This window comes from Callithrix jacchus, chromosome 14 (genome assembly GCF_049354715.1).
Source record: "Callithrix jacchus isolate 240 chromosome 14, calJac240_pri, whole genome shotgun sequence".
In the NCBI taxonomy this organism is placed as follows: Eukaryota; Metazoa; Chordata; class Mammalia; order Primates; family Cebidae; genus Callithrix; species Callithrix jacchus.
The window spans coordinates 11290261-11361870 of NC_133515.1; the positions used below are offsets into that span (position 1 = coordinate 11290261).

At 44.8% G+C, this 71610-nt stretch overlaps 1 protein-coding gene and 3 pseudogenes across 2 annotated transcripts; 3 read left to right on the forward strand and 1 right to left on the reverse strand.

The window, feature by feature from the left end:
* Positions 1–1851: 1851 nt before the first annotated feature.
* CREG2 (cellular repressor of E1A stimulated genes 2) lies at positions 1852–42647 on the reverse strand. Of its 2 annotated transcripts, XM_035271782.3 has the most exons (5): positions 42198–42647; positions 38778–38947; positions 8081–8194; positions 3575–3658; positions 1852–2231 (listed from the first exon to the last, which is right to left on the reverse strand). In XM_035271782.3, coding segments are annotated over exons 1-5 (810 nt in total). In that variant the 5' UTR covers positions 42639–42647; the 3' UTR covers positions 1852–2230. The 2 variants fall into 2 exon arrangements, with proteins under 2 accessions (XP_035127673.1, XP_035127672.1); XM_035271781.3 differs by having other exon boundaries at positions 1852–3658.
* Positions 42648–56743: 14096 nt separating this feature from the next.
* LOC100414084 (lamina-associated polypeptide 2, isoforms beta/gamma-like) lies at positions 56744–59126 on the forward strand (annotated as a pseudogene).
* Positions 59127–62840: 3714 nt separating this feature from the next.
* LOC118147459 (protein arginine N-methyltransferase 6-like) lies at positions 62841–64908 on the forward strand (annotated as a pseudogene).
* A 3294-nt stretch (positions 64909–68202) lies between these two features.
* LOC103787784 (breakpoint cluster region protein-like) lies at positions 68203–70827 on the forward strand (annotated as a pseudogene).
* Positions 70828–71610: the final 783 nt, after the last annotated feature.

A 71610-nucleotide genomic window follows, 5' to 3' on the forward strand; every position in this document is an offset into this window, starting at 1 on the left:
AATATTTTCTCTCATTTGATAGCCTGTCTTCTCGGCCTTTTAACATGGTCTTTTGCAGAGCAAATGTTTTAAATTCTGATGAAGTTTAATTTATCAAATTTTCTTTTATGAATTGTGCTTTTGGTATTGTCTAAAAACTCTTTGCTTAGCCCTTGTTCCCAGAGATTTTCTATATTCTATGGTTTTATAGTTTTACATTTTATGTGTACAGATGTGATCTCTTTTGAGTTAATTTTTGTATGAGGTATGAAGTTTAGTCCAAGGTTCATTTTGCCTATGGATGTCCACCTGCTCCAGTTTATTGAAAAGACTATCCTCTGTTGAATTAGTTTTGTACTTTTGTAAAAAAAAAAAAAAAAAAAATCAGTTGAGCCTGTTTGTGTGGGCCTTCTAGATTCCCTATTCTGTTCCATCAATGTGTGCTTCTAGGCCACCAAATACCACTATCTTGAGTACTGTAGCTACATAATAACTCTTTGTATTAAATAGAATGATTTCTCCAACCTTATTCTGCTTTTACAAGATTGTTTTAGCTATTTGAATGCCTGTGCCTTTTCAAATAACTTTCAAAATAAGCTTGTATAGGTCTACAAAATCCTCGCTGGGATTTTGATAGGAATGGCATTAAACCTAGAGATAAAGATGGGGAGAACCGATCTCTTTATTGTTTTGTATCCTCCAATCCAAGAACATAGTATCTCTCTTTCTTTGTTTAGATATTTATTTCTTTTCTTAGCATTAAAAAATTTTCACTACACAGGTCCTGGGTAAGTTTTGCTTATACATAAATATTTCACTTTGGAGTGACTGCAAATGGTACTGTGTTTTCAGTTCCCCTCCCACACCCCGGGACATGCTCATCGTTAGCATAGAAAAATGCAATTGAGTTTTGTGTGCTGGTCTTGTGTCCTGAGACCTTGCTGCATTCACTTACTAGTTCTAGAGTTTCTTTTTTAAAAAATAGTTTATTTGGAATTTTCTATATAGGCAATCCTGTCATCTCTAAATAGGGATACATTTTTTTTTTTCTTTCTGATCTGTATGTATTTAATCTCTTTTTCTTACCTTATTGCCATGTCCGGAACTTCCAGTACAGCCACTAACATTTTAATCAATGTAAATTTCTAGAGGTTTGCTGAAACACGCTTGCCTGAATGGAATCCATCAAACTCAAAACTATGAATTTTCAACACAGTTCTTATCCAACCTTTTCAGGTTTCATTTCCTGTAATTTGGATAAATAGCTGATAACATTTGTCAGTGGTTATAAATGGCATCCAGTCTGCAAAGCCCTTTGAAGCAGCAGTGACCTTTAATGAGCTAAATGGAACCTGAGTATAAAACAAACCTAGCATGGGGACCTTATCTGTAAGACAGGATCAGGAGGTAGCGAAGCTCCAAGTATTAAGGTTTGAGGTTGACTTATGCAATACATTTGAGCATGTCATTTGTTCTTCCGGCTTTCTCCCTTTTATCTAAGTTGGGAGTAGCAATAATTTTAAACTCTGAAAATATGAAGTTCCCTCGGAGGTACCTTATTCTTATATATTAGACATCACCATTGTTAGGAACTCTTTTGAGGATTGGCTTACGACAAAGAAATCTCCGCATATTACTATGTTTTTAGCAATAGACACTTAAAATATATGTTGACAACTCAAACTCTCATTGTGTATTATTTTGTTAAGCAAAAGTATATAAACGTTAACACTTTTATTTACATGAAAAATGTATATTTCATAAATGAATATATATATATATAGTGATGTGTTTTTATGTTACACAACCTTCCTAACCTACCAAATAAAGTTTATAGCCATCACAGAAAGACAGGATACTTGAGACAGCTCAATCCTTTATAGCTTTTAATGACCAGAGGTCTTAGATATATGTACATAGGTCCATGTGGGCCTTAGAAGTGTACACAGGTACAGTCTAATTTCTTGAAAACACTAGAAGCACCTACATGTAATATGTAGAAAGTTTTAAATCTGTAGTAAGAATCAAATTTCAGAGATTTTTCTTTCCAAAAGCAAGAAACATCGTCTCTAGGCAGGCTAGTCCTTCTCTTTTACAATCACTTTGCTGATTTTCCTGGTTCAGTTTCTACCCATGCATTTCAATAACTCTTTCCTTCTTAAAACTGGATGTCTTCTAGGAACCACTCCACCTGTGTTTGCAGTGCACGGTCTGGGATGTGGACTCAACCCGTCTGAGTCTGGTTTTCTTGTCTGTAAGAGGCAAGGATGATATGCATCTCATTGGTTGCAGGGCTTAAATGAGATGGCTTCCATTGAGGGCCTGGCCCAGGGCTGAGCAGGCAGCAGGCCCTCAGTTACCAGCTTCCTTTCTTCCTTCTCTAATGTGCTGCCTTTTCTTTCCCAGCTTCACCCTCTCCCCTTTCCTCTTTCTCCACCACAGAATGGGGCACTTCTTATCCTGGATGCCCCGTTCACGCAGGAGAGAGGTGGACTCTTGCCAGAAGTGTGAGCAGCTCAACCTTTTGGGAAGCTTAATGTTGAAGCTACTTGTTCCTCTTTAATGCACTGCCATGGCTGGTTACATAGAGAAGGGCTGTGCACAAAGCATCCTATGTTCCTTTTTTCTTTTTTTTGAGACAGAGTTTCGCTGTTGTTACCCAGACTGGAGTGCAATGGCACGATCTCGGCTCACCGCAACCTCCGCCTCCTGGGTTCAAGCAATTATCCTGTCTCAGCCTCCCAAGGAGCTGGGACTACAGGTGCACACCACCATGCCCAGCTAATTTTTGTATTTTTAGTAGAGACGGGGTTTCACCTTGTTGACCAGGATGGTCTCGATCTCTTGACCTCGTGATCCACCCGCCTCGGCCTCCCAAAGTGCTGGGATTACAGGCGTGAGCCACCGCACCCGGCCGCATCCTATGCTCTTAACTGTTTTCATATTATGGTGGGAAAAAGCTGCATAAGTGACCAGTACATTCTAGCCAGTATGACTTAATAATGCATTTGCAATCCACCAGCAGGAGTAGTAATCCACAGACACACAGTCCTCCACCTTCACCCTAATACAATGTTGCGGCTGTGTGATGCACAGTCAGCTCCTTGGTGTTTGCAGTAAGGTTAGAACCAAGACTGCATTTGGCACAGCAAGCAACAAAAGTACTCTCAAAATACACAGCAATCACATTGTACGTACAGCAATTTTTTTTCTTAAAGAAGGAAAGAGCAATGATCTCAACATGTCATTTTGACCACCACTATTACATGATTTCTGAATAGCTGAGTCTGGATTGAATACAACGGAATAAAGACTATGCGAAGTATCCGCGTGAGTTGGAGATCTGCAAATGACCAGTTTAATCTCACATTTAGCATAGAGTTCCCTGTTCCCCATCTCTCATTCTGCTGTAGGGATGGCAGAGCTGCTACGAACCCTTCAACAAAGAGACAGTGGTCAATAGCTGTCTGGCTTCGTCACTGGAAAGGTTTTCATTTAAGTGTGAACACTAAGGACTTTCTTCTTACTCCATCAGGCCTTCCTGGGAACTGCTTTGAAATATTCCTCCCTTGAAATATCAGATACGCCTCCATACCATTTCTGAAGCCAGATATGTTCTACCCTCATCTTCATAAAGAACCATTCATACTGACGAGGCCACTTCCTCATCCCTGGGTGCCTGCAGAAATAAAGAGAGACCACAGTAAAGCTGTTATTATCAGAGAGGTTTACCTTGAACCAAGTCATAGAAGTTCCAGAGTCCAGGCCTCATTTGCACTGACAGCTGCTCAGATCAGCCAGAGCCAGAGCCAGGGAGCTACGTGTCAGTGCCTGGGACCTTGGTAGGAAGGCAGGGACTGTAGACCTACACCGTGTGGCTAAAGGCTCAAGTCTTGAGCCAGGCTCCTTGGTGTGAATCTCAGTTCAACTGCTTATGAGCTGTGATGCCTGTGGGCTATTGGCACTCACAAGCCTCTGTGTCCTTACCTGTCACATGGGGTGATGCTGATGGGGCTTTTCATAGGGCTGTATGGACAAGGAGACAATGAACCACACATAAAACACCCGCAGAGAGTAAGTGCTCAGTGGAGGTTGGTTACCATATTAGGAAATGTAAAGAAAGGTTTTATGCATCTCTATAGGAAGTGTTCACAAAACGGAGTGAGCCTGTGAAATCAGTCTGCCCATGGAGAGATTTCTAGTCATGGAGCAGGCTGAGAGCTACTGAGGCAAGTGAGAGCCAGCTAGATTTGACAGGCGACGTCACATCCCAGCTCATGCTGTTTACTGACTTGCCTCTCCCCGATGCATATTCTTAAACTTGCTGCAGTGTCTCTGAGGGCAGGAGCTGTGGCTCACTTCTTTTTTTTTTTAACTTCATAAACACTTCCTTTATATCTAAAAATGGTATAAACATAATTCAAAGACCAGGTCCAAACTGGGAAAAACATTTATTACAAAGGAAATGCAAAAATAGGTTGACAATCTTTATTTATGTATTTATTTTTTAGAAATGGGACCTTGCTCTGTTGCCCTGGTTGGAGTGCAGTGGCAGGATCATAGCTCACTGCAGTCTCGACCCCCTGGGCTCAAGCGATCTTTCTGCCTTAGCCTCATGAGTAGCGTGCCACCATGCCCAGCTAATTAAAAAACAATTTTTTGTAGAGATGTAGTTTCACTATGTTGCCCAAGCTGGTCTTGAACTCCTGGCCTCAAGCAATCCTCCTGCCTCAGCCTTCCAATGTGCTGGAATGACAGGTGTGTGCCACACGCTCAGTCAATCGTCTTTTTAAAGAATAATTTATTTTGGAACAATAATAAACATACAGGGAAATTGAAAGTACAGTATGCAAAACTATTTTCTTAATCCACTTGAACAAAAGTTGCTAAACTGTCGCTATAACACCTCAAATATTATGCAGCCAAGATAGTAACATGATTGCTGTTGTTTTAAGCAACCTACTTTTGTACTGATAACTGGAACAAAGCTTGATACCTGGAAGTGGTGCTGGTGCAACAAACCCTAATCCACGGGGCACTGGCTTTGGGCCCAGGCAGTGGGTGGAAGCTGGAAGGACCCTGAGGAGACTGACAGTGAGGGCTTATAAAATGGTAGTGTCTGCCGGGTGCGGTGGCTCAAGCCTAAATCCCAGCACTTTGAGAGACCAAGGCGGGTGGATCACGAGGTCAAGAGATCAAGACCATCCTGGGTCAACATGGTGAAACCCCGTCTCTACTAAAAATACAAAAAATTAGCTGGGCATGGTGGCGTGTGCCTATAATCCCAGCTACTCAGGAGGCTGAGCCAGGAGAATTGCTTGAACCCAGGAGGCAGAGGTTGCGGTGAGCTGAGATCCCGCCATTGCACTCCAGCCTGGGTAACAAGAGCGAAACTCTGTCTCAAAAAAAAAAAAAATGGTAGTGCCCTGCTGGACATGGTGGTTCACACCTGTCATCCCCGCACTTTGGGAGACCAAGGCAGGAGGATCACATGAGGCCAGGAGTTCAAGACCAGCCTGAATAACATGGCAGACTCTCTACTAAAAATATAAGAATTAGTTAGGCGTGGTGGTGCACACCTGTAATCCCAGCTACTTTGAAGGCTGAGGCACAACAATCACTTGAACTTGGGAGGCAGAGGTTCCAGTGAGCCAAGATTGTGCCACTGCACTCCAGCCTGGGTGACAGACAGAGACTCTGGCTCAAAAAGATTGTGCCTGTAGGTAGTCCCAGATACTCAGGAGGCTGAGGCAGGAAGATCCCTTGAGCCCAGGAGTTGAAGGCTGCAGTGAGCTATGATCACACCACTGCATTCCAGCCTGCACAAAACAAAAATACCTTGTCTCTAAAATTAAAAATAAAAGCATAAGAAGGCTACTGAAAGTTGGAGGTAAAGGTACCTGTATTATGTAGTGGCAGGCAAACTTAGCAATGTTGTTGTTTGTCGTTAGGCAGAAAATAGGAAACGTTCATATTCTTCCACTTTTTGATAGGGTTGTTTGTTTTTTTCTTGTAAATTTAAGTTCCTTGTAGATTCTGGATATGACAAACTACCCTTTGTCAGATGGGTAGACTGAAAAAATTTTCTCCCAATTTTGTAGGTTACCTGTTCAATCTGATGATAGTTTCTTTTGCTGTGCAGAAGCTCTTTAGTTTAATTAGATCCCATTTATCAAGTTTGGCTTTTGTTGCAATTGCTTTTGGTGTTTTAGTCATGAAGCAAAGGAAGATATTTATGCGGCCAACAAATATATAAAACAAAGCTCATCATCACTCATCATTAGAGAAATGCAAATCAAAATCACAATGAGATACCATCTCACGCCAGTTAGAATGGAGATCATTAAAAAGTCAGGAAACGACAGATGCTGGTGAGGCTGAGGAGAAATAGGAATGCTTTTACACTGTTGGTAAGGTGTAAATTCGTTCAACCATTGTGGAAGACAGTGTGGCGATTCCTAAAGGATCTAGAACCAGAAATACCATTTGACCCAGCAATCTCTTTACTGGGTATACACCCAAATGATTATAAATCATTCTACTGTAAAGACACATGCACTTATATGTTTATTGCAGCACTATTTACAATAGCAAAGGCTTGGAACCAACCCAAATGCTCGTCAATGATAGACTGGATAAAGAAAATGTGGCACACGTAAACCATGGAATACTATGCAGCCACAAAAAAGAATGAGTTCATGTCCTTTGCAGGGACATGGATGAAACTGAAAGCCATCATCCTCAGTAAACTAACATAGGAACAAAAAACATCGCAGATTCTCAGTCATAAGTGGGAGCTGAACAACAAGAACACATGGACACAGGGAGGGAAACATCACACACCTGGGGCCTGTTGGGGTTGGGGCAAAGGGAGGTAGAGCATTAGGAGAAATATCTAATGCATGTGGAACTTAAAACCTAGATGACATGTTGATGGGTGCTACAAACCACCATGGCACATGTATCCCTATGTAACAAACCTCCATGTTCTGCACATGTATCCCAGAATGTACAATAAAAAAAAAAAAAAGAAAATAGAAAATGAACCTAATGAACCCACTGATCTAGGATCTAGGGAAGATTTTGGCCCCTTCTCATTGCTTATAATAATATGAGAGGAGAAGAACTAAAGAGTTAGAGTTGAGTTTAAAAGCTAGCAATAAAATAAATAACTAAATAAAAACATTTGTGTGCACACACACACACACCGACATCTATTTCTTTAAGTATTGAAAGCCATGAGTTCATGTGAACATATACAATCCCAATCATTCTAGTTTCCTCTGATTGTGCCGTTAGCCCTTTTCCGTGTCCTTATGAGCCTTGCTTATTCACCGTGTCCCTGCGTGCAGAATCTTCCTCTTCCCATGAGGTTGTGAATCGCTCCTCCAACTCACCACTTGCCTTCTAGCCTGTTTCCATTGCTGCACCAGCCTGCACCCCAGCTCTGAGCCTCCACTTCTGGCTGCTTCTGCATGGACACCGGCGGAAAGGCCACGCCCGCGTGCATGCACCGTCCTCAGCCTGCACAAGCTCTGACCTCTTCTCTCGGCCACCCTCTCACTGTGTAGACCCCTACAGCAGTGGTTCTCAAACTGCAGCAGCATATCGATTTCCTGGAGCATGCATTTTACAATATAGTTTCCTGAGTCTTATTTCTGGAGAGTTTGATTCAGTAAGTAGGTCAGGGTGGGGCGAGTAAAGCCGTGTTTAAGTCAGCATCCTACTGATGTAAGGGTGAGAGCACCACACTGAGAAATGCTGCCATCCTTGGCAGGCAATATGCTTTGTTTAGAGTGGTTGCTTGAAAATGTTCGTTGGGTTGGTGAAGACTCAGCTATTTTCACAGCAAGGCAGGGAAATGTCAAAGGTTGGAAGTAGGTAGGGATTGTGCCTGGAATAGCTCCGTGGTGTGCTCTCAAGAGGCATTCGCCTGGCTTCTGCGGCCACTGCTAGTGATCTCTACAGCCAGGCCCTGTTACCACTGAAGGGCAGTGCAGACCAATCATTGTCACTACATCAGAGGCATCAAATGGCATAGCCTGACCTTGGCTTGTTATTGTGTATTTCTGGGAAAATCAATTTTAAAGCATCTACACACCTTGAAAACATGGCTTGCTTGGCAAATTCTACTTCTTCTGGAGACACTGCAATCATCTGGCCGGTGAGTGTTAACCGGACACATCGGGGATCCTCCGGGTCAACAATGTTTTTTCTGCGTGTAAAAAACATTTTTTGTATATTAGAAGAAGGATAGGACATCAGCTGCAATTCTTAGGATTTTATAAAATTAAAAATAGTCACATTCCTGGTTATATCATTCAAGTTATGTTACAGATCGTTACTTTAAAATACTCATGCAGAGGCTGTGTAATAGGTGTGCTTGTGTAGGTGAGCTATTAGTTTGGTTCTGGGCAGTGAGATAACATCTGAAGTATGCTAGCCAAAAGTGCACGTTTGATGGTGGAGGAAATTGAGATAAGAAAGTTCCCTGATCCCCTCCAGAGACTTGCGACAGCAGGGTAGGTTGTGGTTTGGCGGGTAGGGATGGCTTGTTTTGCTGAGCTCAAACCCTTAGAGGACGGGGAGTACACAGGTGAGCAGGTGCAGGAGCTGGGGCGAGTGCCTTTAGGCACTTGCAGGAATGAACCTTGTACCAGCCTGTGGCGGCGTCTAACAGTTGCCTGCAAACTCTGGAGCCCCAGAGGGCATGTGTTACAAACAGTGCTCTTTTAGTGGTTGCCGGGGACGGCTAAGTGTTAACCAGCGCGGTGGAGAGTCAGGGTGTCGTACACCCTGCCCTCTTGGTACCTGAGTTCTTGTCCGGCATCCAGGAAGAATCAGGCCATACAGACTTAAAGGATGGTGAGTGCAGAGGTTTTATGAAGCAGTGGAAGTGGCTCTCAGTGGAAGAAGAGCTGGAAAGGGGCTGGTGCGGGAAGGTGATCTTTCCCTGAGGCCTGTCCATCTCCAGCCAGGCTCCTCTCCAAAGTCTTGCCATCTGAAGTTAAGCTGTGTCTATTCATAGTCTCCAACTCTCAGTTACTTCTCTAGAAGTTCAGCTGCTCTTCCCAATCCCAGCTAAGGTCCACGGTTTATAAAAGCGCAGGATGTGGAGGTGGGGCAGACCAAAAAGCAACATTCAGGCTCAAAAATGGGAATGCCTGTTCTCATTTAGGGCTGCGTGTCCAGACTTAAGGGTGGAGCCCTTGCCAGGGACCCTGCCCTTTTGCCTCCCGTCCATATCAAAATGGGGAGTTATTATAAAGGGAAAGATGTCTCAATTCTGCTATGAATAAGTTCTAGAGATCTGCTATCCAGCATAAGAGTTCACAAAATGATATGGTGCACATAAAAATTTACTAAGAGGGTAGATATCATGGTAGGTGGGGTTTTTTTTTTAAGCTGCAGAAACGAAACAAAGCAAATGAACACAAGAAAACTTTGGGAGGTGTTGGATGTCTGCGTAATATGAATGGCATCTCTGGAGTAGTACAATGCATCTATCTGGATTCCACAGTGACTGGAATAAGGGGTTTCAAATATTTGTAATCAGAACCTGCACTGGAGGTTTCCTTACTCAGCAAGAAGTGTATGAGAAATAAGAACTGTAGTGTGATCATATTAGTCTCTGCTTGCTGAGAAATGTTTCTGTGGTAACATAATTATCCTAAGACTTGTCCCTGTTTTAAAGGTCACCTGGCAGTGAGGATGTGGAGAAGAAAAGTTTTCCTTTTCGTTTTTTTCTTTTTGAGATGGAGTCTCTTTCTGTTGCCCAGGCTAGAGTGCAATGGCACAATCTCAGCTTACTGCAAACTCCACCTCCCAGGTTCAAGCAATTCTCCTGCCTCGGCCTCCCAAGAAGCTGGGATTACAGGCGCATGCCACCACACCCAAGTAATTTTTGTATTTTTAAGATACAGGTTTCACCATGTTGGTCAGGCTGGTCTCAAATTCCTGACCTCAGGTGATCCACCTGCCTGGCCTCCCAAAGTGCTGGGATGACAGGTGTGAGCCACCGTTCCTGGCCTGTGGGGAAGGGAACTTAAAGCTCTCATCTACCTCTATCATGTCAGGCTGCCTATTTCTGGAAGAAGCATAAACAAGAGAATCTGATTCTCCAAATGTTGTTCAGATAGCGGCTTCAGGTAAGTTCACAAGAGAAAGCTCTTCTTGGCCACAGCTTGTGCCTTCTGCATGTTGAAAGCTGTGTCTGTAAGTGTTTGGGAAAATGGTTCAAGGATGAGGCAGCACAATGATAGTATTAGTCACTTACATTCATGTAGTTATTTTGGTATTTCTAAAAGGCTTTGATGTCTATCCCATCATCTGCTGATATAGCAAGATTTGTTAATTTTTATACCAAGGACATTTGTACATCACCTCATTTTGTTTGATTTTCATGATAACCCTAGGAGGTTTTATTATTAGCCCCATTTAGAAGAAAGTGAGACTCAGAGGGGTTAAGTTGTCCAGGGCCATGAAGCTCATAGGGGTGCAGCCAGGCCTCTAGGACCCTAGTCCTCTGGTCTCAAGTAGAAAACCAGGCTACCTCTCATCTGGTCCCTTATTTATTTATCTCTTTTTCTGAGACAGAGTCTCACTCTGTTGCCCAGACTGGAGTGCAGTGGCATGATCTTGGCTCACTACAACCTCTGCCTCCTGGGTGTAAATGAGGCCTCGGTTTCCCGAGTAGGTGGGATTACAGGCACACACCACCATGTCCGGCTAATTTTTGTATTTTTAATGGAGATGGGGTTTCACCATGTTGGCCAGGTTGGTCTCAAACTTCTGGCTTCAAGTGATCCACCTGCCTCGGCCTCCCAAAGTGCTGGGATTACAGGTGTGAGCCACTGTGCCTGGCCCCATCTGGTTCCTTATATCTGGGTATATCCAAGACTTGACCTCTTCTCTACGTCCCAGATCCAATCAGTACCCAAGGTTTATGGATTCTTTATCCCATATCTGATTATAAACTTTTAAATATCCTGCTGGGACATTTTCTCAAAAGCTTGCCCTGGGGGTAAAAAAAAAATACTACAACATGGGGAAAAAAAGAGCCTGTTGCAAGGATGTTTGTTATAGAATCATTTAGGATGACAAAAATTGGAAGTAACCAAAATGCTGAGCAGTGGGGAAATACAAATAAAGTTTTATCAATACTATAACATACAGCCTTTAAAATAGATGAGGTAGAACTACAGATGTCCATGATAGAGATATAAGTAAAAATGTTATAGGCAGTGAATCCATATGAGTCTGCAGCAACCTGAATTCTTACCTCCTGAAAAGAAAGAATTCAACGGAGTGGGGCATAAGGCAGAGTGAGAACTGAGGCAAATTTTAGAGCAGGAGTGAGAGTTTACTACAAAGTTTTAGGGCAGGAATGAAAGGAAGTAAAGTACACTTGGAAGAGGGTCAAACAGGCAACTTGAGAGACCAAGTGCATGGTTTGACTTTTAACCTAGGGTTTTATATGTTGGCACACTTCTGGGGTCTTGCATCCCTTCTCCCTGAGTCTTCCGTTGGGGTGGGCTGTCTGCATGTGCAGTGGTCTGCCAGCTCTTGGGAGGGGAGCATGCATAGTGCGTTTATGGGAGTTGCACACATGCTCACTTGAGATGTTCTTCCCTTACCAGTCAAGTCTTCCTATAAGGTCATATACCAGTTAAACTCTGCCATTTGCCTCTTAGTGCACATGTGTGAGGCCCCTCACCCAACTCCTGAGATACTACCAGGAAGCTGCTGTTCACCATCTTCAGGTTTTTTTCTATGTATTGGGAGGCAGCCTTTCCCTGGAGCTGGCTGTCACTAATTATTATTATTATTATTATTATTTGAGATGGAGTTTCGCTTTCATTACCCAGGCTGGCGCAATGGCGCACTCTCGGCTCACCGCAACCTCCGCCTCCTGGGTTCATGAGGTCTAGCATTTGAGACCAACCTGACCAACATGGTGAAACCCCATCTCTACCAAAAAAAGAAAAAAAATTAGCCGGGTGTGTTGGCACGTGCCTGTAATCCCAGCTACTCGGGAGGCTGAGGCAGGAGAATCGCTTGAACCTGGGAGATGGAGGTTGCACCGAGCCAAGATCGCACCATTGCACTCCAGCCTGGGGGACAGAGTGAGACTCTGTCTCAAAACAAACAACAACAACAACAAAACACATCTCTGGACCCTCAAACTCCTTATACCAAAGGGAAGGTTAAGCCTAGAGGTTGAGTTACGCAACCCCCTCTTCCAAATGAATCACTGTTACCAGCATTCTGCATCACCCAGACTCCCTGGGAAAAGGTAAAAGGCCTCAGGGGTCTCCAAATGGCTGCCCCCACAGATTCATAAGTAAATTTTTTGCTGGCCTCTCATAAACAAGGACATGCTAATTTTAACTTTAGGTTTGCAATCTAAGTCTAGCTCCTGAAACTAAGTCTGATTCTACTCTGATAATGTCGATTGCAAGCTTTTCTTCCCACTTGCGGAACAAAGACAAGACTGGATCAATCATTCCTCCACTTACCCAGAGACATCTGCATAATTAATTCTTCCTTTACTCCCTTTTTTCTTTCAAACATTCACTTTATCTTATGCAAAGTGTTGACTTACTGGGCACTAACTAAAGTCTCACAAAGATATAACCATTGCCTTGCCACCTACTTGCCTCCTTCCTACATGCCTTTCTCCCCTTGAAGAAAATGTACAAATAGTAAACCTTCTGAAAACCTCTTTAGGAAAATAGCCACAAATAGGTCTGTGGCTTATGTGTTCTGGACATGCCCTGAGGTTGGCGTAATAAATCTCAATTGATTGACACTTGCTTCAGTGACTCATTTTGGTTATCAAGAAAAATATGTGCTGTGCACCTCCATTAAAAGAAGAAAGAGGTCGGGCGCGGTGGCTCAGGCCTGTAATCCCAGCACTCTGGGAGGCTGAGGCGGGTGGATCATGAGGTCAGGAGTTCAAGACCAGACTGGCCAATGTGGTAAAACCCCATCTCTACTAAAAAATACAAAAATTAGTTGGGCATGGTGGCTCGTGCCAGTAATCCCGGCTACTTAGGAGGCTGAGGTAGGAGAATTGCTTGAACTGGGACCCAGGAGGCGGAGGTTGCAGTGAGCCGAGATTGCGCCACTGTTCTCCAGCCTGGGCTACAGAGCGAGACTCCATCTAAAAAAAAAAAAGAAGAAGAAAGGGCTGGGTGTGGTGGCTCACACCTGTAATCCCAGCACTTTGGGAGGCTGAGGCAGCCAGATCACCTGAAGTCAGGAGTTCAAGATCAGCCTGGCCAACATAGTGAAGACCTGTCTCTAATAAAAACACAACAATTAGCTGGGCGTGGTGGTGGACACCTATAATCCCAGATACTCAGGAGCTTGAGACATAAGAATAGCTTGAACCTGGGAGACGGAGGTTGCAGCGAGTCAAGATTGTGCCACTGCACTCCAGCCTGGGCAATAGAGTGAGACTCAGTCTCAGAAAAAGAAAAAGAAAGAAAATTATAATTTGTGGTATTTTTGATACTGCAAAAATTTGGTCGTTAAATTGTAAATGTTTGTGAGTTAAGATGAAAGAATGATAGGATGTAACCTGCATAACAAAAGCCACATCTGTATCTTTGTAAAAATAACTGAGATGCAAAGGAGAAAGGAAATGAAAATAGTAAGAAGAAACTGATTTCACATATATGAAAAATATTTAGAATTTGGGTCTGAATGAGGCTGTCATTAGTTGTGCCCAATTTATTTGTTCACTATTAAAGTTAATTTCTTTCTAAAATTGTTGTGATGAGGCTGGGCTCAGTGGCTCATACCTGTAATCCCAGCACTTCGGGAGGCTGAGGAGGGGGGATCACCCGATATCAGGAGTTCGAGACCAGCCTGACCAAAATGGAGAAACCCAATCTCTACTGAAAGTACAAAATTAGCTAGGCATAGTGGTGCACGCCTGTAATCCAGCTACTCAGGAGACTGAGGCAGGAGAATTGCTTGAACTAAGGAGGCGGAGGTTGCAGTGAGTGGAGATTGTGCCATTGCATGCCAGCTTGGGCAAGTGTGAAACTCCATCTCAAAAAAAAAAAAGAAAAAGAAAATTAGGAAGTTAAGATAGCTCTGCCCTGTTGGGTCTAGAAGCCATTGTCTGCAGCCGGGGTGGGGGCGGGGGGGAGACTGAGGCTGCTTCTCCGTGTTAAAAGACTTGGATCCTCTGGGCAAAAGTGGAACATTTAATTTTTTTTTTTTTTTTTTTTTTTTTTTTGAGATGGAGTTTCGCTGTCACCCAGGCTGGAGTGCAGTGGCGCGATCTCGGCTCTCCACAACCTCCGCCTCCTACGTTCAGGCAACTCCCCTGCCTCAGCCTCCTGAGTAGCTTGGATTACAGGAACGTGCCACCATGCCCAGCTAAGTTTTTGTATTTTTAGTAGAGACAGGGTTTCACTATGTTGACCAGGATGGTCTCGATCTCTTGACCTCGTGATCCACCCGCCTAGGTCTCCCAAAGTGCTGGGATTACAGGCGTGAGCCACCGCGCCCGGCCTCATTTCATTTTTACTGATTTGATTTCTAGCAGCTAAGTTTCTGACTGCCTAAGACTTCAGAACAAGGTTTCTCACTAAGGCAGGAAGCAGAAATCACTCAGAACTGGGTTTGTGATATTTTACGATGTAGCATGACCCTGGGAGAAACATTGTTTCCAGTTACCTTTGTAGCTGCCTTTGTCTGTCTGTTAGGTTAGCCTGATTCATGGCAGGGAAGATTTTTCCTTTCTCAATTTGACTTGATTTTAACTTTCTCAACAAAGTGCCTGGAAGGAGAATTATTTGGGTCTTTATAAAAGTATCACCAGCTGCTTTGCAGAATATAATACAGCATCAGTAAATACAGTAAAAAATTTTTCTGTTAAAAACCAAATAAAAACCCAAAACATTTGTACCTTTATTTTTTGTACCCAAGTACTTTTAGGTCAACTACATGATTCTTTCGAAAGTATCTTGGCCAGCCACGGGGGCTCACGCCTGTAATCCCAGCACTTTGGGAGGCCGGGGCAGGTGTATCACGAGATCAAGAGATGGAGACCATCCTGGTCAACATGGTGAAACCCCGTCTCTACTAAAAATACAAAAAATTAGCTGGGCATAATGGCGCATGCCTGCAATCCCAGCTACTCAGGAGGCTAAGGCGGGAGAATTGCCTGAACCCCAGAGGCAGAGGTTGCGGTGAGCCGAGATCGCGCCATTGCACTCCAGCCTGGGTAACAAGAGCGAAACTCCGTCAAAAAAAAAGAAGTGAAAATAGTAAGAAGAAACTGAATTCACATATATGAAAATTATTTAGAATTTGGGTCTGAATGAGGCTGTCATTAGTTGTGCCCAATTTGTTCACTATTAAAGCTAATTTCTTCATAAAATTGTTGTGATGAGGGCGGGCGCGGTGGCTCACGCCTGTAATCCCAGCACTTTGGGAGGCCGAGGCTGGTGGATCACGAGGTCAAGAGATCAAGACCATCCTGGTTAACATGATGAAACCCCGTCTCTATTAAAAATACAAAACATTGGCCGGGTGCGGTGGCTTACGCCTATAATCCCAGCACCTTGGGAGGCCAACTCGGGTGGATCACGAGGTCAAGAGATCAAGACCATCCTGGTCAACAAGGTGAAACCCGTTCTCTACTAAAAATACAAAAGTTAGCTGGGCATGGTGGTGCGCGTCTGTAGTCCCAGCTATTCGGGAGGCTGAGGCAGGAGAATTGCTTGAACCCAGAAGGCGGAGATTGCGGTGAGCCGAGATCCCGCCATTGCACTCCAGCCTGGGTAACAAGAGCGAAACTCCGTCTCAATAAAAAAAAAAAAAAAAAAAAAAAGTACAAAAAATTAGCTGGGCATGGTGGCGCATACCTGTAATCCCAGCTACTCAGAAGGCTGAGGCAGGAGAATTGCCTGAACCCAGGAGGCGGAGGTTGTGGTGAGCCAAGATCGCGCCATTGCACTCCAGCCTGGCTAACAACAGCGAAACTCCATCTCAAAAAAAAAAAAAAAAATTGTTATGAAAGCAATGGAATTAGCCCGCAGATGTAAGTCATTATAGAATAATAACACAGTACATTTACATAGGGAGCATTTTTGCTTCTCTATTGTGGGTGATTATATGGAACTAGAAAGGAGATTATATATTTTTAAAGGTAAATAGAAAACTTTGCATTTACACAGTGGAAAACCCAGCTAAACTCTGTATCACTCTCTTCTACATGTGGTAGACAGGCTAATGGCTCCCGGAAGATGTTCACATCCTGATATTTGGAACATGTGAATATGTTCCCTACAAGTTGGTTGCTGATCAGTTGATTTTGGATCCGAAGATCATCCTGGATGATGAGCCCAAGGCAATCAAAAGATCATTATGTGGAAAGCCTCAAAGTGATTTGACTAAGGAAGACCCTCCTGGCCATGGCTAACTTTGAATAAGGAAGGGTATGAACCCTGGAGTGCCGGCAGCTTCTCAAAGCTGAGAAAGGCAAGGAAACAAGACTCTGACCCAGAACTTCCAAAAAGGAACAGAGTCCCACCAACACCTTGATGCTAACCCGGTGAGACCTCTTTTGGACTTCTGACCTTTAGAACAATAACATGATAAATCTGGGTTATTTTAAGCCAGCAAGTTGTGGTAAGTTTTTACATCAGCTATAGGAAATGAATACAGCGCTGAACGGAAGTTGGATGGCAGCCCCTCCCTTAGTTACAGGAGTGCACCACACGTGGTTATTGGCAGCTGCGCCCCTAAAATGGCCAGCAAATGCAACACCAGCTAGTAGAGAGGGCCCTGAGCACCCTAGGGACCCTGATGCATGATGAGAGGGTACTTTGGTAAAAAGGGGCTGTAGAAGGTATTGCCCTTCCTCTGGGTAACAGATCTCATCTTTTTTTTTTTTTTTTGAGATGGAGTCTCGCTCTGTCACCCAGGCTGGAGTGGCTGGAGTACAGTGGTGTGATCTCAGCTCACTGCAACTTCTGCATCCCGGGTTCAAGCAATTCTCCTACCTCAGCCTCCTGAGTAGCTGGGATTTAGGCGCCCACCACCATGCCTGGATAATATTTGTAGTTTTAGTAGAGACAGGGTTTCACCGTGTTGGCCAGGCTGGTCTTGAACTCCTGACCTTGTGATCCATCCACCTCAGCCTCCCAAAGTGCTGGGATTATAGGTGTGAGCCACCATGCCTGGTCACATCTCATCTTTTGTTTAAACATCTACTTCCCTTTCACATACAGCTTCAGGAACCTTAGTCCATCCATCCCCAGGCCCTGAGAACTTGGATTGCCTAAGCCTAACCAGAAAATTCCAATCCCTGGCTGTAATGATGGATTCAGGGACTGGCACAACAGCAAGTTTGGTCACAAAAGCTCAAGGAGCTACTTGCCAAGGACTTCTGGGGTGGAAATCCCCCAACTTTCTTGGGAGTCCACCTGGAGAGATGCTCAGTTTTGTTGGACATAAACAGAGGCACATCTGTACTTGGAGGGCATCCACACTGGATTACAATGTATCCAGTACAATCCACTCTTAACATGAAACAGACACCACCGGAGAGAGGGAGCTGGTAAAAAGAGTAGGACCAGAGAAACCTGATCCATGCTCTCATAGTGGCCACCTGGGGAGCCCAGAGGGATGTCCTACCTTCCAGAAGACCTGGTGGAGAGTAGCAGGAGCTGTCCTGACATCTGCCCTCTGGATTCTGACTGCACTCACTCATCGAGGCTGCCCTGGTGCGCCCACCCAGCACTCAACAGGTGGCCTCTGCTGTGTGAAGTGCTTGCATACCCAGCCAGGGGCTTCTTCTTTTTAATTAATTAATTTTTGAGATGGAGTCTTGCTCTGCCGCTCAGGCTGGAGTGCAGTGGTGCAATCTAGGCTCACTGCAACCTCTGCCTCCTGGATTCAAGCAATTATCCTGCCTCAGCCTCTCAACTAGCTGGGACTGCAGGCGCTCACCACCATGCCTGGCCACAGGCACATGCCACCACTCCCAGCTAATTTTTTTATTTTTAGTAGAGACGGAATTTCACCATGTTGGCCAGGATGATCTCGATTTTTAACCTTTTTATTTTTATTTTTTCTATAACAGATACTAACATGGTATGTGAAGATTCAACCCCCAGGAGTCAAGGGACCAAAATATTAAAAGGGGGTGGATTTCATGCCCACAGGCATGGACCCCATTGTATCAGGGTTCCAGAATGCTTCTGAATTGGGAGAATGATCAGTCGTAGCACTTTGCATGCAACAGAGTGGATTACAATAAAGCAGTGTTCTTGTATTCAAATGATCTTCAATTAAACATCAAGTTTGCCTTCTGGATAGTTAATTTCTCTGAGATAGGTAATCCGCCTCTTGCTACAATTTATTTTACGCTCATATTTTTATGGGCTATGATTTTGTAAGAGCTTCACAAGGGATACGTTTTTCTAAAAATGCCTATAACCTTCCCACACACTTTATATCTTGATAGTATATTTAAGTCTGTTTTATTTTTATGTGTTCGTGTTCAATGGCAAAGAAAAATGTTAGAGGAAAGGATGTATTATGTTCTTTGAGGATTTAGGAAGTTATACCAATATATATATAAACATACTGAGCAAATGACATCAAAATATTTGTTTGACCTTACTTTGATTTTTTATAATACAGAAAATATTGGCCAGGCAGGTAGTGCACACCTGTAGTCCTAGTTCAGGAGGCTGAGGCAGGAGGATCACTTGGGCCCAAGAAACTGAGGCTGCAGTGAGCTATGATCGTGCCACTGCACTCCAGCCTGGGTGATGCAGTGAGACCCTGTCTCAAACACACACACACACACACACACACGAAAAAAGGAAATGGATTGGACCACCCAATCCTGTGAATGATAAATTCACCATCATTATATAATGATTCCCAATTGGGAGAACTTTTGAGATGGAGTTTTGCTCTGTTGCTCAGGCTGAAGCACAGTGGCACAATCTCGGCTCATTGCAGCCTCTGCCCTCTGGGTTCCAGCGATTCTCCTGCCTCAGCCTCCTGGGTAGCTGGGATTTAATTTTTGTATTTTTAGTAGAGATGGAGTTTCGCCATGTTGACCAGCCTGGTCTTGAACTCCTGACCTCAGATGAGCCACCCACCTTGGCCTCCCAAAGTGCTGGGATTATAGGCAGGAGCCACTGCACCCCACCAGGGGCCCAGGAATTCTAAATGTCCTCCACTGCATGGGACAATCTTACAAAAGGAACCGTCCTACCCCAAATGCCAATAGAACCAATTGAGACACGTGGCTAGGCTTTGTCTCTCCCTGATGTGTACAGCCAGATAGTGACAGATGGAAGGTGGGTGTAGACCAGGCTTTCCCAACCTTGACACTACTGACATTTTGGCTGGATGATTTTTTGAGATGAGGGGCTGTCCTTTGCATAATTATTTAACAGAGTTCCTGGGCTCTATCCGCTAGATGGCAGCAGCACCCCTGCCCCAACCCAAGTTGTAACAACCAAAAAGGTCCCCAGACATTGCCAAATGGATCCACTGGTGGAAATGCAGGTAAATCTTTCAACTTAGTGGAGGGAGAGGAGTGAGTTGCCTATTATGATTTTGTACTGTGTCAAATAAGTATGGGTGTCATCTGCAACTGATAGAGAATGAAGGCGAATGTTTAGGTTTCTTCTTTAAAAAAGTGATCTTACTGGGGAAATGAAATGGGATTTTCTAGGAGTGTCAAGAATGCATGGGAGGATTCTGTCATAAATTGAAAGGGGCAGCCTCAGCTCAGCTACGTGATTTGCCTGGGTAGACCTGAGCCACCTGGGAGCAGGAACAGAGGAGGTGAAAGTAGGGTTTAGGTATGGCCAGGCAGGAGGCAAAAGGGTCAGAGAGGGGGTGTAGGTGGTCTCGGTGGTCTCAGAGCAATCGTAAAGATAGACCATGGAGTCTAACCTGGGCAAAGGGAAAGGATGTGCTGGTGGGTGGGACGATCGTGATGGGGGCAAAGCGTTGGCAGTTCCATGTGGTCCTAGCATTTTGCAGGAGGTTTGCATAGGCAAGAAGGATACAGAGTAGGAGTCTTGGAATGGAAATTCTGGATGTGGTGCATTTGCTGGCAAATGTGGAGTGTGGGTGGTGAGAACCTGGCTGGAGAAGTTGGAGTGTAGGATGCACCCTCCACGCAGTGCTGAAGGCAAGAGCAATGGCAGCAGAGATGAAAATGGTGAGGCCTGCAGGCTTCCCCTGCCAGTTTTACTCCTGTTCCCCAGGGTAACCCCAGAACGAACAGGATTCTCCTGTTCGGTGCTAGCCTTTCCAGCATCTGCAGAAAGCGCTGTGTTGTTCCTGAGACTGCTCCTTTCCAGGCTGGCTGCTTTCAGACATCCTAGCTTATCAATGTCCCTGTTAAACGATGGGACCCAGAACTGCTCTCGAAACTCCAGCAGGAGGTGAGCAAGACTGGGGAAGCGTCTCACCTCCACCACCCTCTACTCCATCCTCCTAGGGATGCTATCCACAATAGTTTCCTGATTCATCATCATAGGAAACCTATCAAAGAAAGGAATGGTCTTTTGACATGACATCTTTCCCAACCAATATTGCCAGTAGGTGGTCACTTCTTCCTATTCTTAGGGCACAGAAAAAGCCTGTCTATTTTATTATCTTGTTTTTAATTTAATTTTAATTTAATTTTATGGCATGACAGCATAATGCCTCATATGGTCCTAGTTAATTTTTTCCCAGTTTTGTTCACCCTTCTTGGCACCATTTTCCTGGTTATGGCATTGGCTTCTCTTGACAATTTTCTATGTCTCCCAAAAATGTATTTTTCCATGTCTCTCACTGTATCAAGCTTCAATCAGTTCAACCCCAGACTCCTTCCTCTGGCTCCCAAAACCCTTTGCCCCCACTTTTCAGGATATTGCAAAAGGTCAAGGAACCAGAAACCTCCTACATAGAGTTCAATAAAACCTACCCTACTAATAGACCCTTTTGGTCATTCACCCAATTGTTCATTCATCTGCAGTTTCACATCCACCACAGTGAAATTAGATATAAGAGAAATAAACAAATATAAATCTGCCCAAGTTATTATTCCCCAGTTTAAATTATTCCATCTTGTCTATGAGAATATGACCCTGCAAGTTTCTTCAAATGCCTCAGGGAAATCCACAATAGTTTCCTGATTCATCATCATAGGAAAAGTATAAAAGAAAGGGATGGTCTTTTGAAGTGACATTCTTCCCAACCAATACCGCCTGTAGGTGGTTACTTCTTATTCTTAGGGCACAGAAACCATCTTTTCCGGAATCACTGTGTAAGTTGTGTTCACCCACAGATCCTCCCAACCTCTGATTTTTGAGACTCTGAATGACGCTTGCCCATTTTCAGGCTGTTGATGTCTCTTTTACTCCTCAATTCAGTGTTCCCATCCATGACTTCCCTAAGGTTCTCTGAATGAAATGCGTATTGTTCAGAAGCCTTGCACATACAGTTGGCCTTCCACATCCACGGATTTTGCATCTGTGGGTCCAACCAACCGTGGATTGAAAATATTTAGGAAAAAAAAGCTATAGTACAAAATAAAAAAGAATACAAATAAGCCAGGTGCAGTGGCTCACACCTGTAATCTCAGCACTTTAGAGCTCAAGGCAGGCAGATCACCTGAGGATTTCTGGAACCAGTTGCCCATGGATACCATGGGATGAATGTATGTGTATAACTTGAAGAATGGTCCATTACATTTCCTTACTCATCTTGGGCTGGAATTCTCTCTTATCCAGTGTCAAATGTTGTGATTCAACAGACACTGACCAGCCACACACAAGAGACAAGACCAGAAATAAGGGATGTGGATCCACTTCCCAGACAGGAGAGGAGCAGGCGGGCTGAACAGTCCTCTCAGAGCAGCGAGACACTGTCTAGCAAGATGGTTCAATGTATGAGCCCTTTCCTTTGAGCTTTCACATTTCTTTATAACTTTGACAGGCTGAGAATACCTTAAAATTTATCTTCATCAATTGAATCTTACACGTGTTTGAGCCATTTCAATTTCTATATTTAAAACATTTATATTATAAATAAGTGCAATCATGACACCTCTAACATACCAAAGAGGGCTGTCGCATACATTAGAATAAATCACCATGTTTCTATCTATCTCCACTTCAAATCCACTGAAACTGTTACATCCATCCTGTGGTAGATGGAATAACAGCTTCCCCAAAGATGTCCTGATCCCCCAATGCCAGAGATGTCCTAATCCCCAGAGTATGTGAATGCAACTTCATATGGCAACAGGGACTTTGCCGATGTGATTAAGTTGGGAATCTTGAGAGGGAAAGATTATCCTGGATTATCCGGTGGGCCCAATGCAAACAGAAGATCCTCCTAGGCGGAGGCAAAAGTTTCAAGTGACATTAGGAGATGAAGTGACAGAAGCAAGCCCTGAGAGTGAGGTAAGTAAGGGACCAGGGGCCAAGGAATGCAAGCGGCCACTAGGAGCTGAAAAGGCAAGGAAACGGCTTCTCCTCTGGGCCTCCAGAAGGAAGCAGCTCTGCTGACACCTTGGTTTTAGTCTCGTGAGACTCTTTTCAGACTTCTGCCCTCTAGAACTGTAAAAGAATACATCTGTGCTGTTCTAAAGCACAAAGTCTGTGGCAATTTCTTACAGCAGCAATGGGAAATGAAAATACCCTTCCTCAACGCCCCCAAGAATATTCCCACACTGTGCTCCAGGCCCTGCACTTGTTGAGGGCTGCAGAGAGCAAGAAAGACATGGTCCTGGCCTTCAGCAAGCTGCACTCCAGCAGGAGACACAGACACCAGACAGCTTGACACGCAATTAATGATTTCATCACCTTCTATTACAGCATGGAATCCTGAGGGGTAATGAAGTTCTGGAGGTCAATGAAGGCTGAACCCTAGAAAACGAGTAGGAATCAGATAAGGGGTAGGCAGGGAAAGCATGATAGACAAAAGTGCTTTCCACACTCCTGAATGGGATTAGTGTCTTATAATAAAAGAGGCCCCAGAGAGTTCCCTGGCCCCTTGCCTCATGTGAGGGCACAGCGAGAAGATGCCACCTATGATCCAGAAAGCAGGTACTCACCCCAGACACTAAATCTGCCTCAGCCTTGGCCTTCCACCCTCCAGAACTGTGGGAAATAAGTTTCTTTTGTTTATAAGCCACCCAGTCTGTGGTATTTTGTTACTATTATTTGCACAGACTAAGAGACAAAAAGCACTGAGACCAGGATAAAGACAAGGAGAGAGTGATTTCCGAGGCTAGAACCGTGTGTGCGTGGGCCATTTAGGCCTCACAGGACATGTTAAGATTTTAGAATTTTCTTCTAAGAGGAATGGGAAAGATTGAAGAATTTTAAGCTGGACTTAAAATGATGAGACGGGTGTTTTGAAAATATCCCTCTGGCTTTAGAATGGAGAATGGGTTGATCCAGGGAGACCAGTCAGGAGAATTTGGAACATACTGAGTGATGCTAAGGGCTTGGACCAGGGGGTGGAGAGAAGCAGTGGGCCAGGAGAGGCCTAGGAGATAGGGCAGGTGAGCCTTGCGGACTGGGTGTGGGTGTGGGAGGGAGAAGGAGCCACAGCTGGCAGCTGAGTCTGCTCCAAAAAGCCACACAGATGGGGAACCCAGGCAGAGGAGGCCTCTGGGGAGGAGAGGAGGCTGGGCTTGATGTGCCTAGGAAGCAGGTGGACTTGGGGTCTCAAGCTCAGATAAGTGGTCTCAGCTAGGACTATACATTTGGGAGTCACTGGCATATATGGGTGACTGGATAGAGCAGGAAGAGGTATGGACTGAGAAGACACCACTGGATAATAAGAGCTTCTCTCTCTTCTCCAATCTTCTGCAGGCTGATGACTTATAGGGGATCTAACACATGCAGCTTGAAGGATGCTTATTTCCACATGCTTGCGTCTTATATCTTCTCCCTCCCCTCAAAGGCAGATGCTTTCTTCACATTTATCCATGACAGTGTTTAGCATGGCTCATTACCCAGCAGATGCTCGGTGAGTATTTGTCCACACGAATGCTTTATTGGAAGAGGTAGCCCGCATGGACCTGCGTGCATGCATTTAGAGCAAGTTTCATGTCTTGCCTCTATTTCAGTGCAAGCCTATAATGGACATAATATTAAAACAACTCAGATCAACTTAAAAAATACTTCCGCATTTGTGTTCTGCAGCTTCTGAATCAGTGCTTTCTGAAACGTGAATGGGGGTTCTCACTGCCTCTGGGATGCAGCTGATCCCACAGAGGAAGGGAATACAGTGGGTAACAGCTTTGCTCTGGAACCAGGTTGCCTGGGAGTCAATCTCAACCCCATGAGGATTTAACCTGTGGATCCTTGTGCAAGTCCCTCACACCCTCTGTGCCTCAGTTTCCTCATCTTTAAAAAGGGGCTAACAAGCGGTACCTCTCTCGGGACTCTTGTAAGGAACACATGAGTTATTTCTATAACTATGTATATGACATACTGTACTTCCCTTTATACACAGGAGGGGTACAGTGTAAACTGGGCACTATTAATTTCCATCTTTTTTTTTCTGGTCTCTGCCATCCTACTCCAGTGCAGAAGAAATGTCTGTTACTGACCACACCTACCATTTATTAGTACTGAGCATGTGCTTAAAACTTTACACACATTGAAACATTTTATCCCCACAGTGGACTTAGGGTACTATCACCCCCATTTAGGGTGAAGGAAATTGAGAATCAGACAAATTAAGTTGCTCAAAGCCAGGCAGATATTAATCGGAGGGCTTAGGACTCCAACTGGTGAGCCTCAAATCAGAAGCCCTTTCCTCTCACATTTTAATTGTCCTATTTAACCGTGTATCAAGAGTACCCTGGCTGTTCCTTGAAAGTGCAGATCCCAAGGCCCTTATTTTCAGAGACTGCTGGAGCCCAGAATTGGTATTTTCAAGAGAATCAGGTGGCTCTCCTGGGCTCAGGCCGCTCCAGAGCAGGGTTTAGTCATACCACAGCCCACCATATGGTCCCAGAATCAAGCCTGACAGAGTCAGGCTGGCCTCAGATCTGCTCCCAGGCCCTGAGCTAGCAGCTGGGCTGAGACTGGGGGCTTCAAGGTCACCCCATGGCCCTCTTGGCTCATCTTCAGGATCAGATGAACCTCTAGGACCGAAGCGGGGTGCCCTGGCAGCTCTCTGCCTGCTGAGGGTCTTGCTGCAGTGCTGACCTGATTGGAGGCCACCCTGAAACCACTTCTCAGATGCCTTCTGAGTTCCCTCTGCCATTTCCGCAGACACTGCCAGGACCTGTCCTGGGCAGGCTCGCTGCTCAGCCCTGGGTCACTGTGCTTCAGCCTGGATGGCAGATGTCAGGAATAGACCCATGACCCCTCGTAGAGGCCTCCATAGACCAAAGGAACCTCAGGGGGTGCTCTGCCTTTTTCCTCTTTCTGTATCACAGCAGATCCAGGGGCTGCCCCCTAGTTTAATATGTGACATATGCTATGGAGTGATGCCCTCCCTGCATGGCATATTCAATCATCCTTTCCAGAAGCCTGCTATACATCTTGTTAGAGATGCTCCACAAGCAATGCATTTTAAAAGGGGCCTGCCTACCATTTGAATGCATGATTCATTTACAAGGAAAGAAGGTGGCTATAGGGAGAGCAGAGGCCAGAGGGAAAGGGAGGCTGAGCCAGGATTGGAGCTGTCTGTGGAGACCATGCAGCAGAGAGCAGGGTGTGGTCACAGACTCACTACTGTACCGTCCATTTTCCTGTCTTGCTGTTCTCAGCCCCTCAGCCTCCTAGTCTGAATGGTGAAAGGCAGGAGTGGATGGCCAGGGCCCTTTTAGGCCATAAATACTTCTAAGCACCCTGGAGTCTCATCTCATTTTATAGAGGAAGCTCTGCTGCTTCAAGAGTCACATTGGCCAGCAGCCCCAGCGTGCCTTAGCTCTGTCCATGCTGCAGAGACCTCAGGGACAAACAAGCAGGAAGGAAGTGGCTTCAAACAAACCAAGATCAGCAAGGCTGTCCTAGAAAACCAGGAAAGGATATGGGATTTTCAGAGGGAGGAGCCTTGGACTGAGCAGTCCCAGGAGGCTGAGTCACAAGAGAGGAAGAAAATGAAATCCTTGGGAATAAATCAGTGATCACTAGGACTAGAAAACTGAGATACAGTCTTAAGATGAGAAGAAAGAGGTAAAGAAGGGAAGAATACACTAAGGAGGAGCTTAGTATCTTATTTTTGAAGTCCAGGTCAGGTTGGGCAGGCTGAGCTGGAGATGATGGGTAGATGGATGGACAGACATGCAGATGGGGTTTGAGGACATCACGGTGGGGGAAACAGCAGTCATGCTGTGGGACCCTACTCAGCTCCTGTATTGTGGAGAGCCTTGGTATTAACCGTCAGGGGACTTCGTGTATGTGGTCATGTGTTGGAGCTTGCTGTCTTGATTCAAATGATGGTGACAAATAAGCAGGGAGGCAAGAAGAGCCTGTGCCTTTAGGTGTTCATGCCTATGCACGCCTGGCCTATAGTAAGTGCCCAATAAATCTCATTTGAAGGAGAAATGTCTTATTTTCATCACAGTCTTTAACACATTGTCTTGTACATGGTATGCTTAATTCATGTTGAACTGAATTTATTCTTAGCATCTCTCTACCTTGTCTTTATACGTTTGGAGTGACAGCTTTTCCCAAATTCCTTTCAATTAATTGAAATCTTTTTTCATGTTTATACACTTTCTTGCCATTTCTACACACTAGATAACTTGGGTACACTTCTTTATCATCTCAGGAATGTTACTTTAATTATTTGCTTCTCTGGTGGCAAAAGCCCAGCCTATAGGAGAGGAAGGACACTGACAGACAGCATGGGCAATTGGAATGTCAGTATGGAATCCTCAGCAGTTTTCCTGCTTCTTCCAAGACAAAAGAAGAGAAAATTAGACAAAGACACATAAGCACAATATTTGCAAGTCATATATCTAAAACGTCATATATACATTTTCATATCTAGAAGATAGAAAGAACTCTTATAACTCAACAATAAAGAGATAACCAAATTTAAAAATGGGTAAAGGGCTTAAATAGACAGTTCCCTAAAGGAGACATACAAATGGCCAATAAGCACACAAAAGGATGCTCACCATCATTAGTCATGAGGGAAATGCAAATCAAAACCACGTCAAGGTACTACTTCACACCCACTAGGACAGCTATGATAAAAAAGATGGACAATAGTAAGTGTTGATGAGGACACAGGGAAATCACAACCCTCATATATTTAGGAAAACAGCTGTGTAGTTCTCCAAAAAGTTAAACACAGTTACCATAAGACCAAGCCATTCCACTCCTAGGTATATACCAAAGTGAAGTGAAATCATATATCTGCACAAAAACTTGTCCATGAATGCTGATAGCAGCATTACTTATGAGAGCCAAAACATGGAGACAAATGTTCACCAACTGATGATGAATCAATAAATAAAAATGAATAAATAAAATGTAGTAAATTCACACAATAGAATATTAGCCATAAAAAGGAATGAATTATAGACATGTGCTACAATATGATGAACCTTGAAAACATTATGCTAAATGGAAGAAGTCAGCCATAGAAAGTCATATATTATATAATTCCATTTATATAATGTCCAGAATAGGCAAATCCATAGAGATAGAAAGTAGTTTAAAGATCGCTAGGTGCTAAAAGTCCTGCAATAAAACTCTTATGTCCATCTTAAAAGCCCCAAAAGCTTTTTGGAGGATGTATATTTATGGGTGTCATATCCTCATCACTTATTTATATCATTTCTGCTTAAGATGGAGTCACGGCTAACAAAGAACTAAAATGGTTGATAAGCTGGATGGGGACAGGTGGCCAGAATATGGAGGAAAAGGGTAGTGTAATGACAGAGGAACTATAGTCATTAGTGAATTCATGTAATGGACAGGAACCACAGAGACAAACCTTAACAACGTTGAAATAAAATTAGGGAGAGAGAAGTGACTGCAGGTTACTATGAGATATGACTTCACAAAAGACAGGAAGGTGAAAGAATATTTGAACACTGGCTCATCAAACTTTTTCTTTGCAAAGTTCTCTGACTTTTCTTAGACAGCTCTTTTATTTATTTTTATTTTTTATTTCTTTTGAGACAGTGTCTGCAATTTATTTCCTTTGAGACAGGGTCACCCAAGCTGGAGTGTAGTGGCACAATCGCAGCTCACTGCAGCGTTGACAACCTAGGCTCAATGGATCTTTCCACTTCAGCTCCTGAGTATGGGACTATAGGTGTGCACCACTACACCTGGCTAATTTTTTTTTTTTTTTTTTGAGACAGTCATGCTCCATTGCCAGGCCCCAGGCTGGAGTGCAGTGGCGTGATCTTGGCTCGCTGCAACCTCTGCCTCCCAGGTTCAAACAATTCTCCTGCCTCAGTCTCCCAAGTAGCTGGGACTACAGGTGCGAACCACCAAGCCCAGGTAATTTTTGTATTTTTAGTAGAGACAGGGTTTCACCATGTTGGCCAGGATAGTCTCAATCTCTTGACCCCATGATCTGCCCACCTCGGCCTCCCAAAGTGCCAGGCTTACAGGCGTGAGTCACTGCCCCTGGCAGACAGATCTTTTAAAAACTACTCAGGGCCAAACATGGTGGTGCATGCCTGTAATCCCAGCACTTTGGGAGACCAAGGTGGGCGGATCACTTGAGGCCCAGTAGATCAAGACCAGCTTGGCCTACATGGTGAAATCCCATCTGTACTAAAAATATAAAATTGGCTAGGCATGGTGTTGCCTGCCTGTAGGCCCACTACTCAGAAGGCTGAGGCAGAAGAATCGCTTGAACCTGGGAGGCGGAGGTTGCAGTGAGCCAAGATCACACCACTGCACTCTATCCTGGGTGACAGAGTGAGTCTCTGTCTCAAAAAAATAAAGTAAAATAAAAAAATAAATAACTCAGGTTAACATTAGCTCTAGGAATACAGAAATGCACAGCAAAGGAGAAGAGGTGACATGAATCAGAACAGAGAGGAATTATTTAGACTTATATGTTCCTTTCAAAAGGAATGAACAAGATTCAGTGAAGAGAAATTGGATTCACTTTCTATATCCGATTAGGTCAGCCCTGGGCTTTGAAATGCACATTCTGTCTCAGGTGGACACAGACTCCAGACAGAGACAAATCTTGGCTCTTAGCAAGCCAGCAGCTGCAAGCAGGTGACCACTGTGTGTTTGCTTGATCCAGCCCATCTAAAAATGACTAAATGAACAGAGTGCTTTCTAAATCCAGCTCTAGGGGAACAAATCTCAGGGCCTGCGATTTCTTTTGGAATTAGGTTGAGGTTTTCATCTATCATTCGACATTTTCTTCCTAGAAGTATAGTTAAAAAGATGGAGGCTGGGGGAGGAGTGGCATTTGCATTTCCAGAATCTCTTTTTACTTTTCATAAATAAGAAACAATTAAACTTGGTGCACACTAATTTAGTTGTTTGCACGAAGGGTTTATCTCGAACCCATGACATAAAGGCAAACCAGCCCTCCTGCTGACACCCTCCCCTCAGTTCCTCTGTTTCACAGAAACAGCTCCTCTTCCTGCTGATGTGTCTGCAGCATAGAGGGCTGCCTATGAGACGGGGTAGGAATTTCGTCTGTGTCCCGGCACGCCACCCCAGCTGCTCCAGTGTGAGCAGTCCCTCTCTGATGTGTGATTCCTCAGTGCTGATTTGCATCTTCAATATGCGCCCTCACCAGCAAGTCATTCTGAGGAATCCTGGTTTCTGAGAGGTTTCCATTCTAGGTCTCATCGTGGCCCATTGGGTTTCAGTCCCTTCCACAGTATGGCACTCCCCTCAGAAACTAGATTCCTCTGCAAACTGGAATCTTTTCAGTTTGCAAAACCACACCAAGGCCTGGCCAATCAAAGGGCTCTGCTAAGAGTCACTGGTCATGGTGAGGCAGGGACACCTTATTCCTTGGGAATAAGAGGGGGTGTGACCCATGGCCACCTTTCATTAAGAACCTTTGGAGGAAGAGGAAAAAGTACTCTCCTTTCTTGATCATCAAACCAGGCTACCTATGAAAGTAGCATTTGTTCAAAATATCAATAGGAACGTTTTCAGGAGCCCTCAGGAACGAGGTGGCTCTTTGGTGCCCAGGGAGGCCGAGCTCCGCTTCTCTGAACTCCAGTGGTCACACCTGCTTACACCTTGGCATTTCCTCGGGACCATCCTACTCCAGGTGGAGTTTAGCACATTCACCTGACACCAAGCCACCATTCTGGTTCCAAGGCGGTGCCTCTCCACTGGACTAGTGAAAGGGCTGACAGTGTTTTGCTCCTGGGCCTGCCCCCAGTTGCTTATTTGAACTCTTACTTCTGGTTGCAGCCTTCCCTCTCCATAGTCACGGGGGTCTTGGACAAGTTGTTGTTGACTGTGTTCAAGGGGGTACATCACAGAAAGCTGTCAAAGCAGGCCTTTCGGCACTTTCAGCTTTGCTGGGCTGTGCTGTTCAACTGTCATGATATGGGCATCTGCAAAGCCGCTGCCGTGCTGTGGAAGCTCTGACCTTCTTGATACAATACTTTAAACCCAGGCATTTATGCAGTTGAGGGACATCTGCCCATGTTATTGAAGGAAAGGGAAACTGGTGTCTGCCTCTTTGCCTCTGCTTTCTTGTGCCATTCACCTCACAATAAGGAGGAAATAAGAGAAGTCCATTGAACAGATATCTCTCAATCATGTGGTTATTTCCAGAATTTAATCTTTTTTTTTTTTAAGACAATGTGTCACTCTGTCACCCAGGCTGGAGTGCAGTGGCCCACTCTTGGCTCACTGCAACTTCCACCTCCTGGGTTCAAGCAATTCTCCTGCCTCGGCCTCCCAAGTAGCTGGGACTACCAGTGCACACCACCATGTCCAGCTGATTTTATTGCATTTTTATTAGAGATTGGTTTCACCATGTTGGCCAGGTGGGTCTTGAACTCCTGACCTCAAGTAATTTGCCTGCTTTGGCCTCCCAAATAGCTGGGATTACAGGTGTGAGCCACTGTGCCCGGCACAGAATTTAATCTTTGAGGAAAAGGTTTTAGAAGAATTATGTCCAAGAAATTGTCAGACTGAGGTCTGCAGTCTGGTGGGGTTGCCTCCCAGATTCTCACAAGACTCACAGTAAAACAACATAATATGAGCTTTTGCCTTTTAATTTAATAATCTTTTAAAGAGAATCCAGCTTTGTTACTATCACATGATCAAATTTCTCTTCTATTTGCCTTGGAAATAATGGACAGAAGGAAATACTGTTAATTCATGAAGAAAAACTGAAGAAAATTAGACAGTGTTTAATTTTAGAAAACTTCCCTCTCTCATCAGTAGACACCAGCTAGACTAGGGAAACTTTAAAATTAGCAAATGCTGATCTCTCATATCATGAATTTCTAAATCATAGGAAGAAAAGCTTGGAGAGCTTCTGAATATAGAGAAGTTCCATTTAAAGATTAGGCCCCCTTGGAGATGTATCAAAATATTATAAATTCTAAACTGAGACTTAATTCTCAAAGATGTTTTACTTGCTCTAAAACAATCTGTCCACAAATATAAAACTCTAAGTGATAAATTGTTATTTTTCCCACTGTAATGTGAAAATGTACTCTATGAAAAGAAATTGTTTAAACCACACAAACTGTTGTATAATAAAATTGTTTTTTTTTTTAAAAGGAATGTTTTTATTTCAGGAAAAGCATCTGATAAACCTTTTTGGGTTTCATTTACATCCTGATTTTCAAATGAAAATTGATCCAATATGATCAGGGAAAATATCACCCCAAGGATGAGTCCTCCCTGGTCCCAAGGGCTCACTGCTCTGATTCACTAAGAAGGTGCAGACCTCTAACCCATGCTGTTCAAGGCTGCATGCTCTGTAAGGGAAGATATTTTTGGAAATATCTTCCAAAATATTGGAAAGATCCACAGGGAAAGAGACATTTTTGGGCAGCCTTTTTTTGTCAATCAGTATTTATTGAATTTTCATAAAGTGGGTTTCTTGGTTGAGCATAAATTAAGCGGCACCTGTCCATGCTTACGTCACTAAGGGAGAGGGAAATGAAGAGGAGAGGGGGTTACTGATTGCCAGTGACTCTTTTAAACTAGACTCTTATTCTCCATTTGCCATTTTAACCTGAGCTGGGAAATAGATTCCCTCCCCTAATTCATCTCATTAATTAAATGAAGGCATCACAGCACCCAGGAGTAAACAGAATAATTGAATAAAACAGACTTTAAATAAACTAACAATTATTAGGCAAGACATGTTTGTAGGCTCTGGCTTGTTGGGTATAATGTCTGACAAGTGGAAAAGCCACCTTCCTTTCTTGTTTTTTTACACGAATCTTTTAACATTTTAAAAATATTTAATTGTCAAATAAAGATTGAAAAGATTCAACATCTGCAATCTGACAATTTGATGTATATACAAATCACATTAACTCACACATCCAACCCGTGCTATACATTAGATCCCCAGAACATGTTTGTCTTCTAACTGAAATTCGGCACCCTGTAATCATCATTTCCCCATTACCCCTTTCGCCTGGTCCCTGGGCGAAAAGCCTTGTCTGCTTCTATCAGTTGACTTCGCTAGATTTCACATGTAAGTGAGATCATTCAGGATTTGTCTTTCTGTCAGACTCTAATCTTGACTCCATTTACAAATGACATAAGCCATCCTGGGCCTAAATCACATTTATTTTATTTATTTATTTTTTTTTGGAGACAGAGTCTTCCTTTGTCACCAGGTGCCACGCTGGAGTGCAGTGGTGTGACCTTGGCTCACTGCAACCTCTGCCTCCCGGGTTCAAGCAATTCTCCTGCCTCAGCCTCCCGAGCAGCTGGGATACAGGCGTGTGCCACCATGCCCAGCTAATTTTTGTATTTTTAGTAGAGATGGGATTTCAGCATGTTGCTCAGAATGGTGTCGATCTCTTGACCTTGTGATCTGCCCGCCTCGGCCTCCCAAAGTGCTGGGATTACAGGCGTGAGCCACCGCACCCAGCCCTAAATCACATTTCTTAATAGGCCTTTACTAGAAACCCAGGAAATGCATATAAGACCTGCTTAATGTCCTCATTATCTTAGAGTGATGTTAGCATCACTTGGGAGCTGCTTCCCCTAAGGGGTCCTGGGGGAGGGACAAAGCTGTCCAGGTAATAATGTGTCCCTCTCATCCTTGCCCTTCTAGCAGTTGAAAGTCACTCTTCTACTCTAAATTTGCAGGAGTTCACACTTTATAACAATCTATGTAGAAATCTATATACAAAATAGATATCAGCCCCCGATGGCTGTGCTTACCTATTCTGTCTCCACCATTCTTGGAGTATCCTACCTCCAGTCAACCATGGAGCCAGAGGGCCCTCGGATATCTTCCCCTCCCCTCTATGTCATACCAGTGAGAAAAGTGATGTGCTGAACTTGCAGGGTATTTCATTCTAGCCCAGCAACTTTGTCCCACAGAAATCACCGACCTAGTACTTTTCCAGCTGAAAGTCACATTCTACTTATCATCCAGTCAGATTCATCTTCCAAATTATCCCCTCCAAAAAGAATGGCAAAGCAAATGTGCCCAATTATTATGCCCTGGGATAACACCTAATCATTATGCCCTGGGCTGGGAGTCAGGACAAATGAGTTCAATTAAATCTAGGAACTTCACTGTGACATTTTAGGGAAAGTCCGGGGACCTGCGGATCAGGGAAACGAAAAGATCTGGAAAAAATCCCTAACTAGGTGGGATGAAATAGCCCAGGCTGGACTCGACAGATTCATTTAAAAACTCTTAAATGTCCCTAGAAAGCTGTAAAATATGAAGAGATATTCATTCCTTTCATCATTCTTAAGATATTGCCTTCTCATGGCTGTGGTTAAGGAAATTACATCTGCTGGTTTTTTTTTTCTTTGAGACAGAGTCTCACTCTGTCACCAGGCTGGAGTGCAGAGGCGCGATCTTGGCTCACTGCAACCAACCTTCGACTCCCAGGTTCAAGCGATTCTCCTGCCTCAGCCTCCTGAATAGCTGGGGTTATAGGTGCACACCACCACACTCAGCTAATTTTTGTACTTTTAGTAGAGAAAGGTTTTACCATGTTGGCCAGGAAGGTCTCAATCTCTTGACCTCGTGATCAATCTCTTGACCCAGCTTTCCAAAGTGCTGGGATTATAGGTATGAGCCACCCCGCCTGGCCCTGATGGACATTTTCTTCATTAAATTTCCTGAGACTCTTGAGGCTGTGGATACTCAATGTCCTTCACCTATTTCAACTTGGATCTAACTTTCTTTAAGACACAGGCCTGTTAATGGATCTAAATATCACTTTTGAGTGACATGACTTGCCAACCTACATGCAGGGATTACTAATGGAAAAGCATTTTCTTAGCTCCATTCCAAAGAACATATGTCAGCTTTGACTACAACAAGCTATCAGGTTAATACTTTTAATTTGATACAACTAGGTATAAATCAAATATTAAGTCAATCAGTTAGGAGGCAGACACCATTATCTATTCTTAGAGGGAAGCAGGTGCCTGGCTATGAAGGACCTCCTAGGCCATATTAAGGATTCTGCTGCTTTTCCTCAGGATCTGATGTGGATTTTAAGAGAGAATCCCAGCTGCTGGATTGAGGATGAATTCAAGGTGATGAAGAGTGGATTGTGGAGACAAATTAGGGGCAACTGTAATATTTGCTCTTTTTTTTTTCGAGACGGAGTTTTGCTCTTGTTGCCCAGCCAGGAGTGCAATGGCGTGATCTCAGCTCACTGCAACCTCTGCCTCCTAGTTTCAAGCAATTCCCTGCCTCAGCCTCCCAAGTAGCTGGGACTACAGGTGCCCGCCACCATGGCAAGCTAATTTTTGTGTTTTTAGTAGAGACAGGGTTTCACCATCTTGGTCAGGCTGGTCTTGAATTCCTGACCTTGTGATCCACCTGCCTCAGCCTCCCAAAGTGCTGGGATAACAGGTGTGAGCCACCCGCCTGGCCAATATTTGCTCTTTTGAATAGAGAACAGTTGAAATGTGTAAACGCTTCTATCTATCCATCCATCCATCTATTCATCTGTCCATCCATCCATCATCTATGTATCTATTCATCCATCCATTCGTCATCTATCTATTCATCATCCATTATCTACCTATTCATCTATCTATTCATCCATCATCCATTTATCATCTATCTATTCATCATCCATTGTCTATCTACCTATTCATCTATCTATTCATCCATCAACCATTTATCATCTATCTATTCATCCAATTCATCCATCTACCTATCTATTCATCCATCCATCATCCATCTGTCTCTTATCTACCTATCTATAATCTATCTATGTATCTATCATCTATCAATTATCTACCTATTATCTATGTATAATCGATTTTTCCATTTATGTTTCTGCTTATTAAATGCGTACACATTACAGATACAATTGTTTGGCACCAAAGACAGCTCTGAAAGTAGCCCGCCCTCTCAATAGTCTCGGACTTGCTTTCCTCCCTCCCTAAGCCTAAGTAGTTCTTGCCCCAGTTGTTGGAGGCTACTTGCTCCTGGGCTGTGTCCTTGGTAGAGGTGGCACTCACCAGCCCATGCCAGTGAAAGTCTTCAGTAAATGGGGCTAACCTGATGAACACAGAGGCAGGCTTCCCGCTGAAATGCCCCCTCTCCCAGAGATGCCCAGTGGGCTGTAGGAAATGACTGTGAAGGCATCCCCTTTCCTTCCTCAGAGTCCGTGGCCTCCTGACTTCCTCCCTGTCAGGACTTGTTTTATGGTCCAGTAAAGCCTACTTCTGGCTTCGTCTTCCCCCTTGGGATGAAACAGGGATAACTCACACTATCCCCATGGCACAGACCAGCAGAGGAATAGGAGCCCCCAGAAGGCACCACGTGGGATGGTTAAAAATGCTGTTGCAAGTTTTCCATGCACAGGATGGAAGGCAGTTTTCACTCTTCTGAGTATGAGATGCCTTCTGAAGCTGAGAGGATCAGGTGGCCTTGACCTTTCATTATCATCTTAAGACATGGACACTTTTTTGAATCTCCTCCCTTCTGTGGGAGATTCAAACTGTGAAGCTCTGAAGCACCTGACGATGAACTCTGCCTTTGCTGGTGACCTCTTCAGGCCTGGGGGCAGGCAGGAGGGGTGCCCCTGCTGGTACCTTGCTGGGCTGTCCTTCAAAACTCCCCCAGGTTTTTGGGTAGCTGCGGACACTTCTACCAGATGCCTCGATGGCCCTAGGAGCCCCCTGCTTGGCTTGTTTATTCGAGGCTCTGGATTCTCTTTTTCAATGCAGGCTGCATGGCTTTGACTTGTTAAGTCTCTGTGTTCAACATTACCAAAATTCTGAAGGTAAAACCTAAAATGTAATGCTCCACCTGGAATGCGAATCTCACACAGGTGAGTCACGTCTGGGCTTATGCCGATTATGGGAAGTCGTAGACCCTAGGGTGACAGCAAAAGCCCCATTGCTGGGTAACCTTTGCATTGAAGTATGAGGCTTACTAAGGCAAACCTTGGTTTTATAGGCATTTATTTACATCATATTTCAATACTTCAGAAGCTTAACCACTGTCTGGGGTGCAGCAGTTCTGAGAAACAGCTTTACATGAAGATATAAACTAAGGGGTACCCATGAGTGTGTCTCTTCCTTCCTCTCCCAGGACAGAGTAACAGGTGTGCTAAGATGCCCTTGGCCCCGGGGTGCTCACCTCCAGCCATGAACTGCCTCACCCAGTTAGTTGGCGGGCTGCACAGGTGTTTGCGCGTCCCACATGTGGCCTGGCATGAAGACGGTCCACATAGGTGGCTCTAGACCATGCAGGCAAGTCTTCCCCGGGGGCTGAAGGAAGTCACCCTGAGACCCTCTCCCCTGTGAGGACCTCTCCTAAGTCAGATTTCTCACTGCTCCTAGCTCCAGCTCCTGCTACCGTCTGCCTTGGGTTGCCAGTTGACAAATCCTCCCCAAGCTGGAGCGCTGCCGCAGCTTTGTTCCAGGCATCTATTCTGCTGCCTGTCCCCAGAGTGGCTGTGCTCTGGGTTCTGGGAGCCACATGCTTCAGCACGACTGCTTTCAGGATACCTGAATGAGGAAAGCCTAAGAAGCTTAGAAAGGTATCCTGGATTGGAAGGCAGAGGTGTGTGGATCACCTGAGGTCAGGAGTTCAAGACCAGCTTGGCCAACATGGCAAAACCCCATCTCTACTGAAAATATAAAAATTAGCCAGGGCTGGTGGCAGGTGCCTGTAATCCTAGATACTTGGTAGGCTAAGGCAGGGAGAATTGCTTGAACCTGGGAGGTAGAGGTTCAAGGTTGCAGTGAGCCAAGATCATGCCACTGCACACCAGGCTGGGAAACAAGAGTGAAACTCTGTCTCAAAAAAAACCAAAAAAACAGAATCCTAGAAATAGGCTTCTAGTAACAGCAAGCTCGACTGACCAAGAACAGGGAGAATATTCCATGAGAAAGGAAACATTTCTTTTTCTGGCTTCTTGCTATAACCTGGTGGGGAACAGAGTCAGCTGAAGTATCTCCACATGGTCTATCATGGCTCAAGGGAAACAATGGCTTATCCAGGCAGCATCTTGCTTGTGTAGTTGCTTTGATTAGCCTCTGTAAGAACTAATGCATTGTTTGGCTATTATGTTTTCTGTGCTGTGCATAAAGAATAAGAGAATTTCAGAGGAGGGATGAGTCCTCTTGATTTTCTTTTTTTTTTTTTCTTTTTTTGAGACAGAGTCTCACTCTATTGCCCAGGATGGAATACAAAGACAATCTCAGCTCACTGCAACCTCGGCCTCCCAGGTTCAAGAGATTCTCCTGCCTCAGCCTCCCAAGTAGCTGGGGACACCTGCCACCATTTTTGTATTTTAAGTAGAAATGGGGTTCACCATATTGGCCAGGCTGATCTAGAACTCCTGACCTCGTGATCCCCCTGCCTCAGCCTCCCAAAGTGCTGGGATTACAGGTGTGAGCCACCAAGCCCTGCTGTGGCCTGTTGATTTTCTAAAGCATCACTACATTTAGGTGGAGTGACTTAGGTCCTGGAGGTTAAACGGCTCACCCCAGGCCACCCTGGGGCATTTGCTGCTCCTCTGGGAAGGGTAAGGGGATCTCACATGCAGCCCCCATACCAGCTCTGTGCAGACATCTCCCTGGGAGGATACGCGTTCAGGCTTTGCATTTTGAATTCAGACAAAGGGGCCTGGATCACTGTTCTGTTAGTGCTTAAATGTCTTTAGAAACGTTTTCTTTCAGAGAGTTTTTGAAAAGATGTATTAAAAAATGCTGGCTCTTTATTGCACGTATCTCTGGGGGCAGGATAGAAATAAATTGGAAAGACAGTAAATAGACTCTGTGCTGCATGACTCTGTGCTGGGGAGATGAACTACTGGCTCTTCCTTTACTGATCCTCACTCCCACTCTAGCCCTTCTCCATAATAACAGGAGTTGTCTGGAGTCCTGCCAGTGTTGCACAAAGCATTTTGCACCTATTTCCAACACCCGGAATAACCCTCGGAGGCAACGATTATTATTCCCATTTTACAGATGAAGAAACTGAGGCTCCTAGAGGTTAATTCGCTACAAATCACACTGCTTGATGAGTGGTGGAATTCTAATTGATCTGATTTCAAGAGTGAACATCGATGTGTATCTTAGAGGTCTGTTAAAGTCATCTGACCCAGAAAGAAACCTAGGCCCAACTCTCTGTCAAAAATTTCCCAGGACCCATGTGAGTGAGGGCAAACCCTTGTCTACCTGCAGAACTCTCCTTCTGATTCCGGCAGCATCAGCGAGGCCATGGGGTTCTTCATCAGATCGGCCACCACAGGGTCCTTGGCTGTCATGTAGAAGAAAGGAATCCCAGTGCTATTGTTGACGGGGCCATCACTGATAGGCAGGCAGTTCCCAAATGGCAGTCCTTGGATCTAACAAACACCAAAAAAGGCTTTTTCAGTGCAGAGTTGTGGCTTGACTTGATTTGGGAGCTTAGCTTGTGCCTCTGGCTAGGAAATACGGCACCAGGGATGAGGGGGATCATGGCATCACAGTGGCTTTGATAAGTAGTAAATCAAGGTAAGGTGGTCCCCAGTCTGCCCCATTCTGTTTGGAAGGGGTGGTGAAAGGATTCTTCTTGAAGCTGCCTGTGCATGGCAAATATATACACACTTTTAAAATTTCATGTTGGGGGAGGAATAATGACATTTATGGGGGGTGGTGCTAAGCCTTTCCCACAAGTTGCCCGTTCCAGTCCCACTGCCTTAACTCCCAAGGTTGGCTGCCTCTCCCATGTTTTTAGCAACTTTAGGGAGGAAATTTAAGTCTTTAATGTCTTGCCTTCTCTTTGGACTTCAGTAATTTTCTTTTATTGTTTCTTTTAGGGCTACATCACTTTCTCATTTATTAGCTGCATTTTTAAAATTGTCATGAATAATATTTCATTGTATGACTCAGCAAGTTACGAGAAATTGATTTGTTAACGATTTTTGTATAAAGGAAGTCACAAAAACAAGATATACCAATTTTTCTTCATGATCACCCAGTAGGGTGGGAGAAGGGTGGTACTATAGTTTGGATATCTTTCCCTCCAAACCTCATGTTAAAATCTGGTCCCCAGTGTTGGAGGGGAGGCCCAGTGGGAAGTGTCTGGGTCATGGGAGTGGATCACTCATGAATGGCTTGGTGCCCTCCTTGAGGTAATGAATGAATTGTCCCTCTGTTAGGTTCCTTGAGAGTTCCCCTGAGAGATGGTTGTTTAAAAAAGCCTGGTGCCAGCTGGGTGTGGAGGTTCAGCCTGTAATCCCAGCACTGTGGGAGGCCAAGGCAGGAGGATCCCTTGAGACCAACAGTTCAAGATCAGCCTGGGCACGATGGTGAGACCTCCACCTCTACAAAATTTTTTTTTTAATATTAGCTTGGCATGGTGGCACACACCTATAGTCCCAGTTACTTGGAAGGCTGAGGAAGGAGGGTTGCTTGAGCCCAGGAGTCTGAGGCAGCAGTGAGCTCTGATTGCACCATTGCACTCCAGCCTGGGAATAAATAAAAATAAAAAGAGCCTGGCACCTTCCCTTCTCTCTTGCTCTCTCTCTCGCCATGTGATCTCTGCACACACTGGCTCTTCTTCACCTTCCACCATGCATGGAAGTAGCCTGAGGCCTCCCCAGAAGCAGATGCTGCGCCATGCTTTCTGAACAGCCTGCAGAACTGTGAGCCAAATACACTTCTTTTCTTCATAAATTACCCAGCCTCAGGTATTTGTTTATAGCAATAGGACTAAGACAGGTGGTATATCATGTTTCTGTGATTGCAGATATAAACAAAAACATTTATTTATTAGTATTATTATTTTTTGAGACAGAGTCTCACTCTGTTGCCCAAGCTGGCATTCAGTGGCACAATTTTGGCTCACTGCAGCCTCTGCCTCCTGGGTTAAGCAACTCTTGTGCCTCAGCCACCCCAGGTGGTGGGAGTACAGGTGTATGCCACCACACCTGGTTAATTTTTGTGTTTTTAGTAGAGACAAGGTTTCACCATGTTGGCCAGGCTAGTCTTGAACTCCTGACCTCAAATGATCTGTCCTCCTCGGCCTCCTAAATTGTTGGGATTACAGGTGTGAGTCACTGCACCTGGCCAACAAAAATATTTAGTGCTTAGGTTTTCCCAAATCCTGCCAGTCAAACATCCCAATTTTCCATGATTTTATTCCTAACAAAGTGCACCTTGTCGTTATTTGGCTCAGAATCCAGGAGTTATCTTTGTCCTTGAAGGGTTGCTTGATAATGGTGTGTAGAATTATAAAAGGCGGGGCTTCATTGTTTTAGGAACAGGAAATGTTAAGGAATCTTCCAAAATGGTAATATAACTTAGTTCATGTATCCCATTTTTCAGCTTGACATAGCTGCCCAGAGTCATGCTCTGCATACATGGCAGTACATGGTAAATGTTTTCTGAATTTATTGTTTAGATTAAATGTCAATACGGATTAGAAAGAGGAACTCCTAACAAAACTAAGAGAAGGAATATTGAAAGTCAAAATATCTCCAATACATTGGTACTAGACTTTCAATTTCTTAAAAAGATTGTATTTTCAACCAAGATTAGTATCATCTTTAACCTTTGTCTTTTTAAGATGTGTCTTAGGAGTGCAAAATACAGCTGTGAAAAATCATTTGGGTGCTGAGAATATTCAACTGGATCTGCATTTGACACTGAAGAGGTTAAGACCATTGCCAAAATAGAAATAAAGTTGCCATTTAGGTAGTTTTTAAGCAAAAAAAAAAAAAAAAAGGACCTTAAAAACTGCCTGGTTAACCACCTAATTTTACAGATGAGGAAAGCAAAGTGGAGAAGCCAGTGACTCGGCCACAGCCTTGGTGAGACCCAGAGCTGGGGCAAGAACCTGGCCAACGTCCTATGCATTTTATAAAATACGAATTCTGTTTTTGTAGGAAGTAAATAGGAGTTCACATTACTGCCCTGTAGCTCTTTTATCTCTCTTAACATCCCTAAAAGCTTTCTGGAGGCATGGAAGTTACATGTGCATTACTTGTCCATGTTATTCTACGTGGAATCACGTCTAACAGGTGAGTAAAGCATTTGCGAACTGAAGATAAAAAGTGCAGCGGATAGCTCATTCCAGCCTTTACCCACTTTGCATAATAAACCTCCTTTCCAGAAAAAAGTCTTGAACTCCATTTTCTTAAATGCAGATTTCCAACGAAGCCCTGATGCTGTCTCTGTCTTCGTCTCCACTTCAGCTCCAGGTCAGGAGGTGATGGGGTGTTCGGGTCTATGGGTCTGTGCCCTGCGCAGGGAAGGGCTGTCCCCGCCTACTCTGAGATTCCAAAGGCGGCTCTGGCTGCTTTGGTTCAGGTCTCGGTCAGACACTGATTAGGCGTCCGTCTCTCTGCCTGGCCCTCTCTAGGCGGAAATTCGGTACCCAACCCTACTGGCAGGAAGCCTGGTTGTCTGCGTCCCTCTCCGACCCTCCCCCGACTTCGCCAGCTCTAGGAGGCACCATCGCCTACTATTATGTACAGTGTCGAGGATCCCATCCAGCGCCCGGGGCACGTCTGGTGGACCCGGATCCCAGTCCCGAGCGGTCGCGAGCACGTCCCCGTTCCCCTGCAGCCGCCTGAATGCCAAACCCCCTCGCGCTCGCCGCCGGGCGCTTACCTTCTCGTGGGCGGACACGGTGGCCAGGCAGCCCCAGGCGCTGGCGTGGGCCAGGGAGCGGGCGGTGGCTGCTCGCAGCCTCGGGGCCGGGAGGGCACCGCCCGCCTGGCCGCCCTCACGCCGGTAGGAGAACATCCCGGGCGGAGGAGGGGGCGGCCTGGCGCGCCCGGCGCCCGTCCGGGGCCGCAGGTGCGCGTCCTCTTTGTGAGCGGAGGCGGGGAAGCTCTGCTGCCAGATGCTGCCCGAGTCCTCCAGCAGCGCGGGCATAGCCTCCTCGGTGGAGGCGCTGTCCAGCTCCTCGTCCACCTCGTTGGTGACGGCCCAGGACACGGAGCTCACGATCACGTAGCCCGCGGCCGGGGACAGCAGGGCGCTGCAGCACAGCAGCCAGGAGAGGCGGGTACCGGGCCGCGCCGGCCGCCGGCCGCGGCGCACGGACATCTTGCAAGCGGCAAGCCCAGCCGCGGGGGCGGCCAGCAGCGCCAGCGCCGGGGAGCCCGGCAGCGCCCCGCTGCGGCGGAGGCGCGGAGCCCGAGACCCCTTCCCACCCCCGCAGGATTCCCGGGCGCAGTCCCCGGCGCGAGTCCCGGAAAATCACGGCAGCCGCGCGCCACGCTCGGAAGTCCAGGCTCGTAGAAGACCAGGTTCCGCGCACACGCCGCGCATCCTGTGGAGTCTTCCTCGCGCGCCAGGTTCCGGGATGGCTTCGTTTCCTGCAGGATGACACAGGTTGCGCAGCCAGAGGTTGGGCGTTCAAATCCCAGCTCAAAAGGCGCCTCCGCTCAACAGTTAACCTCTGTTAACTGTGGGACCTGCCAAGCCACTTAACCTCTCACGGCCCATTTCCTTCGTTAGCTGACAAAGATAATGTCTACCTTGTAAGGTGATGGATGGGACGATTAAACGATTAATATTTGAAGAGGCTTAGAACAGTGCGTGGCAGGGAGCAAACGCTATACAGTGTCGTCCCTTGGTATCCGAGGGGTATTGGTTCCAGGATCCCCGTGGATACCAAAATCCAGAGATGCTCAACTCCTTTATAAAAACTGGTGCAGCATTCGCATATAACCCATGCACATTCTCCTTTAATCTCTAAATTGCTTATACAATGCCTAATACAATGTAAATATTACATAAATTGTTTACTATATTGTTAGGGAATAGAACAAGGAAAAAAGCCTGCATATGTTCAGTACAGATGCAATTATCTTTTATCATTTTTTTTATTTTTCTGAGGAAGGGTCTTGCTCTGTCTACCCAGGCTGGAGTGCAGTGGCGCAGTCACAGCTCACTGCAGCCTCAACTTCCCAGGCTCAGGTGATCCTCCTGTCTCAGCCTCCAAAATTGCTGGATTACTTTTGGAGGTGTGAACGACTGCGTCCAGACTTTTTTTTTTCCTTCTTCTTCTTCTTCCAAAATTTTCAGTCTGTGGTTGGTTGGGAACCCATAGATATGAAGGGCTGACTGTATTTCGTTATCTAGACACAAGGTAGGGATTGTTATTACATCGTATTAGAGGAGAAAACTGAGTAAATGGTGGAGGTGAGATTAGCACCAATTCCTTCTGACGTCCATTCTTCTCTGCAAGGACAATGAGCTTCTTACACTTTGCTATGTCAGGAGGGCATCGCAGCCAGTACATCTAGTAGCAGAATCAAGTTATTTGCATTTAAGCTGAAACAATCTGGCCGAAGCCACGTGGACAAATACCACCTTGGCCATGCCCCTTGTTCTAGGTGACCAAAACTCTGGTCCAAGCCCTGGAAAGGAAAACTGTGGAGGAATATTGCAGGCTTTTGGCCGTTTTGTTACTCCTGCCTCCTCATGGGAGAAGTGACCCCTCTGATGGATAAGTTTCGAAAGGCAAGCTTAACATGATTTTCTCAGCTCCTGCAAGGCTGTTCTTTTCTGAATGGTCTGTTCACCCTTCTCTTCCGTCTTGCCTGAGCTGCCCTGTCCCTTCAGCAGGTGGGATGTCTCCCCACCCTGCCTGTGACTAAGGAAGTAGGTTCAGTTGTAGAATCTAAAAGGAATCCTATTTGGTCAAAATTTCCCATGGGCTTTACCTCCATTAAGGTTTTTGATTCTTGTTTTATTTTCCAAATTACCTCCACACTCAAAGGGGATTTAAGAGGGTGATCAATAATCACTCTTCAAACCTCATCACACAATTTGTGCCAGAACATAGTAAATGCTTCATCAATGACAGCCAGTGTTGCTTGTTTTGCCCGTTTACCCCTGAATATTTAACAGGCTCCTAAACTCAGATTTTGGAAGATAACTCTCCATGGATTTCCTGCTTTTCTGCAGAGTGCAAACTTGTTTTAATAACATTCATGATAAGTGCCCTATATGGATGTATCAGTTATCTTTTATACTGTATTTTTACTGTACCTTTTTATGCTTAGGTATTTGTAAATACAAAAACACTTATTATTGTGTTCTAATTTCCTACAGTATTCAGTACTGGAACATGCTGACCAATTTTGTAGCCTGGGGGCATTAGGCTATACCATCTAGGTTTGTGTAAGCACTCTGTATAATGCTTATGCAATGACAAAATCACCTAGTGACCAATTCTCAGAACATATCCTCACTGTTAAGTGACACATGACTATATTAGCTTCTTGATTTTTTCATAAATCGATATCTGTTCTAAAGAAATAAAGTTAGCATTTGGTTTTAGTCTTTGTTAGAGAATCTGGGATATGTGGATTTGTATTCGTATTCACATTCTACTTGTGTTTTGTTTCCACATTCTTTTGTTTTAACTTTTCCCTCTGAATAAAATAACAACACACAACCAAAAAAAAAAAAAAAAAAAAAACTTTGAAAAGCTAGAGAGAGTGTCTTTCTGGAGAGATATAGGGATTTATTTTGCAGAGACATGCCAGGTAGTAAAGATATAGGTAGGAATACGTTTATATATATATATATATATTGAAATATATATACTTGAAAATAAAACATTTTCAAAATGATTGTACCAATTTATACTGCCACTGTCAGAGTGTGAGAGTTACTTACTGTTACAGCTCTACATTCTCATCAACACAGATTTTTTGTTAAGTTTTTTTGGTCCATCCACAGCACTTCCCCCCACATCAAATCTGGTGGATGAGCAATGGTATCTCATTGTTATCTTAATTTGTGTTTACCTAATGACTAATATGGCCGATCATTTTACATATGTTTGTTGCTCAGTTTGAAATCTTTTATAAAATGCCTGTTAATGTCTTTTGTCCATTTAAAAAAAGGTAAAAAAAATGTAACATGAGATCTATCCTCTTAAGTGTTTAAGTGTACAGTACAGCATTGTTAACTATAAGAAAATTGCTCATAGCAAATCTCTAGAATTGTACCTTGCATAACTGAAACTCTTTATCCATTGAACAGCAACTCACATTTGCCCTCCCCCAGCCCCTGGCAGCCACCATTCTACTTTCTGTTTCTATGAGTTTGACTATTTAGATAACAACATACCACTCATATGTGGAATTAGATACTATTTGTCATTCTGTGAGTGGCTTACCTTATTTAGCATGATGTTCAAAATTCATCCATGTTGTAGCATATGACAGGAGGTTATTATTTTTAAAGGGTGAATAATATTCCATCGCATGTGTGAAAGGAAAATATCTTGTGCCATCAGAATCAAAATCTGAGACAGGTCTCAGTTAATATAGAAAGTTTATTTTGCCAAGGTTGAGGACGCTCCCATGACACAGCCTCAAGAAGTCCTGATGACATGTGCCCAATGTGGTTGGGGCACGTGGTTTTACACATTTTAGGGAGACATAGACATTAATCAATGTAAGTAAGAAGTACATTGGTTCGGTCTGGAAAGGCAGAACAACTTGAAGCAAAGGCAGAAAGACTTGAAGGAGGGAGGGGGCTTCCAGGTCACAGATAGGTGAGATACAAATAGTTGCATTCTTTTGAGTTTCTGATTAGCCTTCTGAGTCCACACATGTATATATCACATTTCCTTTTTTATTTTTTAATCAGGGTCTCACTCTCTTGCCCAGGCTGGAGTGCAGTGGCACCATCATGGCTCACTGCAGACTGGGTAGCCTGGGTTCAAGTGATCTTCCCTCCTCAGCCTCCTGAGTAGCTGGTACTAAAGGCAACCCACCATACCTGTTTTTTTTTTATTTTTTGTAGAGATGAGGTCTCACTATGTTGCCCAGGCTGATTTCAAACTCCTGAGCTCAAGCAATTCTCTGACTTCAGCCTCTCAAAGTGCTTGGATGACAGACATGAGTCACTGCATCGGGCCCACATTTTCTACTCATCGTTGATGGATGTTTAGGTTGTTTCTGCCTTATAATTATTGTGAATACTACTGCAATAAATGTTTGAGTGTAAATACCTCTTTGAGATCCTGTCTTGAATTATTTTGGGTAAATATCTATAAGTGCGATTGCTGAATCATAAGATAGTTCTACTTTTAATGAACCTCCGTACTGTTTCCCAAAACAGCTACCTCGTTTTATATTACCACCAGTGGTGCACAAGAGTTCTAATGTCTCCATCTTCTCACTAACACCTGTTGTTATGTTTATTCATTTATTTATATTATACTTTAAGTTCTGGGATACATGTGCAAAATGTACAGCTTTGTTACATAGGTATACACGTGCCATGTTGGTTTGCCACACCCATCAACCTGTCAGCTACATTTCTTCTAATCCCCCCCAACCCCCCAACAGGTCCCTGAGTATTATGTTCCCTTCCCTGTGTCCATGTGTTCTCATTGTTCAACTCCCATTTATGAGTGAGAACATGAGGTGTTTGGTTTTCTGTTCTTATGTTAGTTTGCTGAGAATGATGGTTTCTAGCTTCATCCATGTCCCTGCAAAGGACATGAACTCATTCTTTTTTACGGCTGTATAGTGTTCCATAGTGTATATGTGCCACATTTTCTTTATCCGGTCTATCATTGATGGGCATTTGGGTTGGTTCCAAGTCTTTGTTATTGTGAACAGTGCCACAGTAAACATACATGTGCATGTGTCTTTATATTAGAATGATTTATAATTCTTTGGGTATATACCCAGGAATGGGATTGCTGGGTCAAATGGTATTGCTGGTTCTAGATCCTTGAGGAATCACCACACTGTCTTCCACAATGGTTGAACTAATCTACACTCCCACCAACAGTGTAAAAGCATTTCTATTTCTCCACATCCTCTCCAGCATTTGTTGTTTCCTGACTTTTTAATGATCGCCATTCTAACTGGTGTGAGATGGTATCTCAATGTGGCTTTGATTTGCATTTCTCTAATGACCAGTAATGATGAGCTTTTTTGTTGTTGTTGTTCTTTTACTTTTTATTGCATTTTAGGTTTTGGGGTACATGATTCCACAGTTTTTTTCCAGTTCTGTGAAGAAAGTTTATGGTAGCTTGATAGGGATAGCACTGAATCTATAAATTGCTTTGGGCAGTATGGCCATTTTCATGATATTGATTCTTCCTATCCATGAGCATGAAATGTTTTTCTATTTGCTTGTGTCCTGTCATTTTCATGAGCAGTGGTTTGAAGTTCTCTTTGAAGAGTTCCTTCACATCCCTTATAAGTTGTATTCCCAGGTATTTTATTCTCTTTGTAGCAATTGTGAATGGGAGTTCACTCATGATTTGGCTCTGTCTGTTATTGGTATATAGGAATGCTTGTGATTTTTGGCACATTGATTTTGTATCCTGAGAGTTTGCTGAATTGCTTATCAGCTTAAGGAGATTTTGGGCTGAGATGATGGGATTTTCTAAATATACAATCATGTCATCTGCAAACAGACAATTTGACGTACTCTTTTCCTAAATGAATACCCTTTGTTTCTTTCTCTTGCCTGATTGCCCTGGCCAGAACTTCCAATACTACGTTAAATAGGAGTGGTAAGAGAGGGCATCCTTGTCTTGTGCTGGTTTTCAAACCAGTTTTTGCCCATTCAGTATGAAATTGGCTGTGGGCTTGTCATAAATAGCTCTTATTTATTTTGGGCTACATTCCATCAATATCTATTTTATTGAGAGTTTTTAGCATGAAGGGCTGTGAATTTTGTTGAAGGCCTTTTCTGTGTCTATTGAGATAATTGTGATTTTTGTCATTGGTTCTGTTTATGTGATGGATTATGTTTATTGATTTGCATGTGTTGAACCAGCTTTGTATCCCCAGGGTGAAGCCGACTTAATCATGGTGAATAAGCATTTTGATGTGCTGCTGGATTTTTTTTTGCCAGTATTTTTTTCTTTTTTTTTTTTGAGACGGAGTTTCACTCTTGTTACCCAGGCTGGAGTGCAATGGCACGATCTCGGCTCACTGCAATCTCCGCCTCCTGGGTTCAGGCAATTCTCCTGCCTCAGCCTCCTGAGTAGCTGGGATTACAGGCACGTGCCACCATACCCAACTAATTTTTTGTATTTTTAGTAGAGACAGGGTTTCACCATTTTTGCCAGTATTTTATTGAGGATTTTTGCATCGATGTTCATCAGGGATATTGGCCTGAAATTTTCTTTTTTTGCTGGGTCTCTGCCAGGTTTTGGTAGCAGGATGATGCTGGCCCCATAAAATGAGTTAAGGAGGATTCCCTCTTTTTCTGTTGTTTGGAATAGTTTCAGAAGGAATGGTACCAGCTCCTCTTTGTACCTCTGGTAGAATTCTGCTGTGACTCATCTGGTCCTGGGCTGTTTTTGGGTTGGTAGGCTATTAATTATTGCCTCGATTTCAGAACTTCTTACTGGTCTATTCAGGGATTTGACCTCTTCCTGGTTCGGTCTTGGGAGGGTGTATGTGTCCAGGAATTTATTCATTTTTTCTAGATTTTCTAGTTTATTTGCATAGCGGTGTGCATAGTATTCTCTGATGGCAGTTTGTATTTCTGTGGGATCGGTGGTGATATCCCCTTTATCATTTTTTATTGCATCTATTTGATTCTTCTCTCTTTTTTTCTTCATTAGTCTTGCTAGTGGTCTATTTTGTTGATTTTTTTTAAAAAACCAGCTCCTGGATTCATTGATTTTTTTGAAGAGTTTTTCATGTCTCTATCTCCTTCAGTTCTGCTCTGAACTTAGTTATTTCTTGATTTCTTCTTTTTTGTTAGGTTTTGAATTTGTTTGCTCTTGCTTCTTTAGTTCTTTTAATTATGATGTTAGGGTGTGGATTTTAGATATTTTCTACTTTCTCTTGTGGGCATTGAGTGCTATAAATTTCCCTCTACACACTACTTTAAATGTGTCCCAGAGATTCTGGCACATTGTGTCTTTGTTCTCATTGGTTTCAAAGAACAACTTTATTCCTGCCTTAATTTTGCTAGTTACCCAGTAGTCATTCAGAAGCAGGTTGTTCAGTTTCCATGTAGTTGTGTGGTTTTGAGTGAGTTTCTTGATCCTGAGTTCTAATTTGATTGCACTCTGGTTTGAGAGACTGATTGTTATAATTTCCGTTCTTTTGCATTTGCTGATGAGTATTTTACTTCCAATTATGTGGTCAATTTTAGAATAAGTGCAATGTGGTGCTGAGAAGAATGTATATTCTATTGATTTGGGGTGGAGAGTTCTGTAAATATCTACTAGGTCCACTCGGTCCAGAGCTGAGTTCAAGTCCCGGATATCCTTGTCGATTTTGTCTTGTTGATATGTCTCATATTGACAGTGAGATGTTAAAGTCTCTCACAATTATTGTGTGGGAGTCTAAGTCTCTTTGTAGATCTCTAATAACTTGCTTTATGGATCTGGGTGCTTCTGTATTGGGTGCATATATATTTAGGATAGTTAGCTCTTCCTGTTGCATTGATCCCTTTATCATTATGTAATGCCCTTCTTTGTCTCTTTTGATCTATCTTTGTTGGTTTAAAGTCTGTTTTATCAGAGACTAGGATTACAATCCCTGCTTTTTTTGCTTTCTATTTGCTTAGTAAACATTCCTCCATCCCTTCGTTTTGAGCCTATGTGTGTCCTTGCATGTAAGGTGGGTTTCCTGAACACAGCACAATGATGGGTCTTGACTCTTTATCCAATTTGCCAGTCTGTGTCTTTTAATTGGAGCATTTAGCCCGTTTGCATTTAAGGTTAATATTATTATGTGTGAATTTGATCCTGTCATTATGATGCTAGCTGGTTATTTTGCCCATTAGTTGATGCAGATTCTTTATAGCATCATTGGTCTTTACAATTTGGTATGTTTTTGCAGTGGCTGGTACCAGTTGTTGTTGTTTTACCATGCTTAGTGCTTCCTTCAGGAGCCCTTGTAAGGCAGGCCTGGTGGTGACAAAATCTTTCAGCATTTGCTTGTCTGTAAAGGATTTCATTTCTCCTTTGATTATGAAGTTTAGTTTGGCTGGATATCAAATTCTGAGTTGAAATTCTTTTCTTTAAGAGTGTTGAAGGGCCGGGCGCGGTGGCTCAAGCCTGTGATCCTAGCACTTTGGGAGGCCGAGGCAGGTGGATCACGAGGTCAAGAGATCAAGACCCTCCTGGTCAACATGGTGAAACCCCATCTCTACTAAAAATGCAAAAAATTAGCTGGGCATGGTGGCGTGTGCCTGTAATCCCAGCTACTCAGGAGGCTGAGGCAGGAGAATTGCCTGAATCCAGGAGGCAGAGGTTGCAGTGAGCCGAGATCGCACCATTGCACTCCAGCCTGGGTAACAAGAGTGAAACTTGGTCTCAGAAAAAAAAAAAAAGAGTGTTGAATATTGGCCCCGATTCTCTTCTGGCTTGTAGGGTTTCTGCAGAGATACCCACTGTTAGTCTGATGGGCTTCACTTTGTAGGTAACCTGACCTTTCTCTATGCCTGCCCTTAACATTTTTCATTCATTTCAACCTTGATGAATCTGATGATTATGTGTTTTGGGGTTGCTCTTCTCAAGGAGTATCTTTGTGGTGTTCTCTGTATTTCCTGAATTTGAATGTTGTCCTGCCTTGCTAGTTTGGGGAAGTTCCCCTGCATAATATCCTGAAGAGTGTTTTCCAACTCGGTTCCATTCTCCCCATCACTTTCAGATACACCAATCAAATGTAGATTTGGTCTTTTCACATAGTTCCATATTTCTTGGAGGCTTTGTTCATTTCTTTTCACTCTCTTTTCTCTAATCTTATCTTCTCACCATTGAGTTGATCTTCGATCTCTGATATCCTTTCTTCCACTTGATCAGTTTGGCTACTGATACTTGTGTATGCTTCATGAACTTCTTGTACTGTGTTTTTCAGTGCCATCAGGTCATTTATGATCTTCTCTAAACAGGTTATTCCAGTTAGCAATTCATCTAACCTTTTTTCAAGGTCCTTAGCTTCCTTGCATTGGGTGAGAACATGCTCCTTTAGCTTGAAAGAGTTTGTTATTACCCACCTTCTGAAGCCTACTTCTGTCAATTCATCAAATTCATTCTCCATCCAGTTTTGTTCCCTTGCTGGCAAGGAGTTTTGACCCTTTGGAGGAGAAGAAGCATTCTGGTTTTTGGAATTTTCAGGCTTTTTGCACTGGTTTCTCCCCATCTTCGTGGATTTATCTACTGTTGGTCTTTTGTGTTGGTGACCTTCAGATCAGGTCTCTGAATGGGCCTGATCCAATTCTATTAATGCTGTTATTATTCTTTTCTGTTTGTTAGTTTTCCTTTAACAGTTAGGCCCCTCTGCTCCGGGTCTGCTGGAGTTTGCTGGAGGTCCACTCCAGACCCTCTTTACCTGGGTATCACCAGTGAATGCTGCAGAACATCTAAGATTGTTGCCTGTTGCTTCCTCTGGAAGCTTTATCCCAGAGGGGCACCCACCAGATGCCAGCCAGAGCTCTCCTGTATGACGTGTCTCCCAGTTAGGATACAAGGGGGCAGGGACCCACTTGAGGAGGCAGTCTGTATCTTACCAAACCTCAAACTGTGCTGAGAGATCCACTGCTCCCTTCAGAGCTGTCAGGAAGGGAGTCTGCTGAGGTTGCACCCTCAGCTGCCCCTTCCCCCAGATGCTCTGTACCAGGGAGATGGGAGTTTTATCTATAAGGCCCTGACTGGGGCTCCTGCCTTTTTTTCAGAGATTCCCTGCCCAGAGAGGAGGAATCTAGAGAGGCAGTCTGGTCACTGAGGCCTTGCTGAGCTGTGGTGGGCTTCATCCACTTCAAACTTCCCAGTGGCTTTGTTTACACTGTGAGGGTAAAACCGCCTACTCAAGCCTCAGCAATGGTGGATGCCCGTCCGCCCACCAAGCTCAGGTGTCCCAGGTCAACCTCAGAGTGCTGTGCTGGCAGTAAGAATATCAAGCCAGTGTATCTCAACTTACTGGGCTCTGTGGGGGCGGGACCCACTGAGCCAGGTGACTTGGCTCCCTGGCTTCAGCTCCTTTCCAGGGGAATGAATGGTCCCATCTTTCTGGTGTTCCAGGTGCCATCGGGGTATGAAAACAAACTCCTGAAGCTAGCTTGGTGTCTGCCCAAATGACCTCCCAGTTTTGTGCTTGAAACCCAGGGCCCTGGTGGCATAGGCACCAAAGGGAATCTCCTGGTCTGCCAGTTGTGAAGACTGTGGGAAAAGCGCAGTATCTGGGCTAGAATGCACTGTTCTTACCACTACAGTCTCTCAAGTCTTCCCTTGGCCAGAGAAGGGAACTCCCCTGACCCCTTGTGCTTCCCGGGTAAGGTGATGCCCCACCCTGCTTGGGCTAGCCCTCCAGGGGCTGCACCCACTGTCCAACCAGTCCCAATGAGATGAACCGGGTACCTCACTTGGAAATGCAGAAATCACCTGCCTTCTGCGTCAATCTCGCTGGGAGCTGAAGACTGGAGCTATTCCTATTCAGTGACCTTGCCAGTGGACCCGGAAGATCCCTGTTTTTATTTTTATTTATTTATTTATTTATTTATTTATTTATTTTGAGATGGAGTTTTGCTCTTGTTACCGAGAGTGGAGTGCAATGGCGCAATCTCGGCTCACTGCAACCTCCGCCTCCTGGGTTCAAGCAATTCTCCTGCCTCAGCCTCCCGAGTAGCTGGGACTACAGGCACGCACCACCATGCCCAGCTAATTTTTGTATTTTTAGTAGAGACGGGGTTTCACCATGTTGACCAGGATGGTCTCAATCTCTTGACCTCGTGATCCACCTGAGTTGGCCTCCCAAGGTGCTGGGATTATAGGCATGAGCCACCGCGCCCAGCCTGTTTTTATTTTTTATAATGTCCATTCTAATGGGTGTAAGGTGATATCATTGCAGGTTTTTTTTTTTTTTAACTGTTCTTTGTTTGTTTTAGAGACAGAGTTTTACTCTGTTGCCCAAGCTGGAGTGAAGTGGTAATGATCATAGTTCGCTGTAACCTCAAACTTCTGTGCTCAAGCAATCCTGTCTCCTTAGCCTCTGGAGTAGATAGGACTACAGATAGACACATCGCATCTTGCATGGCTAATTTTTAAAAATTTTTTTGTAGAAATGGGGTCTTGCTATGTTGTCCAGGCTGGTCTTGAATTCCTGGTCTCAAACGATCCTCCTACCTTGGCCACACTAGGTGTGAGCCTCTGCCTGTAGCCACTATATGGATTTTGATAGGGATTGAATTGAATTTATATATTCCTTTGCGTAGTAATAACAATTTAACAAAATTAAGTCTTCTGATTCATAAATATGGGATGTTTTTGTACTTACTTGTGTTGCCTTTAATTTCTTTTATCAATATATTATATATACTATATCTATTGAAGTGATTAAGGGACTTAAAATCATAAATATGTATAATTTAGTTAATGGCCATAAATCTAAAGTCTGTATATATAAGTATACATGTATAATATATATTATTTTATATATACAGTATATATTATTTATATGTACATATGTGATTTTAAATATATATACATTGTATATATAGAGTATATAGATGATTTTTAAATTCCTTAATCACTTCAGATTTATGGCCATTAACTTTAAAGGGGCATCAGCACTGCTTGGTAGTTCTCTCCTACTTCTCTGATTCATTCTCCTTTTTATGAAACTCTAACACCTTTCCTTTCTCCTATTTTCTTCAGGTCTCTTTTCAAATTACACTTTGTGAAAGAGATCTTGCTTGAATGCCCTATAAGAAGCAGCATCCAGCTGGGTGCAGTGGCTCACATGTATAGTCCCAACACATTGGGAGGCTGAGGTGGGCGGATGACCTGAGGTCAGGAGTTCAAGACCAGCCTGGCCATCATGCAAAACCCCATCTCTACTAAAAAATACAAAAATTAGCTGAGCATAGTGGCATGCACCTGTAATTCCAGCTACTCGGATCGTGCCACTGCACTGCAGCCTAGGTGACAGAGCAAGACTCTGTCCAAAAAAAAAAAAAAAAAAGAGCAGCAGCAGCAATCCCATCCCATAGTGAATTTTCACTATAACACTTCTATCTACTTAAGATATTTTGCTTTTTTTGCTGATTAGTTCAGTGTCAGTCTTCCTGTACCAGGAACATAAGCTTAATGAGAGCAGAGATTTGTCTGTTTTATTCATGGTTGATACTGATGGGGCTCAGAAAATGATGCCTAGAGTATAATGCTTTGACATGCTAGTACTTTGAAGTAAAGGATAGTGGAAGAGCCTCGGAAGCAAAATCTCTTTCTGGCCTTTTCCTACCCTTCTTTCTTCTGCTCCCTTCTCTCCCACAAGGCAGGCCACACGAACTAGAATTTCTCTTCCCAAAGATGGATCATAGAAATTAGAACCCCTCTCCTTCAAAGCCAGTCATAAAGCCTAGAAATATGACTCTAAACCCCTCTGCCTTTCTGTATAGGAGCTTGCCATAAAAAGATTCTTGGACCCACCTTGTCTGTGAGTTGGTCATGAGACCTCATTCCAGAAAGGGTCCTGACCTACACTTGGGGAAGGGAATGACACACAGAAGGAGAAAGAAGAATCTGAATAGACAGGCCTTGCTGGGCTTTCCCACTCAGTCTACTACCATTAGATCATTCACTTTTCATCCAGTCACTTTCTTCATTGTTGTTCATTCTTCACTGCACCTAAGCATGAAAATGGACAGTTTTCCCTGAGTCGTTGAGTATTTGTTTAGGCTTCCGCATTACATAAAACTTTAATGATATGGTTTGGATCTGTGTCCCTGCCCAAATCTCATGTGGAAATGTAATCTCCAGCATTGGAGGTGGGGCCTGCTGGGAGGTGATTGGATCACGGAGGTGGATATCCCCCTTGGTGTTACTCTCCTGATAGTGAGTGAGTTCTCATGAGATCTCGTCATTTAAAAGTGTATAGCACCTATCCTGCCCACTTCCTCCTGCTCTGGCTGTGTTAGACCTGTCTGTTCCCCTTCACCTTCTGCCATGATTGTAAGTTTCCTGAGGCCTCCCCAGAAGCCAAGCAGATGCCACCATGCTTCCTGTACAGCCTGTGGAACCATGAGCCAATTAAACCTCTTTTCTTTATAAATCACCCAGTCTCAGGTATTTCTCTGTAGCAGTGTGAGAATGGCCTAATAATTTGATCAAATATTAAATGCATTTGCTATGCTTTTCTTATTTTTTTTTTTTGATACAGGAGTGTTGGCCATGACCTTAATGATGGGTGAGGAAAGGTATCACAGGTTTCTACCCCTACAATTCCAAGTGCCAAAGAGCACCTGGTAGAAGAAAAAATACATGAAAAATACTTAATTTTGGAATATATTACTGTACATTTTTTATCAGATATGCGTTTCTGAAAAATCTGTCTGCTGCCAGCATGTTAGTGGGCTTCCAACTTATCATCATGAGTGAACATTTATGTTCCAAGATATATGTTGGTGCAGCTATTATTACTGTGAAGAGAAATGTGATGTGCCTCTTTCTGTACTCACCATATTGGCAACCAGTAGTGTGCCCCACAGGGATATCTGTACAGGTTCTCATTATTATTCCTTTTTCAAATTACTGATTCAGTAAATAATATTAACTCTATGCATTTGTTTCCTATCCAGTTGGGTTGCATGGAGGACAGTGCTGTAATAATGTCACAACTGATGGGGGCGATTGACTGTGGAATCTTTAGATGACCAGGATCTCACTGCTACTTGAGGACCCTGAGCAGGTCATTTCCACTTGTGAACGGAGCTATTGGGATAATGATTTAGATGTTATTTCGAGTGAGTTGAACTGGATAAGGAAGGTGGTAGAGTGACGAGGTTGACAACTCCAGTTCTTTGACCCCTCCCTGCACCCATATCCATTAGGAGAACCTTGCCTTGCTAACCCTGGGCTTGGCAACATGACTTGCTTTGGTCAGTGGGACAAGACCACACTTGAGGCTTCCTTTCGTCGCCCGCCAATGGCGGCGCGCGTTCTTGGGGCGTGGGCGAAGCAGGCTGCTCGCCTCCTGCCTGTAGTGTGTGGGCTGGGGTTGGTGCGGGCTTCCAGCTTGGCCGCACTAGGTCCGTAGTTCGGCTCCGGGGGCTTTTGTGTTTGGGTCTGGCTTGGCCTTGTGTCCGTGAGTTTTTGCTCCTCTCCCCGGCGGTCCTCCCGTGTAGGCTCGGAGGCAACACCGCGGTCCCCGACCAGGAGCGAGCGCGCCGGCGTGGGCGGCGACAGCGAAGACTGCGGGGAGGGGGCTTCGCAGATCCCCGAGATGCCGGAGTTCCTGAAAGACCCCTTGGTCCTGACTAAAGAGAAGTTGAAGAGTGAGTTGGTTGCTAACAATGTAACGCTGCAGGCCAGGGAGCAGCGCAAAGACGTGCACGTCCAGCTCTACCTGCAGCACCTGATGGCGCGCAACGCTGGCGCCAACAGCAAGGGGTCCCCGGACTTCTCCAGTGACGAGGAGCGCGAGCCCACCTCGGTCCTCGGCTCTGGGGCCGGCGCCGCGGGCGGGAACCGGGCTAAAGCCACAAAGAAAACTGATAAACCCAGGCAAGATGATAAAGATGATCTGGATGTAACAGAGCTAACTAATGAAGACCTTTTGGATCAGCTTGTGAAATACGGTGTGGTGTTCGCGCCAAGGGCTCCAGACAGCTAGTTGACTTGCCCCAGTTTGGCTGCTGGACCTGTACTGCATTTCCTCACCTCGAGGGCTGTCGAGTGAGACAGGGCCGTGAGCTGACTCACTAAAAGCAACAACAGAATGCAAAGCAAAGGCCTGCAGTTTATGAGGACATTGTGCTGTCTGCTTCCATGTCCCCCTTCAGTCTCTGTGTAAGCAATAAACTTGCTGCAATTGAGATGCCTAAGAGGAGCAGAGACCTCTGCCCATATTTTCCCTGGAGCCAAGCCTTTGTTTTAGCTCCTGGTGAAAAACAGGTTTAACCAGCCACCTTAAGGGCGCCATTGTATCTTTGAAATGTAAAATCTTTGAAATGTAAACTACTACCACTAGCCCCCTTAAAGTGCCTTCTGAGCAGGATATCACAAGCCCCTGATAACTATTTTATGGAGTTTCTGTTTCCTTTCTGTCTACCCCTTTCTTTCTTTCTGCTGAGATAAGGTAAATGTAAACAAGAAAAAAGGTATAAAAGCTGTAACCCACAAAAATAAATTTGCTACGTTTTGGCCATAATCTTCACGCAGCCCTCCAGACTCTACTTTTCTATATTCTTTCTTTTCCGCGCACTCTCTCTCTCAGGTTGAACGAGACATCTACGTTGGCCGTCTCGGGGACTCCCGCAGGTCGGTAGTCCCCCGGCAGACGTGCCGGACCCCGACAATACGGAGTGAATCCTGGTCCTATTGTGGGAACAACCAGGAAGCTATATGAGAAAAAGCTTTTGAAACTGAGGGAACAAGGAACAGAATCAAGATCTTTTACTCCTCTGCCAACAGTTTCTTTTTCATCAGAAAGTACAAGGCAGAATGGAAGTAACGATTCTGACAGATACAGTGACAATGAAGAAGACTCTAAAATAGAGCTCAAGCTTGAGAAGAGAGAACCACTAAAGGGCAGAGCAAAGACTCCAGCAAAGAAGAGTTGAGCACAACCAGAGCTATTCTCAAACTGGAATAACAGATTGAATGGACAAGTGGATCTTCAAAAGGCGGACCTCTGCAGACATTAACTAGGGAATCTACAAGAGGGTCAAGAAGAACTCCAAGGAAAAGGGTGGAAACTTCAGCACATTTTCGTATAGATGGTGCAGTAATTTCAGCTATAGTTTCACAGCTGAAACTATAATGGCTTCAAGCAACGAATCCTTAGTTGTCAATAGGGTGACTGGAAGTTTCAAGCATGCATCTCCTATTCTGCCAATCACTGAATTCTCAGACATATCCTGAAGAGCATCAAAGATACCATTGACAAGAGCTGAAGTGGGAGAAAAAACAGAGGAAAGAAGAGTAGAAAGGGATATTCTTAAGGAAATGTTCCCCTATGAAGCATCTACACCAGCAGGAATTAGTGCTAGTTACCGCAGACCAATCAAAGGGGCTGCAGGCCGGCAATTAGAACTCAGTGATTTCAGGATGGAGGAGTCTTTTTCATCTAAATATGTTTCTAAGTATGTTCTCTTGGCAGATGTCAAGTCAGAAAAGACAAAAAAGGGACGCTCCATTCCCGTATGGATAAAAATTTTGCTGTTTGTTGTTGTGGTAGTTCTTTTGTTTTTGGTCTATCAAGCTATGGAAACCAACCAAGTTAATCCCTTCTCTAATTTTCTTTCTGTTAACGCTACAAAATCCAACTGAATGTTATCTCTTTGGCACAGTCAACTTGGTCTCCTATTTTTAATAACTGTGCTGAAGAACATTTGTGTATGCTTGTTGACTCCAAGAACTAAAAATAATGTGATTTGGCCTCAGTAAATGTAGTATTCCATTGAAAAGCAAACAAAATAATATATAAATGGACTTCACTAAAATGTTTTTGAACTTTGGACTAGTAGGAGATCACTTTGTGCCATATGAATAATCTTTTTTTAGCTCTGGAACTTTTTGTAGGCTTTATCTTTTGATGTGGGCATATTATTTCATTTTTGAAAAAAATATATTTCTGTGTGTATTTGGGAAACAAGAAGGGCAAAACAGGGTGGTATAATGTAAAGCAACACATTTAAATACTTAGAATTCTTACAGAAAAGATTTTAAGAATTCGCTGCTGAATAAAAACTACAAATGTGGAACAATGAAATTCAGTAAGAGGAAAAGTGACTTGGTTGTACTTTCTGTAACTGCAACAAAGTTTGATGGTGTTTATGAGGAAAAGTACAGCAATACTTTCTTCTGTAACATTTATTAATAGTAATAATATTGTTGTCACCCTTTCATACTTTTTAAGACAGTATCATGAAAGTCCTACTTCAGTAGACCCATTTATATACAATTGATTTTTAGCAGAGATCATTTAGTGTAACATACACATATTTTAGAGAATTGTTAGCTAGCTATACATGTTTTGAAAAGCTGTTAGCTAGCTATAAGGCTATAATCAGTCAATCCAATTTGCAACCAAAATATGTTTTGGATAAGTGTATGTATGTTTAGAAGTTAGAAATTGTAAACACTGATCTTATGTTTCATTTAGATTCATTATTGCATTGTCTTGCTACCAAAAAGAAATTTTGCCAGGTTTTTTTTGCCCTATATTTCCCAGCATAATTTGATTATAAAGTACAAAAAGGGCCGGGCGTGGTGGCTCATGCCTGTAATCCCAGCATGTTGGGAGTTCACGAGATCAGGCGATTGAGACCATCCTGGCCAAAATGGTGAAATCCCATCTCTGCTAAAAATACAAAGAATTAGCTGGGCATGGTGGCATGCACCTGTGGTCCCCGCTGCTTGGGAACCTGAGGCAGGAGAATCGCTCGGATCTGGGAGGCAGAGGTTGCAGTGAGCCAAGATCACGATACTGCACTCCAGTCTGGCAACAGAGCGAGACACTGTCTCAAAAAAAAGTACAAAAAGTACTTGCTTTTATTTTACATCATACGCAGTAGTTTAAAGTTGTATACTCCGAATAAGAGGTGGGCATTATGATTTTTTTGTTTTCAAATTTTAAATTTTTATTTTTATTTTTTTGAGATGAAGTCTCGCACTTGTCACCCAGGCTGGAGTGCAGTGGCACAATCACAGCTCACTCCAACCTGTGCCTCTTGGGTTTGAGCAGTTCTGCCTCAGCCTCTGAGTGGCTGGGATTGCAGCTACCTGCCACCATGCCTGGCTGATTTTTGCAGTTTTAGTAGAGATGGGGTTTTACCATGTTGGCCAGGCTGGTCTTGAACTCATGACCTCAAGTGATCCATCCACCTCAGCCTCCCAAAGTGCTGGGACTATAGGCATGAGCCACTGTGTCCAGCTGGCATTATGATTTGTGTACTCTTGAAATGGTTCTTTGTGGTTGTTTTGTTTTTAAGCTGAAACTTACCTCATGAATAACCTGGTTATGTAAAGTAGTAGGTGATGAAAATTTCGATAGAATTAAATAAGACGTAAACATTTTAAACCGACTCATTTGAGTTTCAACTTTACAGTCATTGACTATAAAGCACACTAAAAATGTAAGTTATTTTAAAATATCATCTGAAATAAAGATACTTTTTAAAAAGGAAGAAGCTAAAAATGTATATTTAGACCAGCACACAATTTTGGTTTCAGTTAGCCCTGTTCTGATATTTAGCTTTTATATAGTTTGTACACATTTTCACATACTTTGCAATTGAGACCAGAAAGACTTGCAGGTCTTTCTGCAGAGTGAACAGGTCCTACAGAGTGAGTGGGAAGCTTACTCCTAGATCAGAAATGTTTGCCTCTCCGAGTAAAAGTGTTTCTTTGAGATGAGCCATAGAGGGGGCACCTTTTACTCAACTTTTGTTTTTAAATTTTGTTTCCCATATTGTTTTCAGTCTTTTGCTTATAATTAGAAATTGTGAGAAGCTTCATTTAGTGTTTAAAAATGTGGGGAGATAAATCAGACTTAACATGTATGTAAGATCAATTCGCTTAAAAGTATGGTCCAGCCGGGCGCGGTGGCTCATGCCTATAATCCCAGCACTTTGGGAGGCCGAGGTGGGTGGATCACAAGGTCAAGAGATGAAGACCATCCTGGTCAACAAGGTGAAACCCCGTCTCTACTAAAAATACAAAAATTAGCTGGGCATGGTGGTGCACGCCTGTAGTCCCAGCTACTCGGGAGGCTGAGGCAGGAGAATTGCTTGAACCCAGAAGGCGGAGGTTGCAGTGAGCCGAGATCGTGCCATTGCACTCCAGCCTGGGTAACAATAGCGAAACTCTGTCTCAAAAAAAAGTATGGTCCAAATAGCAAAAATAGGGCCAGGCAAAACATGTAGTCATTTTTTAAAAACATGTACTTGGTCTTTTGTGTGTGTCTGTTTTATTCCATTAGAATAAATGTGTCCTTGATGTTAAAAAAAAAAAACACATTTGATGCAAAAGGAGGTGTGAAAACATGCTTGTGTGTTTCCACAGCTGCTCTCTTGGACTCCCTTCTGCCATAAGAACATGCATGAACTGTTCTTTGAAGGGATGTGGGAACCACATGGAGGACAGCTGAGGCCATCCTAGACTAGCCAACCCCCTACACACCTGTCAGGAACCTTGAAGGGATGAGTGAGCCCAGCTGAGATTTGTTGAGTCCAGCCCAGAACAGCAGAACCAGCCACCCAAGCGAACTGTGGACTGGCAAGGAATAATACATAGATGGTGGTTGTTTTAAGCCATGAAGGATTAGTTTGTTATGCTGTAATAGTGAGCTGATCTGTGGTACAAGCAGAAAGCAATCTTTGCAACCTCCTCTGTGGATTCGTTCTGGCTCCTGAAGAAAAATCTAAGTTTGGGGTAGAGGATAGGGGGATTTCCTGTTCATATTCATGTTCACTTTCAAGTAATAGATCACCAGTTACTTTCAGTCATAGGAATGATCTCTCTTTGGTAATTAACATGTCAGTGTGATAATCAAACTGTCAAACATTATTAGAGTTGACATCTTCTCCTCTCTCCTGCTATCTGCTTTAGGACATGAGGGCTGAGGTGGGTGAGGCAGATGTGGTTGGATCCTTTTTTCTTTTCCTCCTTGCTGGGCCTCCTATCTCAGCTCATCAAGGAGGGGGATTGGGAGTTAAAAACAAAGACTTGCCTATGAGGCAGGTGCAGCTCTGTTCTCACATCAGTGCTTGTTGGCCCTGATGGACCGTCCTTCCTTCCTTCTTTCCCTCCTCCCTCCCACCCTCCCTTCCTCCCTTCCTTCCCTCCTTCTCTCCCTTCTTCCTTCCCTCCTTCCTTTTCTCCCTCCTTCCCTCCTTCCTTTCTCCCTTCTCTTTTTCTCTTTTTTTTTTTTTCAGTCAGGGCCTCATTCTGTGGCCCAGGCTGGAGTGCAGAGGTACAATCTCAGCTCACTGTAGCCTCAACCTCCTAGACTCAAGTTAGCCTCCTGCCCTTCTCTCCCGCTGGGACTATGGATGCTCACCACTATGCCAAGTTAAATTTTTATATTTTTCATCAAGACAAGGGTTTCACCATATTGCCCAGGCTGGTCTCAAACTCCTGAGCTCAAGCAATCCAGCTGCCTTGGCCTCCCAAGTGCTGGGATTACAGGCATGAGCCACTGCACCTGATGGCTTTTTAAGCCCAGCTCGCTTTCTCTTGAAATCCTCCCGTGTGCTATTTAGTCTTTCTTCCATCAGAAACCTCCAAGTTAGTCCCCATAAAGTGGGCAATGCCATTTATCTATTTATTTTTAAGACAGGGTCTCACTCTGTCATCCAAGCTGGAGTGCAGTGGCGTGATTGTAGTTCACTGCCGTGTTGAACTCCTAGGCTCAAGCAGTCCTCCTGCCTCAGCCTCCTGAGTAGCTGTTACTACAACCACGTGCCACCACGTCCAACTATTTTTTTTCTTTTGTAGAGATGGGGATCTCATTATGTTGCTTAGACTGGTCTTAAGCGTTCCTCCCACGTTGGCCTCCCAAAGAGTTAGAATTACAGGCATGAGCCACAGTTCCTGGCCATGGTACATTCTGCTGTAAAAAGACAGTAAACTATTGATTCACACAATGATATGGAGGAATTTTAAACGAATTTTGCTAAGTGAAAGGAGCCAGACTCCAAAGGGTGCACACATTGTATAAATTCATTCATATGGCATTTTAGAAGCAGCTACACTATGGGATGGAAAACAGATGCCAGGGTTGCTGGTGGTAGGGAAGAGGGTAGATTAACTGTACATTAACTGCTGAGAGAATTCATGGAAGGAATTTTTAGGGTAACAGAACCGTTCTGGACTGGGTGTTGTGGCTCACACCCCCTATCATCCCAGCATTTTGGGAGGCTGAGGTGGGAGGATCGCTTGAGCCAGGAGTTCAAGACCAGCCTGGGAAACACAGATCCCATGTTTACAAAAAGTAAAAAAAATAGCTGGGGATGTGTGCACATGCCTGTAGTCCCAGTTACTCAGGAGGCTGAGGTAAAAGGATTGTTTGAGACTGCAGTGAGCTGTGATCACACCACCGCATTCCAACCTGGGTGGCAGAGAAAGACCCTGTCTCCAAAAGGCAGGGTTGGGGGTTGGGTAAGGAACAATTCTGTATGATACTGGGCTGTGGATAAATGGCTCTGCATTTGTTAAAATCCATAGAACTGTATATCACAAAGTGGGAGCTCTAATGTATACAATTAAAAAAAATTAGGGCCAAGATGTCGCAGCCCAAGAAAAGCAAGCTTGAGTCGGGGAGCGGCGGCGAAGGAGGAGAGGGAACTGAAGAGGAAGATGGTGCGGAGCAGGAGGCGGCCCTGGAGCGACCCGGGAGGACTAAGCGGGAGTGGGACCAGCTGTACTACGAGTGCTACTCAGACGTTTCAGTCCACGAGGAGATGATCGCAGACCGTGTCCGCACCGATGCCTACCGCCTGGGCATCCTGCGGAACTGGGCAGCACTGCGAGGCAAGACGGTACTGGACGTGGGAGCGGGCACCAGCATTCTGAGTATCTTCTGGGCCAGGCCGGCGCCCGGCGCGTGTACGCGGTAGAGGCCAGCGCCATCTGGCAACAGGCTCGGGAGCTGGTGCGGTTCAACGGGCTGGAGGACCGGGTGCACATCCTGCCGGGACGGGTGGAGACTGTGGAGTTGCCGGAGCAGGTGGATGCCATCGTGAGCGAGTGGATGGGATACGCACTCCTGCAGGAGTCCATGCTGAGCTCCGTCCTCCACGCGCGAACCAAGTGGCTGAAGGAAGGCGGTCTTCTCCTGCCGGCCTCTGCCAAGCTCTTCATAGCCCCCATCAGCGACCAGATGCTGGAATGGCGCCTGGGCTTCTGGAGCCAGGTGAAGCAGCACTATGGTGTGGACATGAGCTGCCTGGAGGGCTTCGCCCTGTGCTGCCTCATAGGCCACTCGGAGATCGTCGTGCAGGGACTCCACGAGGAGTCCGGCGAGGATGTGCTGGCCCGGCCGCAGCGCTTTGCTCAGCTAGAGCTCTCCCACGCTGGCCTGGAGCAGGAGCTGGAGGCCGGAGTGGGCGGGCGCTTCCGCTGCAGCTGCTATGGCTGGGCGCCCATGCACGGCTTTGCCACCTGGTTCCAGGTGACCTTCCCTGGAGGGAGTCGGAGAAACCCCTGGTGCTGTCCACCCCGCCTTTTCACCCGGCCACGCACTGAAAACAGGCGCTCCTCTACCTGAACGAGCCGGTGCAAGTGGAGCAAGACACGGACGTATCGGGAGAGATCGCGCTACTGCCCTCCCGGGACAACCCCCGTCGCCTATGCGTGCTGCTGTGCTACAAAGTGGGAGACCAGGAGGAGAAGACCAAAGACTTTGCCATGGAGGACTGAGCGTTGCCTTTTCTCTCAGCTACCTCCCAAGGCAGAGAAAGGGAGAGCCCACCTGCAAGTAGGCAAAATATCCATCTCCCTTTTCCCTCATAGCCTCTGGGGAGGGAGAGTGACTTCATTCTCCGTTTGAAGAGATTCTTCTGGTGATGTTTATTTAAAAAGTGATCCCCTTCAACAACGAATACAGCGTGCTTGTTATTGGGCTTTTAAGCCTCAAAAGCATGTAGTACCAAGCACTTGTATTTCCGTATATTTTGTCTCACAGGGGAGGGAAGGGGGAAGAACACGGATGAAAATATCATTTTTTGAAGCGTCCATCCACATCCCTGACATCTCACACCTTATCTAAGTCTGAAGCTGGAGAGAAAGGCTTCATTTAGACTTTATAAATTTACAATAGGACTTTAGTATCTCTCCAGAGCCACATTTTCTCAGTCTGAATTAATTCCCCATTCCTAGATGCCTGTGGGCTATGGTACTTCTTCCTCATTGTTTTCTAAGTCAACTTTACTATTGGTAATGAAGGGGAAGGCTATGAGGAAGCAGTTTAAATAACCCCGTTCTCATTACTCTTTTTTTTTTATTTTTTATTTTTTATTGCATTTTAGGTTTGGGGGTACATGTGCAGAACATGCAAGACAGTTGCATAGGTACACACATGGCAGTGTGTTTTGCTTCCTTTCTCCCCTTCACCCACATTTGGCATTTCTCCCCGGGCTATCCCTCCCCACCTCCCCCTCCCACTGGCCCTCCCCATTTCCCCCCAATAGACCCCAGTGTTTAGTACTCTTCTCTCTGTGTCCATGCGTTCTCATTTTTCATCACCCACCTCTGAGTGAGAATATGCGGTGTTTCGTTTTCTGTTCTTGTGTCAGTTTGCTGAGGATGATGTTCTCCAGATTCATCCATGTCCCTACAAATGACACAAACTCATCATTTCTGATTGCTGCATAATATTCCATGGTGTATATGTGCCACATTTTTTCAATCCAGTCTATCATCAATGGGCATTTGGGTTGATTCCAAGTCTTTGCTATTGTAAACAGTGCTGCAATGAACATTCGTGTACATGTGTCCTTATAGTAGAACGACTTATAGTCTTTTGGATATATACCCAGTAATGGGATTGCTGGGTCAAATGGAATTTCTATTTCTAAGGCCTTGAGGAATCGCCACACTGTCTTCCACAATGGTTGAACTAATTTACACTCCCACCAACAGTGTAAAAGTGTTCCTTTCTCTCCACATCCTCTCCAGCATCTGTTGTCTCCAGATTTTTTAATGATCGCCATTCTAACTGGTGTGAGATGGTATCTCAATGTGGTTTTGATTTGCATCTCTCTGATGACCAGTGACGATGAGCATTTTTTCATATAATTGTTGGCCTCATATATGTCTTCTTTCGTAAAGTGTCTGTTCATATCCTTTGCCCACTTTTGAATGGGCTTGTTTGTTTTCTTCCTGTAAATCTGTTTGAGTTCTTTGTAAATTCTGGATATCAGCCCTTTGTCAGATGGGTCAACTGCAAAAATTTTTTCCCATTCTGTTGGTTGCCGATTCACTCTAGTGACTGTTTCTAAGGCATTCTCATTACTCTTAACACACACAAAGGGTGCTAAAGTTGAGGAACACATTAATCCACTAAGTAGTCTTTGTGAAGCATCCTAAGAAACTCAGAAGGTGCATTTAGGAGAAAAAGACCGGAAAGAGAAATAGTATGGATTTAAAAAAATTCTTGTCTCTACTATTACAACCAAATATATATATATATATATATATATATATATGTTTCATGTATGTCCCATAAATATTTTTTTAATTCTTATGAGACAGGCTGGTAGAGGAGGTTTCTGAGCCTAGCCCAAGGGCTTATTCATCACTATGGGCACATTATTTAAACTCAATTAAGGAAAACATTTTCCCAGCTAGAAAAAATGTACTCATTCTCATTTAAACTCATTTGGAGGGATCATGTGAGTTGGCCTACTTAAAACTAGTGAAAGTTCCCTTTTTTCTCTGTTTCACGCAGCCAAATGTGAAAGTTGTGTTTTAAGAAAATCACTTGTAATAAAGTATAAATCTTATTATCAAATTTATTTTGCTGTTTTCCTCCTTATCCTTGTACCAAATAAAACATTGACATTCTCACACTTCGTAGATGAAAAAAAATATCAACTAGGATGGAGGGGAATGTAGACTTTCAGGAATGAATGTCACTGTACACATAACATCCCTGAGGGGTTGGGAAAAGGAGCAAACCAAAGTAACCTTGCAGGTGCTGCTTTGACTTCCAATTGCAAGGCTAAAGGCCACAGGACCTGGACTTCAGCACTGTGTTGCAACCATGTAAGTTTGTTTCTCATCGGGCTAGGGGCTGGGATGCGGGTGGGGAGGCTGTGACCAATTCTGAAATAGCTTTACATGCACCGTGAGTAAGAAGGGGCAAATAAGTAAATGAAGAGCCGATGGTGGGGGTCAGGTTTTTCACTGCTGGCGAGAGAAGTTATAGATAAGCAAAGGGAGAAGGCTAGAAGGAACCCTGTGATACTGAATTTGAGTTAGAGAAATAAGTATGAACTCATATTTAACCACACATATATAAAAATTTAATAGATATGTGTATCTACATGGGTTAATACACATATCTTCTATCCGTGTGCTCTGAGAGGGCCTATTACAGGGTTACAGATAGTATAGGGTTGCCAGATCAACACAGGATGCATAAATAAATTTGAATTGATGATAATAAAAACGAATTAGGTCTGCATGGATGAGAGTGCTGGGGAGGCCCAGGCCACCTCTTGGTCCTGCTGGTGCACCTTACTTGGGGCTTAAAACCGCCCCAAGTATTTGGGTGTGGAGGCTCATGCCTGTAGTCCCAGCACTTTGAGAGACTGCGGCAGGATAACTGAACCCAGGTGTTTGAGACCAGTCTGGACAATGCAGCAAACCCCATCTCTAGAAAAGAGAAAAGGAAAAATTAGGCATTGTGGCACACACCTGTAGTCCTAGCTACTGGGGAGGCTGACATGGGAGGATGGCTTGAGCCTAGCAGTTAGAGGCTGCAGTGATCCATGATGGAGCCAAGCAGGGGAGAAATATGGGGATGCACACACCCCTCCATCATCTCTACACAGACGCAGAACCATGCCCAGCTCTTGGGAGGAGGAAGATGAGCTGCTCAAAGCCAGGGAGGGACCCGCACAGTGGCCAGGGTGGCAGGGACGGTGCTTTAGCCAAGGCAGAGATGGCGGGAGACCTACTTGGGATCCTCAAGGAGGCTGCAGCATTTCCATGTTCTTTCCGGATGACAGGGACGTGTGGATGATGATGAGTGAGATGAACGTACACACCATTGCAGACAGGCTGAAGCTCTGCTTCCGTGAGCTGCCTGAGCCCTTCTTCACTGACAAGTTCTACCCAACTTTGATGAGGGGCATCGGTGAGCACTGGAGGCCTTGGCATCATAGGAGGCATCTCCTCCATGTGCACTGCTGCCATTAGGGGTTGTGGAAAGTGAGGTGTGGGAACCCAAGCTGTGTCCTTTCTGCCATGGTCAGTGTTTTAACCAAGCTCAGAAAGCAGGGGCCACAACTGAGGCCATTGTGTAAGTCCTTGTCTGTCCCCAGAGGACTCCTTGTCCTATTCCTCAAGGAGGCCAAGAGAGTAAAATGCTCAGCAGTGCTGTGCTGTGGGGTCCTAAAGTCTGCTGTCACCCTTCCAGCAGACAAGGGCTGAACGAGGGTCCCCAGGTGCTCTAGCCACGGGTCCTGGCCCAGTTAAGCACAGGATCAAACCTGGCCTGACCCCAAGTCAACCTGGAAGCTGATGTCTAAGCAGGGCACTGGCGTGTGTGGCCCTGTATCCTCTGCATGACCCTTAGGGCAGGCCTGCCTCCCGAGCCCATGCCTAGAGGACCTGGTCTACCAGCCTGAAATGCCCCTGCGAAGTCTAGGGTGAAGAGAGGGTCTCTGCTTAGTTTGTGGGGCTGGGGCCACCCACATCCCACCTCCTTGTGTCCCTCACTCCCCTTTTTCATTTTATGCTGAGCCTCCACTACTCTGGGCTGCCCTCGGGAGGGGTTGGCAGCCGCAGTTTCCCATGGGCAGCTCTGCCCATGAGCCACTGCTCTCATGCCACCTCCTGCTGCTGTTCTTCAGGTGCTGCTGACCCCTGTGGGGCAGAGAAAAGGGATTCAGGTGGCTCATACCCCACACTGGTGCCCTTCACAGGGTCCTCATTGGGGCTCAGTGTTGTGGGAGTGAGTATGATGATGAGCCTAGGCTGTTCAGGAACACGTGTCCCAGGTGCTCCATGTCACCAACTCGGGAGAGGTCTCCAGCTCGTTGTGACCATAAGGAGTAACCCACTGCCTTCTTCAGTAATTTCAGACCTCGCTGCAAAGGAGAACTCCAAGCTTAACCTGTCCTTATCGTGGCTGGAGGCCAACCTGCTCACCTTCCTTTTCCTTCTGGACCACCTGAAAAGGTAGCCCAGCTCTCTCATGGCTGCCCAGGGAGGGCTACGAAAACCCAGGCCACAGGGTGCCCCTCTGCTCACATCAGACCCTCAGCACTGAGGACCTTTTCCCCCAACCCATCTACAGTCCCTCACTGCCTCTATGTTGTTTCATGGCTATATGTTGTTTCAGCTCCTGAACCATGGATATGACCACTGATTATAATCTGAATTCAGTAACCAGCACCACTGCCACCCCCACCCCAGCCTCTCTTCTTTGCCCTGCTCCCCGCTCCGCACTGTGGCTTCACAAAGAGCTCAGAGCTTTGGCCATGACCAGCAGTGCACTTGAATCCCCCAACTCCCTCACTTCCCGACCGTGGAGGAGACCTCCCCACCAGCCCAGAGCTAACCCCTCGTCCTGGGCTGCTGAGACCCACAAGTACCCTCTGCTTTGGTCCTGCACAGGGTGGTAAGAAAAAGGCAGTCAATAAAAGTCCCTGCACAACCTCGCCATGGTCTTTGGCCCCACACTGCTCCAGCCTCAGAGAATGAGAGCAAGCTTTCTGCCAATCCCAGCGGCCCATCACCATGACCGACAGCTGGTCCTTGGAGGTCATGACCTACATGTGGGAAGAGAGGCTCCAGCCAGCCCATGCCACCCCGACCTGACAGAGGTGGCCTCTGCCTGCTACACCCCCAGTCCTGCCCTGCCCAGCTTCCTACTTGCATTGTCTGTGGTGGTGCCTGAGATTCAGAGAGAGAAACTTGCCTAGGTCTGCATGGATGAGAGTGTTGGGGAGGCCCAGGCCACCTCTTGGTCCTGCTGGTGCACCTTACTGGGGGCTTAAAACCGCCCCAAGTGTTTGGGTGTGGAGGCTCATGCCTATAATCCCAGCACTTTGAGAGACCGTGGCAGGATAACTGAACCCAGGTGTTTGAGACCAGTCTGGACAATGCAGCAAACCCCATCTCTAGAAAAGAGAAAAGGAAAAATTAGGCATTGTGGCACACACCTGTAGTCCTAGCTACTGGGGATGCTGACACGGGAGGATGGCTTGAGCCTAGCAGTTAGAGGCTGCAGTGATCCATGATGGAGCCACTGTACTCCAGCCTGGGTGACAGAGAAAGGCCCTCTGCACCTCTAAACCCCCCAAGTCATGCCTTGTCTGCATCCACACCCCCACCTCCCGTCTCACTGTAAAGGCTTCATGGCAGCAGCAGAGGATCCAGCACCTGAACTGAACTTGGGGGCTAAAGATCACCAGCTGTGAGCACCCTCTGAGCCTCTCTCCTCTTTCCCACTCTTTCTGGCAGGTCAAGGTGCTGCTGTACTTCCTGCAGCTGGAGGCCATCCCTCCCCCAGACAGTAAGAGACAGAGCATCCTGTTCTCAACCGAAGTCTTAAGGCCCCTGTCCATCTCCAGAAGGCAGATAGACGTCCCTAAAACCTCTGGATAATCGGACCATTGTGGAGTGGGAACCAAACCTTCCTGAGGTGTCCTTGGGCCAGCGCCAAGCATCAGGCCATCTGCCAAGGGACAGTGAGACAAAGCAGAAGGACAGGTGGCCTGGGGACATCCTGGCCAGGTCTGGAAGTCCCAGACTGGCCCTAAACTGTGGTTTTTCACACGGCCACCCGAGGGCACCCCAAGCCAGTGTATCTCAGAGTCTGGGCCAGGTCCTGGGGGATAGAGTGAAGGGAGTGGTTTTAGGAACTTACATGTCTCCTGGATCACTTCTCGAGATGTGCCCTTTCGGGGGAGACAGGAATGTGACGGGATCCCCTCACTGTTGTATCTTGAATAAATGCTGCTGCTTCATCCTCTGGGGTTATGGCCCTGTCCCTGTGTGGGAGGGGCCTCTTCCATTCCCTGACTAGGAAACCACACTCCATTTAGAAAAGAATCGAGAGGCTAAGTCAGCACTGGTAACGTTTTGACTCCATTCGGGGCTTTTTTTTTTCTTCTTTCCAGAAGGACTTTTGTGCAGAAATGGATCTTTTCTTGCTGTGTTTGTCCTTATTGGAAGGCAGCTCCAGGAGGCCTGTGAAATATTGGGACCCCAGGGGAGGGAGTCTCAGGCTGTGCGCTTTATGATTCCTCCTCCAGGGAGAGCAACCTCATTCCCGATCCTGACCACCCTCCTGACTCACACTCTTTTGTTTGGCTTCCGCAGGCCGGGACTTCTCTGGCTTCCCCTGCCCACACTCTCCCTGCCTCAAGTGTCCCCAGCACAGGTGGC

Excerpts from the sequence above, each read along its gene's own strand:
- CREG2 (XM_035271781.3), bottom strand. The coding sequence starts at position 42,638 with ATGTCCGTGCGCCGCGGCCGGCGGCCGGCGCGGCCCGGTACCCGCCTC. Across the intron at positions 38,948-42,197 it reads CCGTGTCCGCCCACGAGAAG|ATCCAAGGACTGCCATTTGG; the intron begins GTAAGCGCCCGG and ends GGTGTTTGTTAG. Across the intron at positions 3,659-8,080 it reads AAGCAAGCCATGTTTTCAAG|GCACCCAGGGATGAGGAAGT; the intron begins GTGTGTAGATGC and ends TTATTTCTGCAG.